This window comes from Eubalaena glacialis, chromosome 10, assembly GCF_028564815.1.
Source record: "Eubalaena glacialis isolate mEubGla1 chromosome 10, mEubGla1.1.hap2.+ XY, whole genome shotgun sequence".
In the NCBI taxonomy this organism is placed as follows: Eukaryota; Metazoa; Chordata; class Mammalia; order Artiodactyla; family Balaenidae; genus Eubalaena; species Eubalaena glacialis.
In genome coordinates this window covers 36600373-36672461 of record NC_083725.1, presented here as the reverse complement: position 1 = coordinate 36672461, position 72089 = coordinate 36600373, and positions in this window count along the sequence as shown.

Below are 72089 nucleotides of genomic sequence, written 5' to 3'. Positions count from 1 at the left end.
CATTCAGACATTACATACCAGAGAGAGGAGGTGGGGGTCAGTAATTTATCTACAGTGAACTCCTACACAAGACAGATCCTTCCAGACCTCTCTGGTGAGGTCTATCTGCCTCCTCTAGAACATAAGACCACCAAATAACAACACTCCTGTCATACCTTCTCCACTCCAATCCCTATCCATATATTCTATCCTCCTCCAAGGTGCTGTGCAAGCTGAGAACAATCTGTCTATGTGGCTAAGACACCCACTGGTTTGGCTACAGAGAGCCTGTGACTGGGACAGTTGTAGAGAACATCCTCATTTTAATACTGCCGGTTTGCCAAGAGTGCCGTGTCTCTTCCCCAACATGTTAGATGCTCTTTAAATGTTATGTGAGTCTCAAGGCAAATGAGGGATCAAGCCTGCATTTGGCAATATCATCAACTCACTGCCCACTCAGCTCACAGCTCTATGTGAACTCCCAGTCTATTCAGTGGGCATAAACCACTGTTTCATCAGCTCTCTCTTTGCAGAACTTCAGGCCCATTATAGTGATAAAGACAGAGAGAAATGTTTGTGAGTTTGTTAAGATATAGACATCTAGGGTGCTGCCACATACACACTCTGGACAAGAGCCCAAATCAAGGCCATCTCACTTCTTGACTTTAGCAGTTAGAATTTATTTATGACCACATGGCTTTTGAATTTGCTATTTGTGGGAAAGTGAGGAAGGGGGGAATCCAGGATTAACATTAGAAAAACTAAAAACAAAAACAAAAACAAAACCTTACAAATGTTAGTATGAAAAATGGCTTGCTTTCTACTTCTCCTGCTGGGAAAGCTCAGCAGGGCAAACTGCATCACATCTCCTCCTTCCACCCCAAGCACTGTGCATAGTCTTCCAGTAAGGGAAGCTGACAGCTAGTTCTAACATCTGAGTCCTCTGTGAGGGATTCCTCAATACTGAATTCCCCAGCTTTCCATTGGAGGAAACAGGACAGAAAGAGAAGAATTCAATGAGAATAGGAGAGAGATAGGAGGAAAGGGAAGTGATCTCAAATGCAGTAAAAGGTTCAGTGTTCACCACACAGGGTTAAAATTTTAGTTCTGATACTAATTGGAGACTTGGTGAACTGGAGATTCAAGAACTTGCACTCAGGCCAGCAGCCCCATTTGGATGGGCCTCCAAAAGCTGACTGACCAGTTAACTTCTCCCAAGGAATGCAAAATGGAAGGGTAGAACTTGCAGCAAAAAAGCCAACGTTCCAGTCACTCTGTTCCCACAAGAACCTTAGTCCCTGAACCACAAGAATGATACCACTTTTCAGTAATCTCCTCTCAGAGGTACATTAGATTATTATTCCCATTTGGCAGCTTGAGGAGGACATGAAAGAGTGAGAGGTAACAAGACTTGTTACTCAGACAGTCAAGGTCAGACCTCAGTCCATCTCCTCAGAGAGGTCCTACCTTACTCTTCAGTCTAAAATAACCCCTTCCCTAGACACTATCTAATTAATTTTCTTCATTCACTTGTCATTATCTAATATGTTCTTATTTATTTGTTTGTTTGTTATTTCCTTCCACTATATGTAAATATCAAGAGAACTGTGCACTTGTCTGTATTTTTCACTGCTTTCTCTGAATTTTTAGAACAGGACAAAGAACAAAACAAGCATTCAGTAATTTTTTTTGTGTTTCTCTTCCATTTTTTCCTCCTCATATGTGTTTTTATATATATTTGCAATTGTCAAATATATATAATTTTTATATTTTTTCTACTAAGTATTGTAAGCACTTATAAAGCCAAAAAACCTTTAGAATGATATATTTAAATGACTGCTTAGCATTCTTTTCAGTTGAGAGCCATGAGGGTACTGCTATTTCTGGATATCTAATTGATTTCCCATTTGTTTATTATTATACTAAAAATTATAATAAGCATATAATTTAACACCTTTTTGCATATGATTTTTTTTCTTTTTCAGAACTATTTCTTTAGAGTAAATGAGATGACTAAATCAATGGATTGAAATATTTTTAAGATCTTTGATTCATAGCAAAAAATTCCTTTCAGAAAGAGTTATAATAATTTAACTGACAATTTAACTGAAGATGTGATGCAAAGTCTTTTTGCTCATAGCATTCATAACTCATTAGATACTTTTCTTTCTTCAGTGTTCATGTATTCTCAATTATCTCCAGCAATGAGGGTAGAGGAACATCTATTTTCATTCCTCCACATGGTAGGTGATAATGGTGTTGAGAAATAGGTAGGTGCTATCAGGTGTTGAGAAAATCGTAAGATATGGCCTTATTTACTTAACTACCTTCAGGCCTGCATGTGACTGCAAGAAGATTTAGAGCTTCTAAGAGACAGTAGAGAAAGACAATGTGGGGTCACATTTTTGCAAACATAGAATGGTAACCAGATGATAGGAGGAGATGATAGGAGACAGTAACAAAAATAACTTCCTACCTTTAGCTGCCCATATGGCTACATAACTTGGAGAAAATTTTCAAGCCTTGCAAAAGATTTTCTAAGATTTTGATGATAAATGTTTTCATGTTTCTGGTCCTAAAGTCCATGACATTTCTCAATCCTGAAGGCTATTCCCAGAGAACACCTTACCAGGACTCCCAGTTAAAAAAACCTAGTGTGTTTCCATTTACCCTGGACTTAGGACTGAAAGTTATGCTGTGAATTTATATTACGTTACCCTGAGGACCATGAAGAGCTTCTAATATATTGATTAGTTTGTCCTTGGTGTGATTGGGGGTGGAAAGACATAAATATCTCCATTTTTAATGTTTACTGGAGTGAACTTAGAGATCCCAAAACACTAGCTAGTATTTAGATTCTTCTATTCTCTTTTTTTTTAACTTATTTATTTATTTAATTTTTGCATTTTATTTATTTTTTTATACAGCAGGTTCTTATTAGTCATCAATTTTATACACATCAGTGTATACATGTCAATCCCAATAACCCAACTCATCACACCACCACCACCATCCCCCCACGGCTTTCCCCCCTTGGTGTCCATACGTTTGTTCTCTACATCTGAGTTTCAATTTCTGCCCTACAAACAGGTTCATCTCTACAATTTTTCTAGGTTCCACATATATGTGTTAATATACGATATTTGTTTTTCTCTTTCTGACTTACTTCACTCTGTATGATAGTCTCTAGATCCATCCACGTCTCAACAAATGACCCAATTTCGTTCCTTTTTATGGCTGAGTAATATTCCATTGTATATATATATACCACATCTTCTTTATCCATTCATCTGTTGATGGGCACTTATGTTGCTTCCATGACCTGGCTATTGTAAATAGTGCTGCAATGAACATTGGGGTGCATGTGTCTTTTTGAATTATGGTTTTCTCTGGGTATATGCCCAGTAGTGGGATTACTGGATCATATGGTAATTCTATTTTTAGTTTTTTAAGGAACCTCCATGCTGTTCTCCAGAGTGGCTGTATCAATTTACATTCCCACCAACAGTGCAAGAGGGTTCCCTTTTCTCCACACCCTCTCCAGCATTAGTTGTTTGTAGATTTTCTGATGATGCCCATTCTAACTGGTGTGAAGTGATACCTCATTGTAGTTTTGATTTGCATTTCTCTAATAATTAGTGATGTTGAGCAGCTTTTCATGTGCTTCTTGGCCATCTGTTTGTCTTCTTTGGAAGGAATGTCTATTTGGAGGAATGTCTATTTACGTCTTCTGCCTATTTTTGGATTGGGTTGTTTGCTTTCTTAATATTGAGCTGCATGTGCTGTTTATATATTTTGGAGATTAATCCTTTGTCCATTGATTCATTTTCAAATATTTTTCCCCAATCTGAGGGTTGTATTTTCGTATTGTTTATGGTTTCCTTTGCTGTGCAAAAGCTTTGAAGCTTCATTAGGTCCCATTTGTTTATTTTTGTTTTTATTTCCATTACTCTAGGAGGTGTATCAAAAAAGATCTTGCTGTGATTTATGTCAAAGAGTGTTCTTCCTATGTTTTCCTCTAAGACTTTTATAGTGTCAGGTCTTACATTTAGGTCTCTAATCCATTTTGAGTTTATTTTTGTGTATGGTGTTAGGGAGTGTTCTAATTTCATTCTTTTACATGTAGCTGTCCAGTTTTCCCAGCACCACTTATTGAAGAGACTGTCTTTTCTCCATTGTATATCCTTACCTCCTTTGTCAGAGATTAGTTGACCATAGGTGTGTGGGTTTACCTCTGGGCTTTCTATCATGTTCCATTGATCTATGTTTCTGTTCTTGTACCAGTACCATATTGTCTTGATTACTGTAGCTTTGTAGTATAGTCTGAAGTCAGGGAGTCTGATTCCTCCATCTCCGTTTTTTTCCCTCAAGACTGCTTTGACTATTCGGGTCTTTTGTGTCTCCATACAAATTGTAAGATTTTTTGTTCTAGTTCCATAAAAAATGCCATTCGTAATTTGATAGGGATTGCATTGAATCTGTAGATTGCTTTGGGTAGTATAGTCATTTTCACAATATTGGTTCTTCCAATCCAAGAACATGGTCTATCTCTCCATCTGTTGGTATCATCTTTAATATCTTTCTTCAGTGTCTTATAGTTTTCTGCATACAGGTCTTTTGTCTCCCTAGGTAAGTTTATTCCTAGGTATTTTATTCTTTTTATTGCAGTGATAAATTGGAGTGTTCCCTTAATTTCTCTTTCAGATTTTTCTTCATTAGTGTATAGGAATGCAAGAGATTTCTGTGCATTAATTTTGTATCCTGCAACTTTACCAAATTCATTGATTAGCTCTAGTAGTTTTCTGGTGGCATCTTTAGGATTCTCTATGTATAGCATCATGTCATCTGCAAACAGTGACAGTTTTACATCTTCTTTTCCAATTGGTATTCATTTTATTTCTTTTTATTCTCTGATTCCCTTAGCTAGGACTTCCGAAACTATGTTGAATAATAGTGGTGAGAGTGGGCATCCTTGTCTTGTTCCTGATCTTAGAGGAAATGCTTTCAGTTTTTCACCATTGAGAATGATGTTTGCTGTGGATTTGTTGCATATGGCCTTTATTATGTTGAGGTAGGTTCCCTCTATGCCCACTTTCTGGAGAGTTTTTATCATAAATGGGTGTTGAATTTTGTCAAAAGCTTTTTCTGCATCTATTGAGATGATCATATGGTTTTTCTCCTTCAATTTGTTAATATAGTGTATCACATTGATTGATTTGCATATGTTGAAGAATCCTTGCATCCCTGGGATAAATCCCACTTGATCATGGTGTATGATCTTTTTAATGTGTTGTTGGATTCTGTTTGCTGCTATTTTGTTGAAGATTTTTGCATCTATATTCATCAGTGATATTGGTCTGTAATTTTCTTTTTTTATAGTATCTTTGTCTGGTTTTGGTGTCAGGGTGATGGTGGCCTCATAGAATGAGTTTTGGAGTGTTCCTTCCTCCACAATATTTTGGAAGAGTTTGAGAAGGATGGGTGTTAGCTCTTCTCTAAATGTTTGATAAAATTCACCTGTGAAGCCATATTGTCCTGGACTTTTGTTTGTTGGAAGATTTTTAATCGCAGTTTCAATTTCATTACTTGCGATTGGTCTGTTCATATTTTCTATTTCTTCCTGGTTCAGTCTTGGAAGGTTATACCTTTCTAAGAGTTTGTCCATTTCTTCCAGGTTGTCCATTTTATTGGCATAGAGTTGCTTGTAGTAGTCTCTTAGGATGCTTTGTATTTCTGCGGTGTCTGTTGTAACTTCTCCTTTTTCATTTCTAATTTTATTGTTTTGAGTCCTCTCCCTCTTTTTCTTGATGAGTCTGGCTAATGGTTTATCAATTTTGTTTACCTTCTCAAAGAACCAGCTTTTAGTTTTATTGATCTCTGCTCTTGTTTTCTTTGTTTCTATTTCATTTATTTCTGCTCTGATCTTTATGATTTCTTTCCTTCTGCTAACTTTGGGGGTTTTTGGTTCTTCTTTCTCTAATTGCTTTAGGTGTAAGGTTAGGTTCTTTATTTGAGATGTTTCTTGTTTCTTAAGGTAGGATGTGTTGCTATAAACTTCCCTCTTAGAACTGGTTTTGATGCATCCCATAGGTTTTGGGTCGTCGTGTTTTCATTGTCATTTGTTTCTAGGTATTTTTTGATTTCCTCTTTGATTTCTTCAGTGATCTCTTGGTTATTTAGTAACGTATTGTTTAGCCTCCATGTGTTTGTGTTTTTTATGTTTTTTTCCCTGTAATTCATTTCTAATCTCATAGCATTGTGGTCAGAAAAGATGCTTGATATGATTTCAGTTTTCTTAAATTTACTGAGGCTTGATTTGTGACCCAAGATGTGATCTATCCTGGAGAATGTTCTGTGTGTACTTGAGAAGAAAGTGTAAACTGGTGCTTTTGGATGGAATGTCCTATAAATATCAGTTAAATCTATCTGGTCTATTGTGTCATTTAAAGCTTCTGTTTCCTTATTTATTTTCATTTTCGATGATCTGTCCATTGGTGTGAGGTGTTAAATTCCCCCACTATTATGGTGTTACTGTAGATTTCCTCTTTTATAGCTGTTAGCAGTTGCTTTATGTATTGAGGTACCCCTATGTTGGGTGCATATATATTTACAATTGTTATATCTTCTTTTTGGATTGATCCCTTGATCATGATGTAGTGTCCTTCCTTGTCTCTTGTGACATTCTTTATTTTAAAGTCTGTGTTATCTGATATGAGTATTGCTACTCCAGCTTTCTTTTGATTTCCATTTGCATGGAGTATCTTTTTCCATCCCCTCACTTTCAGTCTGTATGTGTCCCTAGGTCTGAAGTGGGTCTCTTGTAGACAGCAGATATATGTGTCTTGTTTTTGTATCCATCAGCAAGCCTGTGTCTTTTGTTTGGAGCATTTAATCCATTCACGTTTAAGGTAATTATCGATATGTATGTTCCTATGACAATTTTCTTACTTGTTTTGGGTTTGTTTTTGTAGGTCCTTTTCCTCTCTTCTGTTTCCCACTTAGAGAATTTCCTTTAGCGTTTGTTGTAGAGCTGGTTTGGTGGTGCTGAATTCTCTTATCTTTTGCTTGTCTGTAAAGCTTTTGATTTCTCCATCGAATCTGAATGAGATCCTAGCCGGGTAGAGTAATCTTGGTTGTAGGTTCTTCTCTTTCATCACTTTAAATATGTCAAGCCACTCCCTTCTGGCTTGCAATGTTTCTGCTGAGAAATCAGCTGTTAACCTTTTGGGAGTTCCCTTGTCTGTTATTTGTCATTTTTCCCTTGCTGCTTTCAATAATTTGTCTTTGTCTTTAATTTTTGCCAATTTTATTACTATGTGTCTCGGCGTGTTTCTCCTTGGGTTTATCCTGTATGGGACTCGCTGTGCTTCGTGAACTTGGGTGGCTATTTCCTTTCCCATGTTAGGGAAATTTTCGACTATTATCTTTTCAAATGTTTTCTCTGGTGTTTTCTCTCTCTCTTCTCCTTCTGGGACCCCTATAATGCAAGTGTTGTTGCATTTAATGTTGTCCCAGAGGTCTCTTAGGCTGTCTTCATTTCTTTTCATTCTTTTTTCTTTAGTCTGTTCCGCAGCAGTGAATTCCACTATTCTGTCTTCCATGTCACTTATCCGTTCTTCTGCCTCAGTTATTATGCTATTGATTCCTTCTAGTATAGTTTTCATTTCAGTTATTTTATTGTTCATCTCTGTTTGTTTGTTCTTTAATTCTTCTAGGTCTTTATTAAACATTTCTTGCATCTTCTCGATCTTTGCCTCCATTCTTTTTCCGAGGTCCTGGATCATCTTCACTATCATTATTCTGGATTCTTTTTCTGGCAGGTTGCCTATCTCCACTTAATTTAGTTGTTTTTCTATGGTTTTATCTTGTTCCTTCATCTTTTACATAACCCTCTGCCTTTTCATCTTGTCTATCTATCTGTGAATGTGGTTTTTGTTCCACAGGCTGCAGGATTGTAGTTCTTCTTGCTTCTGCTGTCTGCCCTCTGGTGGATGAGGCTATCTAAGAGGCTTGTGCAAGTTTCCTGACGGGAGGGACTGGTGGTGGGTAGAGCTGACTGTTGTTCTGGTGGGCTGAGCTCAGTAAAACTTTAATCCTCTTAACTGCTGATGGGTGTGGCTGGGTTCCCTCCCTGTTGGTTGTTTGGCCTGAGGCAATGCAACACTGGAGCCTACCTGGGCTCTTTGGTGGGGCTAATGGCAGACTCTGGGAGGGCTCACACCAAGGAGTACTTCCCAGAACTTCTGTTGCCAGTGTCCTTGTCCCCACGGTGAGCCACAACCACCCCCTGCCTCTGCAGGAGACCCTCCAATACTAGCAGGTTGGTCTGGTTCAGTCTCCCCTGGGATCACTGTTCCTCCCCTTGGTCCCGATGCACACACTACTTTGTGTGTGCCCTCCAAGAGTGGAGTCTCTCTTTCCCCAAGTGTTTTCAAAGTTCTGCAATCAAATCCCACTAGCCTTCAAAGTTTGATTCTCTATGAATTCCTCCTCCTGTTGCCAGACCCCCAGTTTGGGAAGCCTGACCTGGGGCTCAGAACCTTCACTCCAGTGGGTGGACTTCTGTGTATAAGTGTTCTCCAGTCTGTCTGAGTCACCCACCCAGCAGTTATGGGATTTGATTTTACTGTGATTGCGCCCCTCCTACCGTCTCATTGTGGCTTCTCCTTTGTCTTTGAATGTGAGGTATCTTTTTTGGTGAGTTCCAGTGTCTTCCTGTCGATGATTGTCCAGCAGCTAGTTGTGATTCTGGTGTTCTCACAAGAGGGAGTGAGAGCACGTCCTTCTATTCCGCCATCTTGGTTCAGGCTCTCTACTACTGTCTAGATCCTTCTATTCTTGAGTTCCAGTCCAGGATGTATTTTATTCCACTTCACTTATTAATTTTATTATATAATCATTGGTCCTCAAAATGTTCTATTTCTAAACTTCATCACTCTTGTTTAATTGTCTTCTTTTGGAGCAAAACAGAGACTACAACAGTAATTTTTAATGCTTGGCATTTTCAACAATGCTGAATATTGAATAAACTACAAGTTTATTCAATTCATATAAAATAATTACTTTATTTAATTGACATGTGGCTAAATTTTCAGCATAAAAATACAGTTTTGCTTGAATTTCACACATTTACATTCTTGGTATCTTGTATTGATTTTCTTTTGTTGTCTAAAAATGTACGTCTAATTTTCTAATTTAATGTTGATTAAAGGTTAACCAATGTAAAAATACATCTCCAATCTACTGAAAGCTAAAGGCTAAATATTTCCTCATTTTCCCCCAAGAAGTGTAAATTATTTATCAGTCCCTCTTATAAGCCATGTGGTAACTATTTAGAAAGGATTCAGTATCAGACTTCAGAGAATTAAAAAAACCTAGAAGTCTTATTTTCTATACTTAGTTGTTGTTAAAATTACAAACTGATTATCAAACGGAAATATCATATTTAACTTCTGCTCTCTTTTGCTTGCTTATTTTCTCAATAGATAGGTCTCAGATATTTATATTGATAAAGGATACTAGTGCTCTAAAAAATGAGAAAAATATTGGCTTTTTACAGCTTAAGCTTCTCCTGATACTTAAGTTGCATATCAATAAAAACATTCTTTTTTTTTAACTGAAATATAGTTGATGTAAAATAGTATGTTAGTTTCAGGTGAACTGCATAGTGATTCAACATTTACATACATTATGAAATGATCACCACAATAACTCTAGTAACCATCTGTCCCTATGCAGTTTTTAAAATATTGTTGAACATATTGCTTATGCTGCATACTTTGTGGCTCATTTATTTTATAACTGGAAGTTTGTACCTCTTAAACTCCTTCACTTATTTGTCCAACCCACCACCCTCTTCCGCTCTGGTGATCACCCATTTGTTCTCTGAAACTATCAGTCTGTTTTTGTTTTGTTTTGTATTTGTCTGTTTTTTTAAATTCCACATATAAGTGAGATTATATGGTATTTGTCTTTGTCTGACTCATTTTACTTAACAAGATACCATCCATGTTGTCACAAAGGGCAAGATTTCATTTGTTTTTAAGGTTGAATAATATTCCATTATATATATAATATATTATATATAAAATATTCCATTACATATTTATATATATATATATATATATATATATATATATATATATATATATATATATATATATATATATATATACACACACACACACACACAATCTTCTCTATTCATCTATAAATGAATACTTAGGTTGCTACCATATCTTGGCTATTGTAAATAATACTTACTGCAAGGAACATAAGGGTGCATATATCTTTTCAAATCAGTGTTTTTATTTAATTCAGGCAAATTCTGATTGCTGTGGCTAGGACTTCCAATACTATGTTGAATAAAAGTGGCAAGAGTTGGCATCCTTGTCTTGTTCCTGATTTTAGAGGAAATGCTTGCAGCTTTTCACCATGGAGTATGATATTGGCTGTGGGTTTGTCATATGTGACCTTTATTATGTTGAGGTATGTTTATACCTACCTTGTTGAGAGTTTTTGTCATAAATGGATATTGAATTTTGAAGGTTTTTCTACATCTACTGAGATGATCATATGATTTTACAATTTGTTAATATGGTGTATCACATAGACTGATTTCCAGATATTGAATCATTCTTGTATTCTCAGGATAAATCTCACTTGATCATGGTCTACGATTTTTTTAGTGTATTGTTAAATTTGGTTTGCTAATATTTTGTTGATTTTTTTGCATCTATGTTCATCAGTGATATTGGACTGTAATTTTCTTTTTTTAGTGGTGTCTTTGGTTTTGGTATTAGTGTAATGATGATCTCATAGAATGAGTTTGGAAGCATTCCTCTCTCTTCAATTTTTTGGAATAGTTTGAGAAGAATATGTGTTAACTCTTCTTTAAATGTTTAGTAGAATTTACCCGTGGAGCTGTCTCACCTTGGACTTTTGTTTGTTGGGAGTTTTAAAATTACTGATTTAATTTCTTTACTGGTTATCAGTCTGTTAATATTTTCTATTTATTCCTGATTCAGTCTTGGGAAATTGTACATTACTGGGAATTTATCCATCTCTTCTAGGTTGTCCATTTTATTGGAATTCATAGTAATCTCGTATGATGCTTTGTATTTCTGTTGTCTCCGTTATAACTTCTCTTTCATTTCTGATTTTGTTTATTTGGGCACTCTCCTTTTATATCTTGATGAGTCTGACTACAGTTTTACCAATTTTGTTTATCATTTCAAAAAACCAGCTGTTAGTTTAACTGATTTTTTTTTTAGTCTCTGTTTCATTTATTTCCACTCTGATTGTTTTTATTCCCTTCCTTCTAGTAGCTTTGGGTTTTGTTTGTTCTTTTTCTAGTTTCATTACATGTAAGGTTAGATTAGTTTATTTGTATTTTTTCTTGTTTACTGAAAAGGCCTGTATTGCTATAAACTTCCCTCCTAAGAATTGCTTTTCCTAAAAGAAAAAAAAAAAAGTACTGCCTTTCCTGTGTCTCATAGATTTTGAATTGCTGTGTTTCCATTTTCATTTGTTTCTGTGATTTTCTCTTTGATTTAAGTGACACATTGATTATTTAGTAGCATATTGTTTAGACTCTAAATGTTTATGTTTTTGCAGCATTTTTCTTGTAGTTGATTTATTGTCTCATAGCATTGTGATCAGAAAATATGTTTGATATGACTGAGTCTTCTTAAATTTATTGAGACTTGATTTTTGGTCTAGAATGTGATCTATCCTAGAGAATGTTCTATGTGCCCTTGAAAAGAACTTATATTCTGCTGTTTTTGGATTGAATGTTTTGTATATATCTATTAAGTCACTCTGGTATATTGTGTCATTTAAGGCCAATGTTTCCTTACTGATTTTCTGTCTGGATAATCTGTCCATTGATGTAAGTGGGATGTTAAAGACCCCAATTATTGTATTACTGTCAATTTTCCCTTTATGTTTGTTAATATTTACTTTATGTATTTAGGTGTTCCTATGTTGGGTGCATGTATATTTACAATTATTACATTTTCTTGTTGGAGTGATTCTTTTATCATTTTGTAATTTCCTTCTTTGTCTCTTGTTGCAGTCTGTTTTAAAGTCTATTTTGTGTGATATGACAGATTCAGACTATCCGATTATTTTCCATTATAGGTTGTTATAACCTATTGAGTTCCCTGTGCTATACAGTAGGTCCTTGTTGTTTACTTATTTTATACAGCAGTGTATATATCTTAATCCCAAACTCTTAATTTATCTCCTGACTGCCCCACTATTCCCTCTGGTACCCATAAGTTTGTTTGCTATGTCTGTGAGTTTATTTATGTTTTGTTAATAAGTTCTCTTGTATTATGTTTTTAGATTCCACATGTAAGTGGTATCATATGCTGTATTTCTCTTTCACTTAATATAATCTCTAGGCTCATCCATCTTGCTGCAAATGGCATTATTTCATTCATTTTTACAGCTGAGTAATATTCCATTGTATATGTGCCACATCTCCTTTATCCATTCATCTGTCGACAGACATTTAGGTTGCTTTCATGTCTTGGCTATTGTAAATAGTGCTGCATGGGGGTGCATGTATCTATTTTGACTTAGAGTTTTCTCCAGATATATGCCCAGAACTGGGATTGCTGGATCATACTTTAGTTCTACTTTTATTTTTTTGAGTAAATTCCATCCTGTTCTCCATAAGGGCTGGGTGCACCAATTTTACATTCCAACAGTGTAGGAGGGTTCCTTTTTCTCCACACCCTCTGCAGGATTTACTATTTTTAGACATTTTAATGATGGCCATTCTGACTGGTGTGAGGTGGTACCTCATTGTAGATTTGATTTGCATTTCTCTTATAATGAGTGATATTGAGCACCTTTTCATGTGCCTGTTGGCCATCTGTATGTCTTCTTTGGAGCACTCTATGTCTTTTGATTAAAGCATTTAGTCCATTAACATTTAAAGTATATATATTTTCGTCATTCTGTGCAGCTTGTGGGATATTAGTTCCCCCACCAGGGATTGAACCTGGGCCCTCAGCAGTGAGAGCACAAAGTCCTAACCACTGGACTGCCAGGAAATTCCCTACATTTAAAGTAATTATTGATAGGTATGTATTTATTGCCATTTTGTTAATTGTTCTCTGGTTGTTTTTGTAGTTCCTTTTTTGTTCCTTTCTTCTTTTGCTCCCTTCCTTTGGCATTTAATGACTGTCTTTAGTGTTATGTTTGGATACCTTTCCTTTTCTCTCTGTGTGTGTGTGCATATCCATTACTGATTTTTGGCTTGTGTTACCATGATATTGTCACCATGAGGAATATACATATATATATATACACACATAAATACAACTTGTATTTATTGGTGACGATTTTAAGCTCATGATCTCTTTTTTTAAACTTTTTATTTTACATTGGAGTATAGTTGATTAACAATGTTGTGATAGTTTCAGGTGCTCAGCAAAGTGATTGAGTTATGCATATACATGTATCTATTCTTTTTCAAATTCTTTTCCCATTTAGGTTGTTACATAATATTGAGCAGAGTTCCCTGTGTTATATACTAGGTCCTGTTTGTTATCCACTTTAAATATAGCAGTGTGTACATGTCAATGCCAAACTCCCTAACTATCCCTTCCCCCCACCCATTGCCCCTGGTAGCCATAACTTTGTTCCCTAAGTCTATAAGTCTGTTTCTGTTTTGTAAATAACTTCATCTGTATCATTTCTTTTTAGATTCCACATATAAGTGATATCATATGATATTTCTCTGTCTGACTTACTTTACTCAGTATGACAATCTCTAGGTCCATCCATGTTGCTGCAAATGTATTATTTTATTCTTTTTGATGGCTGAATAACATTCCATTGTATATATGTGCCACATCTTCTTTATCCATTCCTCTGTTGATGGACATTTAGGTTGCTTCCATGTCTTGGCTGTTGTAAAGTGTGCTGTAAGGAACACTGGGGTGCATGTATCCTTTCGGACCATGTTTTTCTCTAGATATATGCTCAGGAGTGGGATTGCAGGATCATATGGTAGCTCTATTTTTAGTTTTTTAAGGAACCTCCATACTGTTCTCCATAGTGGCTGTACCAATTTACATTCCCATCAACAGTGTAGGAGGGTTCCTTTCTCTCTACACCTTCTCCAGCATTTGTTGTGTGTGGATTTTTTGATGATAGTCATTTTGACTGGTATGAGGTGGTATCTCATTGTAGTTCTGATTTGCATTTCTCTAATACTTAGTGATGTTGACCATTTTTACATATGCTTCATGGTCATTTGTACATCTTCTTTGGAGAAATGTCTATTTAGGTCTTCTGCCCACCATTTGATTGGGTTGTTTGTTTAGACAATATTAAGCCGCATGAGCTGTTGGTAAATTTTGGAGACTAATCCCTTGTTGGTCACATCATTTGTAAATATTTTCTCCCATTCTGTGTGTGCCTTTTTGTTTTGTTTATGGTTTCCTTTACTGTTCAAAAGCTTTTGAGTTTATTTAAGTCCCATTTGCTTATTTTTGTTTATTTCCATTATTCTGGAAGACAGATCAGAAAAGATATTACTGTGATTTATATCAGAGAGTGTTCTGTCTATGTTCTCCTCTAAGAGTTTTATAGTGTCCTGTCTCACATTTAGGTTTTTAATCCAGTTTGAGCTTATTTTTGTGTATGGTGTTAAAGAATGTTCTAATTTCATTTCTTTTACATATAGTTGTCCAGTTTTCCCAGCACAATTTGTTGAAGAGACTGTTTTTCCTTCATTGTATATTCTTGTCTCTTTGCCATAGATTAATTAACCATAAAAATCTGGGTTTATTTCTGAACTTTCTATCCTGTTCCATTGATCTATATTTTTATTTTTGTGCCAGTACCATAATGTTTTGATGACTATAGCTTTGTAGTATAATCTGATGTCAAGGAGCCTGATTCCTCCAGCTTTATTTTTCTTTCTCAAGATTGCTTTGGCTATTGTGGGTCTTTTGTGTCTCCATACAAATTTTAAGATTTTTGGTTCTGGTTCTGTGAAAAATGCCACTGGTAATTTGATAGGGATCATTGAATCTGTAGATTGTCTTGGGTAGTAAAGTTATTTTGACAATATTGATTTTTCCAATCCAAGAACATGGTATATGTTTTCATCCATTTGTGTCATCCTCATTTACTTTCAACAGCATCTTATAGTTTTCAGAGTAAAGGTCTTTTGTCTCTTTAGGTAGGTTTATTTCCATGTATTCTATTATTTTTGATGTGATGGTAAATGGGATTGTTTCCTGAATTTGTCATTTTGATCTTTCATTGTTAGTGTATAGAAATGCAACAGATTTCTGTGTATTAATTTTGTAACCTGCAAATTTACCAAATTTATTGATGAGCTCTAGTAGTTTTTTGGTAGCATCTTTAGGATTTTCTGTGTATAGTATCATGTCATCTGCAAACAGTGACAGTTTAACTTCTTCTTTTCCTAACTGAATTCCTTTTATTTCTTTTTCTTCTTTTATTCACATGGCTAGGACTTCCAAAACTAAATTGAATAAAGGTAACAAGGGTGGACATCCTTGTCATGTTTCTGATCTTAGAGGAAATGCTTTTAGTTTTTCACCACTGAATATGATGTTAGCTATAGGTTTGTCGTATATGGCCTTCATTATGTTGAGGTTTGTTCCCTCTATGCCCACTTTCTAGAGAGTTTTTTCATAAATGGTGTTGAATCTTGACAAAAGCTTTTTCTGCATCTATTGAGATGATCATATCGTTTTTATTCTTCAGTTTGTTGATGTGGTGTATCACACTGATTAATTTGTGGATATTGAAAAATTCTTGCATCACGGGCATAAATCCCACTTGATCATGGTGTATGATCTTTTTAATGTATTGCTGATTTCATTTTGCTAGTATTTTTTTGAGGATTTTTGCATCTATGTTCATCAGTGATATTGGCCTGTAAATTATTTTTTTGTGATATCTTTAGTTTTGGTATCAGGGTGATGGTGGCCTCATAGAATAAGTTTGGGACTTTTCCTTCCTCTGCAATTTTTTGGAACAGTTTCAGAAGGATAGGTGTTAGCTCTCCTCTATATGTTTGATAGAATTTGCCTGTGAAGCCATCAAATTCTGGACTTTTGTGTGTTGGGAGTTTTTTAAATCATAGTTTCAATTTCAGTGCTTGTGATTTGTCTGTTCATATTTTCTATTTGTTCCTGGTTCAGTCCTGGGAGATTGTACCTTTCTAAGAATTTGTCCATTTCTTCCAGGTTGTCCAGTTTATTAGCACATTGTTGCTTATAGTAGTCTCTTAGGATCTTTTGTATTTCTGTGGTGTCCTTTGTAACTTCTTCTTTTTCATTTCTAATTTTATTGATTTGAGTCCTCTCCCTTTTTTTCTTGATGAGTCTTGTTAAATGTTTATCAATTTTGTTTATCTTGTCAAAGAACCAGCTTTTAGTTTCATTGATCTTTGCTATTTTTTTCTTTGTCTCTATTTCATTTATCTGCTCTGATCTTTATGATTTCTTTCCTTCTACTAACTTTCGGTTTTGGTTGTTCTTCCTTCCCTACTTGTTTTAGGTGTAAGGTTAGGTTGTTTATTTGAGATTTTTCTTGTTTCCTGAGGTAAGATTGTATTGCTATAAAATTTCTTCTTAGAATTGCTTTTGCTGTATCCCACAGGGTTTGGATCAGTGTGCTTTCATTTTCATTTGTCTCTAGATATTTTTGCATTTCCTCTTTGATTTCTTCAGTGATCCATTGGTTGTTTAGTAGCATATCATTTAGCCTCCACATGTTTGTGTTTTTTACAGTTTTTTTCTTGTAGTTTATTTCCAATCTCATAGTGATGTGGTAGGAAAAGATGCTTGACATGATTTCAATTTTCTTACATTTGAGGCTCTCTTTGTGGCCCAACATGTGGTCAAACCTGGAGAATGTTCACTGTAAACTTGAGAAGAATGTGTATTCTGCTGCTTTTGGATGGCCTGTGTTTCCTTGTTGATTCTCTGTATGAATTATTTGTCCACTGATGAAAGTTGGGTGTTAGAACCCCCTATTATTATTGTGTTACTGTCTATTTCTCCTTTTATGGCTGTTAGTATTTGCCTTATATATTGAGGTGCTCCTATGTTGGATGCGTATATATTTACAGTTATTATGTCTTCTTCTTGGATTGATCCCTTGATCATTATGTAGTGTCCTTCTTTGTCTCTTTTAACAGTCTTTATTTTAAAGTCTATTTTGTCTGATACGAATATTGCTACTCCACCTTTTTTTGGTTTCCATTTGCATGGAATACCTTCTTTTAACCCTTCACTTTCAGTGTCTATGTGTCCCTAGGTCTGAAGTGGGTCACTTATAGAAAGCATATATCCAGGTCTTGTTATTGTATCCATTCAGCCAGCCTATGTCTTTTGGTTGGAGCATTTAATCCATCTACATTTAAGTTAATTGTTGATATGCATGTTTCTAATGCCATTTTCTTAATTGGTTTGGGTTTCTTTTTATAGGTCTTGTTTCTTCCCTTCTTCTTTTGTTCTCTTCTCTTGTGGCTTCATGACCATTTTTAGTGTTGTGTTTGGGTTGCTTTTTCTTCTTTGAGTGTGTATTTATTGTAATTTTGGGGGTTGCTGTTCCCATGAGGTTTTGACATAGCAGTCTATATATATATACAATGTTGTTTTAGGTTGCTGGTCTCTTTCCCACCTAGAGGAGATCTTTCAGCATTTGTTGCAAAGCAGGTCTGTTGGTGCTGAATTCTCTTAGGTTTTTCTGTCTGTAAAGCTATTGATTTCTCCATCACATTGGAATTAGTGCCTTGCTGGATAGAGAATTCTTGATTGTAGGTTCTTCCTTTTCGTCACTTTAAATATATCCTGCCACTCTCTTCTTACCTGAAGAGTTTCTGCTGAGAAATCAGCTGATAACCTTACAGGAGTTCCTTTGTATGTTATTTGTTGTTTTTTCCTTGTTGCTTTTAATATTTTTTCTTTGCCTTTAATTTTTGCCAATTTGATTCCTGTGTCTTGGCCTGTTCCTCCATGGGTTTATCCTGCTTGGGACTCTCTGCACTTCCTGGACTTGGGTTTCCTTTCCCATGTTAGGGAGGTTTTCAACTCTTATCTCTTCAAATATTTTCTCTGGTCCTTTTTCTCTCTCTTCTCCTTCTGCGACCCCTATCATTTGAATATTGGTGTGTTTAATGTTGTCCCAGAGGTCTCTTAGGCTGTCTTCATTTCTTTTCATTCTTTTTTCTCTATTCTGTTCCATGGCAGTGAATTCCACCATTCTGTCTTCCAGGTCACTTATCCGTTCTTCCGCCTCAGTTATTCTGCTATTGATTCCTGCTAGTGTATTTTTCATTTCATTTATTGTGTTGTTCATCTCCATTTGTTTGTTCTTTAGTTCTTCTAAGTCTTTCTTAATCATTTCTTGCATCTTCTCAATCCTTGCCTCCATTCTATTTCCGAGATCCTGGATCATCTTCCTTATCATTGTTCTGAGTTTTTTTCCCAGAAAGTTGCCTATCTTAGGTTCAGTTTTTTGTTTTTCTGGGTTTTTTTTCTTTTTCCTTCATCTGGGACATAATCCTCTGCTGTTTCATTTCATCTAATTTTCTCTGATTGTGGTTTTCATTCTGCAGGCTGTAGGATTGTAGTTCTTCTTGCTTCCACTGTCTGCCCTCTAGTGGATGAGGCTAAGAGGTTTGTACAAGCTTCCTGATGGGAGGGACTGGCAGTGGGTAGAGCTGTGTCTTTTCCCTCTGGTGGACAGGGCCATTCTCAGTAAAAATTTAATCCACTTGTCTGCTGATGGGTGGGGCTGTGTTCCTTCCCTGTTTGTTGTTTGGCCTGAAGTGACCCATTACTGGAGCTTACAGGCTGTTTGGTGGGGCTAATGGTGACCTCCAGGGGGGCTCATGCCTATGAGTACTTCCCAGAACTTCTGTTGCCAGACTGTTTGTCCCTGCAGTGAGCCACAGCATACCCCCACCTCTGCAGGAGATGCTCCAACACCAGCAGGCAGGTCTGACCCAGTCTCCTATGGGGTCACTGCTCTTTCTTCCAGGGTCCTGGTGTGCACAAGACCCTGTGTGTGTCCTCCAAGAGTAGAGTTTCTTTTTCCCCCAGTTCTGCAATCAAATCCTGCTGGCTTTCAAAGCCAGACTCTCTGGGGACTCCTCCTCCTGTTGCTGGACCCCCAGGCTGTGAAGCCTGATGTGGGGCTCAGATCTTTCACTCTAGTGGGGGAAATTCTGTGGTACAATTGTTCTCCATTCTCTGGGTCGCCAACCTGGGGGGTATGGGACTTGATTCTATCACAATTGTGTCCCTCATAGCATCTGGCCATGGCTTCCCCTTTGTCCTTAGATGTAGGGTTTCTTTTTTGGTAGGTTCCAGTGTTTCTTTGTCGATGGTTGTTCAGCCGTTAGTTGTGATTCCACTGTTCTCATAAGAAGTGGTGAGCACACGTCCTTCTACTTCTCCATCTTGAGCTAATCCCCTGCTCATGATCTCTTAAGTTTGAATTTATTCTAACCCTACATTTTTACTCCCTATGCTCACATTTTATGTTTTTGACATTTAATTTTACAAATTTTATTTTGTGTATCACTTAACTCCTTAGTGTAGATATAAATGACTTTACTAAATTTTTCTTTTAACCTTCTTACTAGTTTTATAAGTGGTTGATCCACTACCTTTACTGTATGTTTGACTTTACCAATGATATTCTTTTCCTTTCATTATTTTCTTATTACTTATTGTAGCACTGTAATAACAAATTTTAATAAAATTTATTTCACAGATGCCACAGCACTATAAAAGTATTTCTGCTGCTGTATAGTAACTATGATTATCTTGCTAGAGCTTAGTTTGGCACAGTAAAGTCAGCTAATTAAATGCTTTTGCTTATAGAAGTTTTATTGATTTTTGAAATCTTTATTTCTCTTCCTTTCTTTCTTACTCTCTCCCATCTTTACTTCCCTTACACAATTTTAGAGCTTCCTGCATTTACTAGCTGACTTTATAGTCATTAAATGACTTTCTACTCATAAGCTGAGTAGGAAAGTACTCATTATTTCCACATAAAAGATATTAATTTAGTTTTCAAAAAGTCTAAATTAACTTTCAACTCTGAGGAAACAGCTCACTTTTCCTGAACCATACACTTGAGTCAGGGACAAACACTGCACAACCCCCATAAAACCAACAGCTCAATGAGGAGGAACAGATCTGAGAACAATAAATGGAGTCTGGAAAGGGCTGAGAGCAGTTGGATTTTTCATTCTACTCCTGATTTCTCTTCTGATGAAGGTGCTCTGACAGATCTTAAGGATGGCATTGGGTGCCTAGAAGACAAAAAAGAAAGAGAAAAATTTAAATTACTCCTCCTCTTGGTTTAATGTGAGCTTGATGGCAGTGTAAATAGTAGTGAATAAGCAATTTGTAAGACCACTGAGCTAGAATATTCTATTTCTTCAGGTAGATACAAAATAAGTTCTATAAAATAATAAACCCAAAGCTAAATGTAGTGAAAGGATATATTTCTAACACAAATGTGTGATTATTCTTTTTAAACTTTCATCCTTATTTTTTGGCATTTCATCTTACCTCTTCAAACGCATCTGGGAAATAATTCTAGATTTGGTGTTAGTTAGAACCAGCTGTTTTGTATTTAGAGAACCATTTACTTCTCCTTCATGATATTCATCAACATTGCATTCCTATGATTATTTGATGACTCACTGCATCTCTAAATTCTAAGATATTTGGGCAGATGAACCATGTTTTGTCATATTCATTGCTGTATCTTCAGTTCTGAGCACGAGTACATCAGTAATAAATATGTTTGAATGAATGAATAGAAGATTAAATAAATTAATAAATATATAGTTGAAAGGTCAGTCCAAGTTTGAAAGATTTCTATAGGACTCATGATTGCACTGCAATTGTTCTGTCACACAAATAAGGATTAAGATACATCCATTTAAAAAAATCTGTCATCCTCCCTTGTAGCTCATTTTATACATAATAGTTTTTATCTCTTTATCCCCTACGCTTATATTGACCCCGTCCCCTTTCCTCTCCTAGTGGTAACCACTAGTTTGTTTTCTAAATATATCTGTGTGTCTGCTTCTTTTTTGTTATTAAAAAAAAAATCTGTCATCTTCAAGCTCACTTTTATTGTGTTTGGTGATTAAGTTTCAACAAATGTCTTATCGTTAGTGAAAACAAATATTTGTTCTTATAAGCTTCTTTCCCCGTATGTGTGTGCTTGTGTTTTAACACAGGTGCATCTAGAAGACCCTTTCATATACAATTTCCCAATTCTGTAACAATTTATTTAGACATTTAAACATGAGGGCACCTGAATGAATTTTAGATAAGGGCCCTTGCTTTTCTTCTCCTTTTTGTTTTCCCATAATATCATAGAACTCATGCTTTTTAATTGAAAACAATCTTCAAACAGACTTTGATCTATATTGGTCCTGATTCATACGTTTACTTAGTCTGAAAAATTAAAAAAACATTTCTACACTGCTGATTGCAATAAAAATTAAGCATCAGCTGGGCTTATGAGGCAGTAGTTAAGGATTACTGCAGGCTTATATCACGCTTTGTGGTTGCCATGAGGCTACTTGTCCACAATTCCCTGTCATTCCTTTTCCATCTACTGTATAACTGTATGCAATATCTTCAGAACCTTGGACCAGTGTACTAGTCTGTTACAGTTGTCATAACAAAGTACCACAGAGTGGGTGACTTCAACAACAGAAATTTATTTTCTCACAGTTCTGTAGTCTAGAAGTACAATATCAAGTTGTTGATGGGTTGGTTTCTATTAAGGATCCTCTCCTTGGTTCATAGTTGACTGTCTTCTTCCAGTGTCTTCACAGGGTCTTCCTTCTAAACATGTCTGTGTCCAAATCTCCTCTTATTTTGAGGATACCATTTATATACGATTAGGGTTCACCCTAAAGTCTTCTTTTTAAATTAATTACCTCTTTAAAACCTTATCTCCCAATATGGTTCCTTTCTGAGGTACTGGGGATTAAGACTTCAACATATGAATTTGGGGGAACACAATTCAGTCCATAACAAGTACTGAATTTAGTTCATCTATTAGTCCTTTGTCTCTGTTTCAAGTCAGCCTTGGTAAGCATTGAATTCTTTCACTGTTATTCATCTCTTGCAAGGGGACTGGGATGAGGTGGTAAGCTCAATCACTAAGGGGAGCACAGAGACCCAACCCTGCTAAGGATCATTTCTTTCCTATAAGCACATTTCAATAACTTAGAGCTAAGCATGGAGGAAAAATAAATAAAGAAATTAAGTTCACTTTACCCCAACCAATAGAAGCCAAATTTCTGCCTCAAATCACCCACGTTTTCAGAGTCAGCTTTTTTCCAAACAAGTTTTCAGAGTCCAAGAACCAGGTCTCAGTGTGTCAGTGTCAGAGCCTACCAGGAATTTCACATTTCCCTAATCCTACTGACGGCAAGCCCACCAGTGCCCAGTAAATGACAAATCTGGAAAGAGCCTAAACATCCACTGATGATGAGTGGTTAAAGAAATTGTACATAATGGAATATTATTCAACCACGAAAAAGAATGAAATCTTGCCATTTGCAACAATATGGATGGCTCTTGAGGACATTATGCTAACAGAAAGAAGTCAGACAGAGAAAGACAAATACTGTATGATCTGTCTTATAGGTAGAATCTAAATTTTTTTTTAATTAAAAAAATCCACTAAGATCATAGATACAGAAAACAGATTGGCGGTCGGCAGTGGTGGTAGGTGGGGGTGGGGTGGGGGGGAGAAATTGTAGAACTATTTTTGTTATTTAGGTTTTTTTTAGTTTAAATAAATTGAATTAAAGAAAAATGACAAATCCAACTAATCACATGCTGATGTCAAGAACTTGTCCCCTAGCTCTGAGTGTTTGCCTCTGATATTCAGCTGAGCCTAACTGAGGTCATTTTCCCACAACCGTTCCTTCTCTTCCTCAAATGTGCTCTTGGCATCAGCCATGTCTTAATACTTCTACCACATCCTTGTTGTTGCTTTGAGGGTTCTTGGTCTGAACCACTGGGCTGCTGGGTTGCTGTTCCTCACTCCCATCAATAAGGTACTAAAATGCTTAGCAGGTTTTCTTGTTGTGTTCATGAGGGTGAATCCAGGCTTCTGCTTTTAGTTGTTCCCATGATCCTTACCTCTACACTACAGGTTGGATTTATTTTCTCTTTTTTTTTTTCTTCTTTTCTTGGCTTTACTTTTGTCTCTCTTTCCCTTTTTGTTGTTACTTTAGTACTGTTGGTAATAATTGAGAAGCAAAATTCTTTATCCTCAGGAATGGAATTGTAGAGACAGAGACAATGGATCTACAACACCTTGACTTCATACTCGCTGGAAAATCTGTTGCAAATTTTCAATGACCAATATGGAGCAATGGACATGCACTCTGGGGACAGTTTCATCCACTCATCCAATTATGGATCTCTCTAAGGAGAAATAAGAAACAGCACTGATCAATTGTAGGATAACAGCTGTGAAATAGCTCCCTGCTTATTAAAGTTGATGAGTAGCCAGGAATGTAAATCTCATGAGCCAAATGAAACCATTAGTGGATAAAACAGTTTACACACTAGCTATAGTTCTTAGTGACTGCTTGTGTAATTTAAAGTTCTCCTAGATCTGTGGGCAGGAGAGCTTCCTAGAGGTACCAAAGAGGGTTATTTTTTGTATAGTATAATCTCCACCTGTTTACAGATACAGTGGATCTCCTTGACAACCAAGATAGGAAAGAATACACAGAATAGCTAAAAACATGTTTGGTAGAACAAAAACATCATGACCATTTTAAAAAACAACTTTTTAATTATAAAATTAATGTATTTAAAATTAATGTATTTTAAATATTTGTAAGAATATTTAAGAAAATTTGGAAATTTATGGAAAACTATTTTAAAAATACAGATATACAAGAAGAAAAACAATGTGTATAAATGTATAAACCCTCATTCTTTTATAGGCATCTACCAACATGTTTGTTTTATGATTGCATAATGTTCCTTTGTATGGAAGTAACATAATTTAATTAACCAAACTTCTATTGATAGACATTCAATTATAATTATTCTCCATTATAATCAATGCTGCAATAACTACTGTTTCAATGAACTGCCTTTAGCTGTATCATTGCACAATTATGATTATTTTTATGCTACCTTTCTAAAAATGAAGTTTCTGGGTCAAAAATGTACTTATTGAATGGCTCTTGGATAATTACTGCCAAATTTCTCTGCAGAAGTGGTACTTATTTTCCCTCTTACCAGCACAGTCTATGAGAATCCACATGTCTTGGGGACATGTTCTAAATAAAACCACAGTTATTTTCATTTTATTTCTTACTTCTTATGCACAAACACATACCAACTCTTGCTCATTTTTCCCTTGCTTGTTCTCTTATCCTACCCCCTCTCAGACTGCTAGTTGAAATTCTTCCCACCTAATTCTCTGTGTGTGGTCTAATAGAGCTGGACCTTTGCCCTGCAGACACTTTATTCTTTATTAGAGATGAATGCAATGCTTCATCTGACTCTGACTTGTCAGCTCTGGGGTTTGGCAATAAAATCCCCTTATCTTGTTTTTCAGATCTGAAGGTCAGAAGTAAGGCTGCAAATCCAAGTGCTATTTTTTATACTTGAAGACAAACATTCCCTGTTCATCTGAAACATCACAAACCCTCATCGTTTTCTCTTACTTAAAGAATTTCTGGGAACCCTTGATTTATTATATCCTTTAGGTCTTGTATAATGGCTGCTACTATGTGATAAGGAAAAGACTGATTTTGCTTTCCTCTTGTAAGAGAAAACACAACTTTCCTATTTGAAAAAGCATCTACTCTGAGAGCTGTGAGCTGCAGTACCTCCCAGCACCAGCCCTCTTTGACCCTGGCATCAATTACCAGGGTCATTTGTCTCCTGTCTTCCACTTCAGCGATAAACACCCAACTATAGACAACATAAATCTAGACCTGCACTGTCCAATGGTCATATGTGGCTATTTAAGCTCAAATTAATTAATATTAAATAAAATTGAAAATTCACTTCTTTGGTTTCATTAGCTACATTGAAAGTGATCAGTAGGTAAATACAGCTAGTCCTTATTGTACTGAAATGTGCAGACTAAAGAATATTTTCATCATCAAAGAAAATTCTATTGCACAATTTTCATCTAGAGATTTATTTTTGGTAATCTTTGGAAAAGGGTTGAAGGTAAATTTAAGAACAGAATTTGCAACTTACTTCTTTACTCAGATGCAGGTCATTTTTTACCTATATTTTGTTCCTTCTTCCTCCAAACCCAAGTGTTTCTTCTTTCAGTGCATATTATCTTCTTATTTCCAACATCAAATCTCTAGTTCATGCACTGGCAGAGAAGGAATATTTACAGATAACTTGTAGTGAAAAAATTTTGATTATAACAACATATAGGAATAAAATGCAGGAGAGAAATTGACCTCATCAGTGGCATATTTATCCTAGACCAGTTTTCCCAACTCTGGATCCTATCTCTCTTACTTTCCTCATACTTACACTGAGTCACTAGTCCTAGAGGAAGCCTCTGATTAGGGCTACCTCTTGGCCTCAGTTAAGTCTCTCGTTACACACATATTAATTGAGCACTTACTATGTGCCCAGCACTCTCTTCAGCACTGAGAATACAGTAGTGCCTTCAACAAACAAAGGTATCTTTCTTTAGAGGCCATATATTTCAGTAAACTAGTGAGAACTATGATCCATGATTTTACGGTTTTCTTAAATAGAGCAAGCCTCTTTTAAGGTTCTACTGTGTATATATTTTTTCACTTTAGATTCCAAACTATCCTCCATTTCACACTCACTCAGCTTGGATAACCTTACATCTTCCATTAATAAAAATCCCTATAATCTCATTTCATACTTTCCTCAACATGCTACTTTCAACAGAGAAGTATCTTTAGCTAGGTTAAGAGAATCAGAATTATCATTCCCAGGCAACAAGGAAGAAATTGTCCTTTCTATATGATCTACATTAAATGAAATATGGATTTATTTCAAGATAAATTCATAAGATACCAGAATATCTTTGTACAGTTCATCTTGTTAGAGATGTGATGTATATGTACCAAATGCTTCAAAGGCAACCTTCTGAAGAAACCTTCAATAGTTTATGTGCTCTCTCAAAATGTTTAAACATTACTTACTCAATAAACATTAATTAACCAGAGTAGATGGAAACATGATGTCATGGGAAAGTGGATTTTATATGATATTTTAACATTTACTCATAGAAAATCCTTATGGCCACAACATTTTTTTTTCTGTGTTTGGGTGTAAGTGGACTTATTTTAGATGCTACTATGATTCTGGATCTGGTTGGTTCGTGGGTCAGAAGAAAAAGGTTTGTGCTGGTTCTTTTCCCTAACAGGGGACATTCAATTTGAATGTGGGGATCTATTCAAAAATAATAATGTTAAATCATTCTGAAGACATTAAAAGGAAAGTTCCAAGTGCCACTGAAATATCTAATAAAGCAAAATCATTCTAAATTACTTGAAGTATCCTGATTCCAGATGAATTGAAATTGGTGACTACTTGCCTGTTCCCTGACAGGAAATAATATGATTCTTTGGTGGACAGCACAAGAGAAAAATGTTAAGGCAAATATAGTTCCTGATGTTAAGGTTTTGAAAAGCAATGTTTATGTCTGCCCATATATATATTATACATTCTGATTAAAATTTTCACTTAATCCTATATTAAAATATTAATATTTAAAACATTGTAACCAATGCTTCAGGTGAAACCTCTTTCACAGATCTACATATTGGCAAAATAGTATTTGTGAGAAATTTTATTTATTTAGAGATTTGAGATGACTTTTTTTGCTGATATGTATGGACATTTGCAGATCACTGATGAAGATATATGTGTTATTGTTTATGCAGGCATTGATTCAATATTTTCATTCTGCTGAAGCTTTTAAATTTGTGCATTACATTTTTATTGAGAAAATATTTATTGAGAACCTACTTTTAATCTAGGCATGGATACTCTGTTTGCCTTTTTAAGAAATATAGGTAGTGCTGACACGATTCATAATAAAAAAAAAAATCATTGAATGCTTATTCATCTGTACTTGATGCTTTACTAGACATCAAGTTGAGTGAATTTTCAATGGTCTTTACTGTCTCAGAGTTTATCAAATGGATACAGCAAGGGTTTACCTTGATCTATAGGCAAAGCATAATTCACCCTCAATAGAGTGATGAATGCAAAAAGGGTCATATATAATATGGTTAATTTTTTAATAGATTTTTTGAAATTGTGCATCTTTTTAGATTTTTGTATTTTATAAATGTTATTTTCCATTGTCATGAAAGAAAAAATATATTAAAGATCAGATAGGCAATGATACTTTACTTGAGAATGATATCCACATAATTTCCAAGGATAAAGTGAAAATCTCTCATTGCTCAGATTCCCTCTCTTGTTTCCTAACCCAGTAGAATTTGTCCATCCTAATAATTGACTCATATTGACTCCAGATAAAGTTACTCTGACCTGCTCTTGACAGTGGAAACGGTTTAGACGGTATAAAGGAGAAAGCTGGGGTTGCTCTTTGCTTCATGGCATGGAAGCCTTTATTCATTTTACTTCAAATATAATTTGTAGTACTTAGGATAAACACAGTTGTGTGTGTGTTTGTCAAAGATTATTCATAAAATACAGCTCATCCTTAATCTAACAGAATAAAATATTAGAGCATGTCATAATGATAGAACTTTAAGCACACACACAAACCTTCCTAAAAAATGACAAGAAAATCTACCATAAATTATTATATTCATGACTACAAAACTTTCATTGAAAATGAGGGACTACTCCTGAGGTACACCAAAAACAAGAAGAATATAGTATTCATGACTGTAATATTCACCGGTGAGTTCTGCTGAGTCTGGCTCTTCAAGATACATAGGTGAGCTTAGAGGACCCACATCCATGCATGAATAATCATTAATTGAGGAGCTGCTTTATGCTCCTTATAAATGAGATTCCTGACTTCAGACAGTTCAACATCCCTTCTCCTTTATCGTGATTACTTTTTTCATATGGGGATAAATCAATATCAAAATTGAAGCATGGGTTTTAAAACAATTAAAATGATTACTTGAATAACTTTATGAACTGATTTCATGTATGCTACCTCTTTATCTTTAGTGTGACTTAATGAGATAATTGATGTTAATAATTATATTTCCCTCAGAAGGGAAATCTGAGGCTTAGAGAGAGACCATATATTGTATAATCCCATGTATATGAAATGTCCAGAAAAGGCAAATCCATAGAGAACAGAAAATAGATTAGTGGTTTCCTATGGCTGGGGAGGACAGGAGAAATTATGAGTGATTGTTAAAGGTCACAGTATTTCTTTTTGGGGTGATGAAAATATTTTGAAAGTAGATAGTGATGATAGTTACACAATTCTGTGAATATACTAAAAGAACACAGATTTGCATACCTCAAAAAAGTGTGAACCTTTGGTATATTAATTATATCTCAATAAAGCTGTTATTAAAATATTTTAATTAAAAAAAGACTGCATACTCAGTTAATGTCAATATTAGTGTTTCAGTACATATCCTTGGGCTCCAAGGAGCCCTTTAGCAGCTATTTGGTTAGGTACATTATTTTGTCAATAGAACTTTGTATATATATAAAAAAAAGCATCAGTTATCTAAATATAAGCTTAGTTATAAATACTACTGAACCACGGTCAACTCAAGCACAGTTTCCCTTAGGTTCTCCCAAGATAGTAGGACACAGGTGGGCATACGGAGTTTCCTTGGGTGCCAGCCTTCTTCTATCTTAACCATAGAACATAGAAAATCATGTCACTGTTGCCTTGGCAACAGGATGTGAGGAAGCCTGCCTGGATATTCTATTGACAAGACAAACAGGATGTGGGTGGAGTGTGTACAACTCAAAGTCAGCCACCTCTGAGAGTTTACTGTTAAAGCAAGAGAAAGTATGGAAGAATAACTTCACTAATTTTTACCCTGCATTCCACAAACCCAGTCATTCTGAGTTCAAGGTCATTGCATTGTAAAAATAGCCAAGTTAACCCAGTGTCATTACTGATTGTCCAATTAATGGGGCCATAAAAAGTTAGTCAAATGTTTTACAATGTTCAAAAGCTGATACCAAAATTACAGAATAAATAAAATGTAATGTTCTGGAAGCTGACAAGATCTAAGGTTTTCATAATCTAGAAAAATAAAAATAACGAAATACTTCCTCTTGCTTTATGAACTATAGCTAAGATTGACCTTGGAGTCAGAAAAACATGGATTGAAATTCAACCTTTGCCACTTAACTAGCTCTGTGACATTGGTAAAGTATATAAGTAGCTCTCTAGACCACTGTAGACTAGAAATAATAATAATGACCCAGCAGAATTTTGGCAAGGATTAAATCAAATAATGTATATCAGTAGTTCTGGATCAAGTGTGACAATTAATTGAAACCAATCAAGGTAATTTGATAATATTGATATATAGTATAGTCACATTAAATTATTTGTTGAACATTTACTGTAAGCATATATTGTATATAAGGAAAATACAAAGTATTATTTAGTCCCTGACATCATAATTATATTGGAAAATACTAAATGATAAAATAAGAGTTTAGTAGTAGTTCAGTGGAAAAATATATGATTAAGAAACAAGAAGTTGTGATCAATTTCCAGAATGGCAGTTACCTCAGTGAACTTTCTCTCTAAAACAATGAAAATGTGAAACACACACACACACACACACACACACAAAACCGCAAAAAACAAACAAACAAAAATACAAAAACCAAAAAACCTAGAAATAAACCATTTTAGAATGTGGGCAATTAACCAAAACCCCAAAACAAACTGAGAATCATCTATCCAAGAGAACTGCTGAACCTCAATAACATTCTATAACATTTTACCTTAGGGACGTTTCTATCTCCCTTCCTTCCCCAGCACAGGAACTCACTGGTCAAAAGCCAGCAGAATTACAGAGGACAGAGAGAGCTGATTGCTTTTTTGAGCTCTGTGAAAAGCATCCTAGAGCAAAATTAAACTTTTGTCTAGTATGGATGGCTATTTGATTTGACTCAGAGCTTAACTCAGCAGGGGAACAGGGCAAAGTGGGAAACTTTGTAAAGCTCCTACATATCCCTGGGAATGAAAAAGACTGAGCCTGGGCAAGGCTCTGTGCATACCTAGGAAAGACTTGAGAAAGGAAGTCATTAATCACTCATTTCTTCCTGACTTTAAGGCCATGATCAAGCAAGAAACAAAAGCTAAACCCTTAGCAAAAAAAAAAAAAAAAAGACATATAGGAAAGGCATTTAAAGAAGTCTTCTGATCATCGACTGATGACTAAATTATACTGATCAAGGAGTCACTTCCAGGAAATCAGGCTTAAGAATAAAGACAAAGACATTTATCAAAAGACAAAGAGAAAAGCTTGAAAATAGCAGTAGAAAAAACATATGAAGCATAAGAGATTCTGAATAAAAGTAACACATTACTTCCTCATCAGAAACCATGGAACCCAGAAAACAATACAATGGTATTTTTAAAGTGGTGAAAGACTATCAGCCAACAATTTTATATACAGATAAACCCTTCTTTAAAAGTGAAGGAAAATTAAGCCATTACCAGATAAATAAAAACTAAGAGACTTTACTGCTAGCAGACGTGTTTTAAAAGAAATACTAAAAGGAGAACTTCAGAATGAAATAAAAGGACAGGATGTTAACTTGGATCCACATGAAGCCATAAGAGCATTAGTAAGTTAACTATATAGGTATTATAAATGACAATATAAAGGTATTTTGTTTGTAACTCTTTTCTTGTCCTATTTTAAAAGACAACTGCATAAAGCAAAAATTACAAATTTGTATTGATGGGTTTACATAAAGATACAGTTTGTATGATAATATTAGTACAAAAGAGGAGTGAGGGAATGAAGTTATATTAGAACAAAGTGTTTTTTTGTATATAATTGAAACTAAATAATATTCTAAATTAAATTTTTTAAATGAAGATGCTAATTGCAACTCCCAGGGCAACTGAGAAATAACTCGAAAAATATATTAAAGAAAATAAAGAGGGAATTAAAAAGATACACTAGATAATAAGTATTTAACGTTTGAAGGGCACAAATTGAGGAACAGAGGAACAAAAAAGACATAGTAATCCTACCTTATTACATTAAATGTAATTATATTAAATGTAAGTGGATTAAACACCCCAATCAAAAAGCAGAATTGGAAGAATGTATTCTAAAATATGTTCCAACTCTATGTTGTCTACAAGAGACACACTTTAGATTCAAAGTCAGAAATCAGTTAAATGTAAAAGAATGGAAAAAGATATATTATGCACACAATAACCAAAAGACAGATGTGGTAACAATGCTAATATCATACAAAATAAATTTTAAGATAAAAATTGTTGCTAGAGACAAATGACATTTTATAATAATAAGAGGGTCAATTCATCAGGATGATATAAGGATTATAAACATATATATAACTAACAACAGTGTACCAAAGTGCATGAAACAAATCCTGACAGAATTGAAGAGAACAATAGACAATTTAACAAAAATAATCAGAGATTTCAATATTCCACTTTCAACCATGGATTGAATGAGAAAGCTGATTATGAACAAGAAAGTGGAAAATTTAAAGTACACTATAAATCAACTAGATATAGAACTCACCACTCAGCAGAAACAGAATACACATTCTTCTCAATTATAAATGAAACATTCTTCAGAAACATTCTCCAGGATAGATAATATACTAGAAAAAAAAAACTATAATAAATTTTAAAGGACTAAAGTCATGTAAAGTATGTTCTCTGACCACAGTAAAATAAAATTAGAAATCAACAACAGAAGAAAACTTGGGAAATTCATAAATATATGAGAAATAACACATTCCTAAATAACCAAAGGTTTATCACAAGGGAAGTTAGAAAATACTTTGAGATGAATTAAAACAAAAGCAAAACATACCAAAACTTATGGGATGAAGCTAAGCAGTCTTTGTAGGAAAATTTATAATTGTACATGTCAATAGTAAAAAAAAATCCAAATCAATAACCTAACATTTTACCCAGGAAACTAGAAAAAACAATGAGCAAATTAAACCCAAAGCAACATGAAGGAAGGAAATTAGAGTGGAAATAAGTGAAAGAGAGAATTAAAAACCATAATAAATTTTAAAAAATCAAATGGACATACGTTTAACTAGATTAACCAAGAAAGAAAAAACAAAGGGAAGCAGGAGAAGACTCAAATTACTAGAATCAGGAAATAAAGACTGGACATTACTACTGACCTTACATAAATAAAAAAGGATTATGAATAACTGTATGAAAACAAATAGTGTAAGTTAGATAATGTGGACAAAATCCTAGAAAGTTACAAACTCCTGAGAGCGGCTCAAAAGGGGTAGAAAATTTAAATACATGTATAACAAAGAGATTGAATTAGTAATTTTAAAACTTCCAACAAAGGAAAGCACAGGACAGATGGTTTCACTAATGAATTCTATCCATTCCAAGCAATTAATAAAGAATTAATACTAATTCTTCACAAACTCTTCCAAAAATAGGAGAGAGAACACTTTCCAGTTCATTCTTAGCCCAGTATTACACTGTTACCAGAATCAGAGAAAGATACCACAAGAAAAGAAAATGACAGACCAATATCCCTATAAATATATATGCAAAAATTCACAGTAAAATTCTAGTACATTAAATCCCACAACATAAAAAAGGATTATACACCATGACTATGTGAGATTTATCAATGTTGGTTTAGTATATGAAAATCAATCAACAGATGCAGGGAAAGCATTTGATAAAATTCAATACATTTTCATTATAAAAGAACTGACAAACTAATAGAAGATTGAGCTTCCTTAGTTTGTCATCAATCATCTATCAGCTTATCCTCAAACCTGATAAAGTACATCTATGAAAAACCCATAGTTAACATCGTATATAATAAAGAAAAATTGAGCATGTTGCCACTATGGTCAGTAACAAGACAAGAAAGTCCACTCACTACTTCTATTCAACATTGTACTGGATGTTCTTTCCAGGATGATTGTTCAAGAAAAAGAAATAAAGGCATACAGATTGGAAGGAAGTAAAACTCTATTTGCAGATGTCATGATCAAAATACTAAGGAATTTACTAAGAACCTATTAGAACTAATAAATGAGTTCAGCAGTATGGTAGGATATGAGAGCAAGGTACAAAAATCAATGGTATTTCTATACACTACAAATGAACAATCTGAAAATGAAATTATGAAAACTATCCCATTTATAATTGAAGCAAAAGACTAAAGTAACAGGAATTAAATTTAACAAAGGAGCAAAATGTGTACACTGAAAACTATAAACATTATTGAAAGAAATTAATGATCTAAATAAGTGAGAAAATATCCCATATTCATAGACCAGAAGACTTAACATTGTTAAGGTTATAATATTCCCCAAATTGATCTACAGATTCAATGCAATCTCTATCAAAATCCCAGCTTTTTTTTTCAGAAATTGACAAGATGATCCTAGTTTATATGAAAATGAAGGTGACCCAGAATAGACAAAACAATCTTAAAAAGGAAGAACAAAGTTGGAGGGTTCACAAGTCCCAATTTCAAAATTACTATAAATCTATAGTAATTAGGAGAGTGTGGTACTGGCATAAGGATAGACATAAAAGATCAATGGAATTGATTGGGAGTCTAAAAACAAATACCCATGTTTATGGGCAATTAATTTTTTACAATAAGTCAAGAAATTAAATGGGAAAATAATCTTTTATACAAATGGTTCCCAGACAACTGAATATTCACATGGAAATTAATAAATTTGGGTCCTTACATCATACCATATGAAAACATTAACTCAAATGGATATAGATCTAAATGTAAGATTGAAAACTATGAAACTCCTAGAAGAAAATAAAGGAATAATCTTCATGACCTTGGCTTAGGCAATGGTTTCCTAGAAATGACACCAAAAGCACAAAAAAGAAGAAATACATACATTTGATTTCATTTAAATTGAAAACTTATACATCAAAGGACATCATCAAGAAAGATGAAAGACAACCTACAGAAAGGAAGAGAATATTTGAAAATTGTACATCTGCCACGGGACCTGTATCCAGTGTGTATAAAGAACTCTTTAACTTTAACAATAAAAAGATAAATAGCCTAATGTATTAAACAGGTAAAGGATTTGAATAAGCATATCTTTAAAGATGATATAGACATGGCCAAGGAACAAATGAGAATATGTTCAACATCATTAGTCATTAGGGAAATGTAAATCAAAACCAAAATGAGATACTACTTCACAACCACCAGAATGTCTAAAATAAAAAAGACAGACAAGAACAATTGTTGCTTAGGAGACAAATTGGAATCTTCATACATACATTGCCAGTGATAATGTAAAATTGTATAGCCACTTTGGAAAAGAGTCTGACAGTTCCTCAAAAAGTGAAAAACAGAGTTACCATATGACTCAGTAAGTCCATTTCTTGGTAATAACCAAGATAAATGAAAACACATGTCTACACAAAAACTTGTACATGAACATTTATAGAAACATTATTTATAATAGCAAAATGCAGAAACAACTTAAATTTCTATCAACTGATGAATTGATTTAAAAAAGTAGTATTTTCATACAGTGGAATGTTGTTAGGCAATAAAATGAATGACGTGCTTATACATGCTGCATGTGGATGAACTTTGGAAACATTATAAGTGAAAGAAGACAGTCACAAAAGATCACTTGTATGATTCTATGTATGTGAAGTGTCCACAATAGGCAAATCCAGAGACAGAAAGTAGATTAGTAGTTTCCAGAGCCTAAGGGTGTTGAAGGATGGGGTATGACTGTTAATATGTATAGGGTTTCTTTTTAGGGTCCTGAAGATATTCTAAAATTAGATAGTGGTGATGGCTCCACAACAACAAATATATTAAAAAGCACTGAATTGTACACTTTAAATGGGTGAATTTTGTGGTATGTGAAATATAGTTCATAAAATTGTAATAAAGACTAACATGTGGAAAATTAAAAACATTTAAGAACCAAAGAAACTAGGAAAAACTAAGTGATAGAAGTATAACATATATGAGGTCTTGAAATATGTAAGTGGTGAAGAGAAGTATAATATATATGAGGCCTTGAATATGTGTATGGTGTGTGCCATCATGCATCTGAGCATCTGTGACTTACTCACATCCTGTTGGAATGCCTGCCATTTCTCTTTCTTACTCCTGGGCCTTGAAAACAACCAGCTGAACTGTTTGCTCCTTCATATTTCACTAATAAACTATTAGTGTGGAAAATATATCAGAAGGGAGAGTATCAATCAAATAGGCTAGATTCTTAGTAAGACAAATACCAAGCTCTAATCCATTTTGAATTTATTTTTGTGTATGGTGTTAGGGAGTGTTCTAATTTCATACTTTTACATGTACCTGTCCAGTTTTCCCAGCACCACTTATTGAATAGGCTGTCTTTTCTCCACTGTATATTCTTGCCGCCTTTATCAAAGAAAAGGTGACCATATGTGTGTGGGTTTTTCTCTGGGCTTTCTATCCTGTTCCACTGATCTATATTTCTGTTTTTGTGTCACTACCATACTGTCTTGATTACTGTAGCTTTGTAGTATAGTCTGAAGTCAGGGAGCCTGATTCCTCCAGCTTCTTTTTTCTTTCTCAAGATTGCTTTGGCTATTCAGGGTCTTTTGCATTTCAATACAAATTGTGAAATTTTTTGTTCTAGTTCTGTGAAAAATGCCAGTGGTAGTTTGAAAGGGATTTCATTGAATCTGTAGATTGCCTTGGGTAGTAGAGTCAATTTCACAATTTTGATTCTTCCAACCCAAGAACATCATATATCTCTCCATCTATTTGTATCATCTTTAATTTCTTTCAACATTGTCTTATAATTTTCTGCATACAGGTCTTTTGTCTACTTAGGTAGGTTTATTCCTAGATATTTTATTCTTTTTGTTGCAATGGTAAACGGGAGTGTTTTCTTAATTTCACTCTCAGATTTTTCATCATTAGTGTATAGGAATGTAAGAGATTTCTGTGCATTAACTTTGTATCCTGCTACTTTACCAAGTTCATTGATTAGCTCTAGTGGTTTTCTGGTAGCATCTTTAGGATTTTCTATGTATCGTATCATGTCATCTGCAAACAGTGACAGCTTTACTTCTTCTTTTCTGATTTAGATTCCTTTTATTTCTTTTTCTTCTCTGATTGCTGTGGCAAAAACTTCCAAAACTATGTTGAATAATAGTGAGAGTGGGCAACCTTGTCTTGTTCCTGATCTTAGTGGAAATGGTTTCACTTTTTCACCATTAAGAACGATGTTGGCTGTGGGTTTGTCATATATGGCCTTTATTATGTTGAGGAAAGTTCCCTCTCTGTCTACTTTCTGCAGGGTTTTTATCATAAATCAGTGTTGTATTTTGTGAAAAGCTTTCTCTGCATCGATTGAGATGATCATATGGTTTTTCTCTTCCAGTTTGTTAATATGGTGTATCACATTGATTGATTTGCATATATTGAAGAATCCTTGTATTCCTGGGATAAACCCCACTTGATCATGGTGTATGATCCTTTTAATGTACTGTGGATTCTGTTTGCTAGTATTATGTTGAGGATTTTTGCATCTATGTTCATCAGTGATATTGGCCTGTAGTTTTCTTTCTTTGTGACATCTTTGTCTGGTTTTGGTATCAGGGTGATGGTGGCCTCGTAGAATGAGTTGGGGAGTGTTCCTCCCTTTGCTATATTTTGGAAGAGTTTGGGAACGGTAAGTGTTAGCTCTGCTCTAAATGTTTGATAGAATTCACCTGTGAAGCCATCTGGTCTTGAGCTTTTGTTTATTGGAAGATTTTTAATCACAGTTTCAATTTCAGTGCTTGTGATTGGTCTGTTCATATTTTCTATTACTTCCTGATTCAGTCTCGGAAGGGTGTTCATTTCTAAGAATTTGTCCATTTCTTCCAGGTTGTCCATTTTATTGGCATAGTGTTGCTTTTAGTAATCTCTCATGATCCTTTGTATTTCTACAGTGTCAGTTGTTACTTCTCCTTTTTCATTTCTAATTCTATTGATTTGAGTCTTCTCCCTTTTTTCTTGATGAGTCTGGCTAATGGTTTATCAATTTTTCTTATCTTCTCAAAGAATCAGCTTTTAGTTTTATTGATCTTTGCTATCGTGTCCTTCATTTCTTTTTCATATATTTCTGATCTGATCTTTATGATTTATTTCCTTCTGCTAAGTCTGGGGGTTTTTGGTTCTTCTTTCTCTATTTGCTTTAGTTGTAAGGTTAGGTTGTTTATTTGAGATGTTTCTTGTTTCTTAAGGTAGAATGTATTGCTATAAACTTCCCTCTTAGAACTGCTTTTGATGCATCCCATAGGTTTTGGGTCATTGTGTTGTCATTGCCATTTGTTTCTAGGTATTTTTTGTTTTCCTCTTTTATTTCTTCAGTGATCTATTGGTTATTAAGTAATGTATTGTTTAGCCTCCATGTGCTTGTATTTTTTACAGATTTGTTCGTGTAATTGATATCTAGTCTCATAGTGTAGTGATCCGAAAAGATGTTTGGTATGATTTCAATTTTCTTAAATTTACCAAGGCTTGATTTGTGACCCAAGATATGATCTATCCTGGAGAATGTTCCATGAGCACTTGAGAAGAATGTGTATCCTGTTGTTTTTGGATAGAATGTCCTATAAATATCAATGAAGTCCGTCTTGTTTAATGTATCATTTAAGGCTTGTGTTTCCTTATTTATTTTCATTTTGGATGATCTGTCCATTGGTGAAAGTGGGGTCTTAAAGTCCCCTACTATGATTGTGTTACTGTCGATCTCCCCTTTTATGGCTGTTAGCATTTGCCTTATGTATTGAGGTGCTCCTGTGTTGGGTGCATAAATATTTACATTGTTAAATCTTTTTCTTGGATTGATCCCTTGATCATTATGTAGTGTCCTTCTTTGTCTCTTGTAATAGTCTTTATTTTAAAGTCTATTTTGTCTGATATGAGAATTGCTACTCCAGCTTTCTTTTGATTTCCATTAGCATGGAATATCTTTTTCCATCCCCTCACTTTCAGTCTGTATGTGTCCCTAGGTCTGAAGTGGGTCTCTTGCAGACAGCATATATATGGGTCTTGTTTTTGTTTCCATTCAGCCAGTCTATGTCTTTTGGTTGGAACATTTAATACATTTACATTTAAGGTAATTATCGATATGTATGTTCCTATTACCATTTTCTTAATTGTTTGGGGTTTGTTATTGTAGTTCTTTTACTTCTCTTGTGTTTCCTGCCTAGAGAAGTTCCTTTAGCATTTATTGTAAAGCTGGTTTGGTGGTGCTGAATTCTCTTAGGTTTTGCTTGTCTGTAAAGCTTTTAATTTCTCCATCAAATCTGAATGAGATCCTCGCTGGGTAGAGTTATCTTGGTTGTAGGTTTTTCTCCTTCATCACTTTAAATATGTCCTGCCACTCCCTTCTGGCTCGCAGAGTTTCTGCTGAAAGATCAGCTGTTAACCTTATGTGGATTTCCTTGTGTGTTATTTCTTGTTTTTCCCTTGCTCCTTTTAATATTTTTATTTTGTATTTAATTTTTGATAATTTGATTAATATGTGTCTTGGCGTGTTTCTCCTTGGATTTTCTGTATGGGACTCTCTGTGCTTCCTGGACTTGATTCATTATTTCCTTTCCCATACTAGGGAAGTTTCCAACTATAATCTCTTCAAATATTTTCTCAGTCCCTTTCTTTTTCTCTTCTTCTTCTGGGACCCCTATAATTCAAATGTTGCTGCGTTTAAGGTTGTCCCAATGGTCTGTAAGACTGTCCTCAGTTCTTTTCATTCTTTTTTCTTTATTCTGCTCTGTGGTAGTTATTTCCACTATTTTACCTTCCAGGTCACTTATCCGTTCTTCTGTCTCAGTTATTCTGCTATTGTTCCCTTCCATAGAATTTTTAATTTCACTTATTGTGTTGTTCATCATTGTTTGTTTGCTCTTTAGTTCTTGTAGGTCCTTGTTAAACATTTCTTGTACTTTCTCCATTCTATTTCCAAGATTTTGGATCATCTTTACTATCATTACTCTGAATTATTTTTCAGGTAGACTGCCCTTTTCCTCTTCATTTGTTTGCTCTGGTGGGTTTTTACCTTGCTCCTTCATCTGCTGTGTATTTCTCTGTCTTCTCATTTTGCTTAGCTTACTGTTTTTGGGGTCTCCTTTTCACAGGCTGCAGGTTTGTAGTTCCCGTTGTTTTTGGTGCCTGTCCCCAGTGGCTAAGGTTGGTTCAGTGGGTTGTGTATGCTTCCGGATGTAGGGGATTAGTGCCTGTGTTGTGGTAGATGAGATTGGATCTTGTCTTTCTGGTGGGCAGGTCCACGTCTGGTAGTGTGTTTTGGGGTGTCTGTGGCCTTATTATGATTTTAGGTAGCCTCTCTGCTAATGGATGGGCTGTGTTCCTGTCCTGCTAGTTGTTTGGCCTAGGGTGTCTAGCACTGTAGCTTGCTAGTCATTGAGTGAAGCTGGGTCTTGGCATTGATATGGAGATATCTGGGAAATTTTCCCCATTTGATATTACATGGAGCTGGGAAGTCTCTTGTGGACCTGTGTCCTGAAGTTGGCTCTCCCACCTCAGTGGCACAGCTCTGATGCCTGGCTGGAGAACCAAGAGCCTTTCATCCACACAGCTCAGAATAAAAGGGAGAAAAAATAGAAAGAAAGAAAGAAAGAAAGAAGATAAAATAAAATAAAATAAAGTTACTAAAATAAAAAATAATTATTAAGAAAAAAATTTTCAAAAGTAAAAAAAAAACGGATGGACAGAACCCTAGGACAAATGGTAAAAGCAAAGCTATACAGACAAAATCACACACAGAAGCATACACATACACAGTCACAAAAAGAGAAAAAGGGAAAAATATATATATATCTTTGCTCCCAAAGTCTACCTCCTCAGTCTGGGATGATTCATTGTCTATTCAGGTATTCCACAGATGCAGGGTACATCAAGTTGATTGTGGAGATTTAATCTGCTGCTCCTGAGGCTGCTCGAGAAATTTCCCTTTCTCTTCTTTGTTCACACAGCTCCCGGGGTTCAGCTTTGTATTTAGACCCGCCTCTGTGTGTAGGTTGCCTGAGGTCGTCTGTTCTTCGTTCAGACAGGACGGGGTTAAAGGAGCAGCTGATTCGGGGTCTCTGACTCACTCAGGCTGGGGGGAGGGAGTGGTACGGATGTCGGGCGAGCCTGCAGCGGCAGAGGCCAGCATGACGTTGCAACAGCATGAGGCGTGCTGTGTATTCTCCCGGGGAAGTTGTCCCTCGATCATGGGACCCTGGCAGTGGTGGGCTGCACAGGCTTCCGGGAGGGGAGGTGTGGATAGTGACCTGTGCTTGCACACAGGCTTCTTGGTGGTGACAGCAGCAGCCTTAGCGTCCCATACCCCTCTCTGGGGTCCACGCTGATAGCCGCGGCTCGCGGTCGTCTCTGGAGCTCCTTTAAGCGGCGCTCTTAATCCCCTCTCCTCGCGCACCAGGAAACCAAGAGGGAAGAAAAAGTCTCTTGCCTCTTCAGCAGGTCCAGACATTTTCCCGGACTCCCTGTCGGCTAGCTGTGGTGCACTAGTCCCTTCAGGCTGTATTCACGCAGCCAACCCCAGTCCTCTCCCTGGGATCCGACCGAAGCCCGAGCCTCAGCTCCCAGCCCCTGCCTGCCCCAGAGGGTGAGCAGACAAGCCTCTCGGGCTGGTGAGTGCTGGTCGGCACTGATCCTCTGTGCGGAAATCTCTCCACTTCACCCTCCGCACCCTTGTTGTTGCACTCTCCTCCGTGGCTCCAAAGCTCCCGCCCTCCACTACCCACAGTCTCCCCCCGTGAAGGGGCTTCCTAGTGTGTGGAAACCTTTCCTCCTTCACAGTTCCCTCCCACTGGTGCAGGTCCCGTCCCTATTCTTTTGTTTCTGTTACTTCTTTTTTCTTTTGCCCTACCAAGGTATGTGGGGAATTTCTTGCCTTTTGGGAGGTCTGAGGTCTTCTGCCAGCGTTCAGTAGGTGTTCTATAGGAGCTGTTCCACATGTAGATGTATTTCTCATGTATTTGTGGAGAGAAAGGTGATCTCCGCATCTTAGTCTTCCGCCATCTTGAAGCTCCTCTCCCAGACATCAATCTTGATCTTAAGATACTTACAAGTCTGTAGGAGTTTATTAACCATGATTCTTGATAAAACTAAAAACCTTCAAACTTTGACTCTAAAGGTCTTAAGGGGAAAAAAAGCAAATGTATGATTCAGGGACTGGGAAACCCAAGATAATTGAACCAGGCAGGCCTCACTTCAAAAGCTCAGTGTTGTCAGGGCTCAGTTTCCCTTTTCTCTCTTTTGGTTTATGGCACTTCAATTGCTGCTAACAGCTCCATACTCATGTATTTTCAGGTATTTCTCCTCTCTTGAAAAGTTAATAAGTTGATTCCAGTATAGTTTCCAGTGAGCCTGAGTCATGTGCTCATCCTCTTTGTGAAGTTGTTAGTGGCAAGCATGTGAATGGGGAAAGGTAGAGAGGGTCAAGACACCATGATTGGCAGGCAGTTCCAGCATATTGGACAAGAAAAAACCATATTACCACTTCAACTTCAAAGACAGCTGTGTAAGTTATGCAAATTAATGTAAAAGGAAGAATTTGTTAACTGCTGCACTAATGGTATAAAGAAATATTAGTGGAGTTCATAGGAGCAGATAATCTCTTTTGACTGTAAATATCAGTAAAACTTGATAAAGAGGTAAGATTTTATTTTAGAACTGAAATGAAATCCAATATAAACTTTAAGCAGGTGTGAGGGGAGAATTAAATTCTACACAGAGAAATTCTGTTAATGTGGTATTTCGCAGGGTGTGTAAAAGGACATGACAGACTTCATGTAGTCAGGATATCTAGTGTAATCAAAATGGAGATGGGGATTGTTGAGGAGGCAAAAAAGGAAAGACAGAGAACCATTCCCATTGCTGAGCTCCTGGGAACTTACTTCTTTTTTTATAATAAGGAATATATGTGAGTTTCAGGTGTGGGCAGTGATTCGCCTCTCCATTGAATGATTTGATAAGAGAACCTCTTCTTTTGAGGGGAAGAGTGAGTGGAGTGGGAATAAGGTTTGAGGATCTCAGTTACTTCTGAGAAAGAAGCATCTCTTCATGTGACAAGAATACACACTTCAAAATATGTAGTAAGGAAGAAAAAATCAGTTGTTAAGAATTCTTACTATCAGGCTCCCTGAGGGACAAGACAGCGGAATAGAAGGATCTTGAGCTCACCTACTCTCACCAGCACACCAAAATCACAGCTAAATGCTGAACAACCACTGATTAAAAAAAAAAAAGAGTGGAACCTACCCAAAAAGATATTCTACATCCAAAGACATAAAGAAGACACCGAACTAGATGGTAAGAGGGGTACACTCATGATATAATCAAATCTCATACCCCCTGGGTGGGTGACCCACAAACTGGAGAACAAATATATCACAGAAGTTCTCCCAGAAGAGTGAGTGTTCTGAGCCCCACATCAGTCTGGGTGTCTGGAATTGGGAGAAGGAGCCCCCAGAATATTTGGCTTTGAAGGTCAGTAGGGCTTGAGTGCAGGAGCTCCACAGGACTGGGGGAAACAGAGACTCCACTCTTGGAGGGTGCACACAAATTCTTGTGTGCACCAGGACCCAAGGAAAAAGCAGTGACTTCATAGGATCCTGGGGCAGACTTACCTGCTGGTCTTGTAGGCTCTCCTGGGGAGGTGGGAGGCAGATGTAGCTCACTGTGCAGACAAGGACACTGGTGGTGGATGTATCAGTGAATATTCTTCAGCGTGAGCTCTCCTGGAAGCCACCATTTTGGCACCAAGACCTGACCCCTCTTAACAGCCTATAGGCTCCAGTTCTGGGATGCCTCAGGCCAAACAACCAACAGGGTCAGAATACAGCCCCATCCATCAAGAGGCAGGCTGCCTAAATGCTTCCTGAGCCCACATCAACATCTAAACCCACTGCTTGACAGAGCCCTGCCCACCAGAGGGCCAAGACCCAGCTCCACACACCAGTGGGCAAGCATTGGACCTCCCACCAGGAAACCTGCATGAGCCTCTAGACCAGCATTAACCATCAAAGGGCAGACACCAGAAACAAGAAAATTTTGATCCAGCTCACTGTGGAATTGATTCTACAAATGCAGATCAGAACATATCCTGGGACAAGGTGGTCCCTGGACCTTAAATGATACATTAGATCAGGTGAACTTCATTGATACTTACAGAGCATTCCATCTTAAAGCAGGAGGACACACATTCTTTTCAAGTGCACATGGAACATTCTCCAGAATAGATCACATGCTGGGCTACAAAGCAAACCTCTGTAAATTTAAGAAAATTGAAATCATATCCAGCATCTGTTCTGACCACAATGCTATGAGAGTAGAAATCAACTACAACAACAACAAAAAAACTGCAAACACACAAACATGTGGGGGCTAAAAAAAAATACTACTAAACAACCAATAGATTAATGAAGAAATCAAAGAGGAAATAAAAAAAATACCTAGAGACAAAGGAAATTGAAAACAGGATGATCAAAAACCTATAGGATGCAGCAAAAACAGTTCTAAGAGGGAAGTTTATAGCAATAAAATCTTACCTCAGGAAACAAAAAAATCTCAAATAAACAAACTAACCTTACACCTAAATCAACTAGACAAAGAAGAACAAAAAAAAAAAGCCAAAGTTAGTAGAAGGAAAGAAATCAAGAAGTTCAAGAACTGAAGTAAATAAAATAGAGACTAAGAAAAAAATAGAAAATGTGAATAAAGCTAAAATCTGGTTCTTTGAAAAGATAAACAGAGTTGGTAAACATTTAGCCAGACTCATCAAGAATAAAAAGGGAGAGGGCTCAAATCAATAAGATTAGAAATAAAAAAGAAGTTATAACTGACACCACAGAAATACAAAGGACCATGAGAGACTACTATAAGCAACTATACGCCAGTAAATTGGACAACCTCAAAGAAATGGGCAAATTCTTAGAAAGGTACAATCTCCCAAGAATGAACCAGGAAGAAATAAAAAATATGAACAGACCAATTACAAGTACTAAAATCGAATCTATGATTAAAAAACTCCCAAGAAACAAAAGTCCAGGACCATATGGCTTCACAGGTGAATTCTATCAAACATTTAGAGAAGAGTTAACAACTACCCTTCTGAAACTATTCCAAAAAATTGTAGAAGAAGGAACACTTCCAAACTCATTCTGCAAGGCCACCAACACCCTGATACCAAAACCAGACAAAGATATCACAGAAAAAGAGTTTTACAGGCCAATAATCACTGATGAACATGGACCCAAAAATTCTCAACAAAATACTAGCAAAATGAAAGCAACAGTACCTTAAAAGGATCATACACCATGATGAAGTGGGATTTATCCCAGGGATGTGATAATTTTTCAGTATCCACAAATCAATCAATGTGATATACCACATTAACAAACTGAACAATAAAAACTGTATGATTATCTCAATAGGTGCAGAAAAAGCTTTTGTGACCACCTAGAGTGGTGGGATAGGGAGGGTGGGAGGAAGGGAGACACAAGAGGGAAGAGATATGGGGATATCTGTATATGTATAGCTGATTCACTTTGTTATAAAGCAGAAACTAACACACCATTGTAAAGCAATTATACTCCAATAAAAATGTTAAAAAAATAAATCAAATCAAATCAAATCAAATCAAATCAAAAAAAAATTCAACACCGATTTATAGCAAAAACTCTTCAGAGTGGACATAGAGGGAACCTAGCTTAACATAATAAATGCCATATGTGACAAACCCTCAGCTAACATCCTACATCATACTCAATGGTGAAAAGCTGAAAGCATTTCCTGTAAGATCAGGAAAAAGACAAGGATGTCCACTCTTGCCATTTTTATTCAACATAGTTTTGGAAGTTCTAGCCACAGCAATCAGAGAAGGGAAAGAAATAAAAGGGATCCAAATTGGAAAAGAAGAACTAAAACTGTCACTGTTGCAGATGACATGATCCTAAAGATGTTACCAGAAAACTACTAGAACTCATCCTGTAAAGCCACAGGATAGAAAATTAATACACAGAGACTGTTGCATTTCTATACACTAACAACAAAAGTTCAGAAAGAGAAATTAAGGAAACGATCCCATTTACCATTAATTCCAAAAGGATAAAATACATAGAATAAACCTTATTAAAGAGGCAAAAGACCTGTACTCTGAAAATTATAAGATGCTGATGAAGGAAATTGAAGATGACAAACAGATGGAAAGATATACCATGTTCTTGGATTGGAACAATCAAAATTGTCAAAATGATTGTACTACCCAAGGCAATTTACAGATTCAATGCAATTCCTATCATTTTACCAATGGCATTTTTCACAGAACTAGAATTAAAAATTTTACAATTTGTATGGAAACACAAAAGACTCTGAATAGCCAAAGCAATCTTGAGAAAGAAAAATGGAGCAGGAGGAATCAGGCTCCCTGATTTCAGACAATACTACAAAGCTACAGTAATCAAGACAGTATGGTAATGGCACAAAAACAGACATATAGATCAATGGAACTGGATAGAAAGCCCAGAAATATATCAATGCACCTATAATCAATTAATCTATGACAAAGGAGGCAAGAATATACAGTGGAGAAAAGACAGCCTCTTCAATAAGTGGTGCTGGGAAAACTGGACAGCTACATGTAAAAGGATGAAATTAGAACATTCTCTAACACTACACACAAAAATGAACTCAAACTGGATTAAAGACCTAAATATAATACCAGATATTATAAAACTGCTAGAGGAAAATACAGGCAGAACACTTTTTGACTTAGATCACAGCAATATCCAATTTGAATTCATCTCCTAAAGTAATGGGAATAAAAGCAAATGTAAACAATTGGAACCTAATTTAACTTAAAAGCTTTTGCACAGCAAAGGAAACCATAAACAAAACAAAAAGACAACCTACAGAATGGGAGAAAATATGTGCAACAATGTTACTGACAAGGAATTAATCTCCAAAATATACAAACAGCTCATAAAGCTCAATATCAAAAAAATAAACAACCCAATCAAAAAATTAGCAGAGATCAAAATAGACATTTCTTCAAAGAAAACATACAGATGGCCAAAAGGCACATGAAAATGTGCTCAGCATCAATAATGATTAGAGAAATGCAAATCAAAACTACAATGAAGTATCACCTCACACCAGTCAGAGTGGCCATCATCAAAAAGTCTACAAGTAATAAAGGCTGGAGAGGGTGTGGAGAAAACGATCCCTCCCACACTGTTGGTGGGAATGTAAACTGGTACATCCACTATGGAGAACAGTATGGAGATTCCTTAAAAAATTAAAAATAGAGCATCCATATGATTCTGCAATCCCACTCCTGGGCACATATCCAGAGAAAACCATAATTCAAAAGAAACATAATTTATCAATTTTGTTTATCCTCTCAAAGAACCAGCTTTTAGTTTTATTGATCTTTGCTATTGTTTCCTTCATTTCTTATCTGATGTTTGTGATTTCTTTCCTTCTGCTAACTTTGGGGTTTTTTTTGTTCTTTCTCTAATTGCTTTAGGTGTAAGGTTAGGTTGTTTATTTGAGATGTTTCTGGTTTCTTGAGGTAGGATTGTATTGCTATAAACTTCCCTCTTAGAACTGCTTTTGCTGCATCCCATAGGTTTTGGGTCGTTGTGTTTTCATTGTCATTTGTTTCTAGGTATTTTTTGATTTCCTCTTTGACTTCTTCGGTGATCTCTTGGATATTAAGTAGTCTATAGTTTAGCCTCTATGTGTTTGTATTTTTTACAGATTTTTTCCTGTAATTGATATGGTGGCATGGACTTATATATACTACAAAATGTAAAATAGATAGCTAGTGGGAAGCAGCGGCATAGCACAGGGAGATCAGCTCAGTGCTTTGTGACCACCTAGAGGAGTGGGATAGGGAGGGTGGGAGGGAGACACAAGAGGGAGGAGATATGGGGATATATGTATATGTATAGCTGATTCACATTGTTATAAAGCAGAAACTAACACACCATTTTAAAGCAATTATACTCCAATAATGATGTTAAACAAACAAATAAACAAACAAAATGCACCTCAATGTTCATTGAAGCACTATTTACAATAGCCAGGATATGGAAACAACCCAATGTCCTTTGACAGATGAATGGATTAAGAAGATGTGGGAGGATTCTGGGAAGATGGTGGAAGAGTAAGACGTGGAGATCACCTTCCTTCCCACAGATACATTAGAAATACATCTACACGTGGAACTGCTCCTACAGAACACCCACTGAACGCTGGCAGAAAACGTCAGACCTCCCAAAAGGCAAGAAACTCCCCACGTACTTGGGTAGGGCAAAAGAAAAAAGAAATAACAGAGACAAAAGAATAGGGATGGGACCTGCACCTGTGGGAGGGAGCCGTGAAGGAGGAAAGGTTTCCACGCACTAGGAAGCCCCTTCGCGGGCAGAGACTGCGGGTGGCAGAGGGGGGAAGCTTCGGAGCCACGGAGAAGAGCACAGCCACAGGGGTGCGGAGGGCAAAGCGGAGAGATTCCCTCACAGAGGATCTGTGCCGAGCAGCACTCACCAGCCCGAGAGGCTTGTCTGCTCACCCGCCAGGGCGGGCAGGGGCTGGGAGCTGAGACTCGGGCTTCGGTCGGATTGCAGGGAGAGGACTGGGGTTGGCGGCGTGAACACAGCGTGAAGGGGTTAGTGCACCACAGCTAGCTGGGAGAGAGTCCAGGAAAAAGTCTGCAGCTGCCGAAGAGGCAAGAGACTTTTTCGTGCCTCTTTGCTTCGCGGCGCGCAAGGAGAGGGGATTGAGAGCGCCGCCTAAATGAGCTCCAGAGACGGGCGCGAGCCGCGGCGATCAGCGCGGACCCCAGAGACGGGCATGAGACGCTAAGGTTGCTGCTGCCGCCACCAAAAAGCCTGTGTGCGAGCACAGGTCCCTCTCCACACCACCCCTCCCGGGAGCCGGTGCAGCCCGCCACGGCCAGGCTCCTGTGATCCGGGGACAACTTCCCTGGGAAAAGGCACGGCGCGCCTCGGGCTGGTGCAACGTCACGCCGGCCTCTGCCGCCGCAGGCTCGCCCCACATCCGTATCCCTCCCTCCCCCCGGCCTGAGTGAACCAGAGCCCCCGAAGCAGCTGCTCCTTTAAGCCCGTTCTGTCTGGGCGGGGAAGACGGCCTCAGGCGACCTACACGCAGAGGCAGGTCCAAATCCAAAGCTGAACCCCGGGAGCTGTGCGAACAAAGAAGAGAAAGAGAAATCTCTTCCAGCAGCCTCAGAAGCAGCGGATTAAAACTCCACAAACAACTTGATGTGCCTGCATCTGTTGAATACCTGAATAGACAATGAGTCATCCCAAATTCAGGAGGTGGACTTTGGGAGAAGGATATATTAATTTTTCCCCTTTTCCTTTTTTTGTGAGTGTATATGTATATGCTTCTGGGTGAGATTTGTCTGTATAGCTTTGCTTTATAATAGCTTTATTTTACTTCACTATATTTTATCCTCTTTCTTTCTTTCTTTCTATTTTTTCTCCCTTTTACTCTGAGCCGTGTGGATGAAAGGCTCTTGGTGCTCCAGCCAGGCATCAGGGCTGTGTCTCTGAGGTGGGAGAGCCAACTTCAGGACACTTGTCCACAAGAGACCTCCCAGCTCCACATAATACCAAATGGCGAAAATCTCTCAGAGATCTCCGTCTCAACATCAAGACCCAGCTTCACTCAACGACCAGCAAGCTACAGTGCTGGACACCCTATGCCAAACAACTAGCAAAACAGGAACACAGCCACATCCATTAGCAGAGAGGCTGCCTAAAATCATAATAAGGCCACAGACACCCCAAAATACACCACCAGACATGGACGTGCCCACCAGAAAGACAAGATCCAGCCTCATCCACCAGAACACAGGCACTAGTCCCCTCCACCAGGAAGCATACACAACCCACTGAACCAACCTTAGCCACTGGAGACAGATACCAAAAACAACAGGAACTACGAACCTGCAGCCTGTGAAAAGGAGACCCCAAACACAGTAAGATAAGCAAAATGAGAAGACAGAAAAACACACAGCAGATGAAGGAGCAGGGTCAAAACACACCAGACCTAACAAATGAAGAGGAAATAGGTAGTCTACCTGAAAAAGAATTCAGAATAATGATAGTAAGGATGATCTAAAATCTTGGAAATAGAATAGACAAAATGCAAGAAACATTTAACAAGGACCTAGAAGAACTAAAGAGGAACCAAGCAAAGATGAAAAACACAATAAATGAAATTGAAAATACTCTAGACGGGATCAATAGCAGAATAACTGAGGCAGAAGAACGGATAAGTGACCTGGAAGATAAAATGGTGGAAATAACTACTGCAGAGCAGGATAAAGAAAAAAGAATGAAAAGAACTGAGGACAGTCTCAGAGACCTCTGGGACAACATTAAATGCACTAACATTCGAATTATAGGGGTCCCAGAAGAAGAAGAGAAAAAGAAAGGGACTGAGAAAATATTTGAAGAGATTATAGTTGAAAACTTCCCTAATATGGGAAAGGAAATAGTTAATCAAGTCCTGGAAGCACAGAGAGTCCCATACAGGATAAATCCAAGGAGAAACACGCCAAGACACATATTAATCAAACTGTCAAAAATTAAGTATAAAGAAAACATATTAAAAGCAGCAAGGGAAAAACAACAAATAACACACAAGGGAATCCCCATAAGGTTAACAGGTGATCTTTCAGCAGAAACTCTGCAAGCCAGAAGGGAGTGGCAGGATATACTTAAAGTGATGAAGGAGAAAAACCTACAACCAAGATTAATCTAGCCAGCAAGGATCTCATTCAGATTTGATGGAGAAATTAAAACCTTTACAGACAAGCAAAAGCTGAGAGAGTTCAGCACCACCAAACCAGCTTTACAACAAATGCTAAAGGAACTTCTCTTGGCAAGAAACACAAGAGAAGGAAAACACCTACAATAACAAACCCAAAACATTTAAGAAAATGGGAATAGGAACATACATATCGATAATTACCTTAAATGTAAATGGATTAAATGCTCCCACCAAAAGACACAGACTGGCTGAATGGAGACAAAAACAAGACCCATATATATGCTGTCTACAAGAGACCCACTTCAGACCTAGAGACACATACAGACTGAAAGTGAGGGGATGGAAAAAGATATTCCATGCAAATGGAAATCAAAAGAAAGCTGGAGTAGCAATTCTCATATCAGACAAAATAGACTTTAAAATAAAGACTATTACAAGAGACAAAGAAGGACACTATATAATGATCAAGGGATCGATCCAAGAGGAAGGTATAACAATTGTAAATATTTATGCACCCAACATAGGAGCACCTCAATACATAAGGCAAATACTAACAGCCATAAAAGGGGAAATCGACAGCAACACAATCATAGTAGGAGACTTTAACACCCCACTTTCACCAATGGACAGATCATTCAAAATGAAAATAAATAAGGAAACACAAGCTTTAAATGATACATTAAACAAGATGGACTTAATTGATATTTATAGGACATTCCACCCAAAAACAACAGAATACACAGTTTTCTCAAGTGCTCATGGAACATTCTCCAGGATAGATCATATCTTGGGTCACAAATCAAGCCTTGGTAAATTTAAGAAAATTGAAATCGTATCAAGTATCTTTTCCGACCACAACGTTATGATACTAGATATCAATTACAGGAAAAGATCTGTAAAAAATACAAACACATGGAGGCTACACAATACACTACTTAATAACGAAGTGATCACTGAAGAAATCAAAGGGGAAATCAAAAAATACCTAGAAACAAATGACAATGGAGATGCAAGAACCCAAAACCTATGGGACGCAGCAAAAGCAGTGCTAAGAGGGAAGTTTATAGCCATACAAGCCTACCTCAAGAAACAGGAAACATCTCGAATAAACAACCTAACCTTGCACCTGAAGCAATTAGAGAAAGAAGAACAAAAAATCCCCAAAGCTAGCAGAAGGAAAGAAATCATAAAGATCAGGTCAGAAATAAATGAAAAAGAAATGAAGGAAACAATAGCAAAAATCAATGAAACTAAAAGCTGGTTCTTTGAGAAGATAAACAAAATTGATAAACCATTAGCCAGACTCATCAAGAGAAAAAGGGAGAAGACTCAAATCAATAGAATTAGAAATGAAAAAGGAGAAGTAACCACTGACACCGCAGAAATACAAACGATCATGAGAGATTACTACAAGCAACTCTATGCCAATAAAATGGACAACCTGGAAGAAATGGACAGATTCTTAGAAATGCACAACCTGCCAAGACTGAACCAGGAAGAAATAGAAAATATGAACAGACCAATCACAAGCACTGAAATTGAAACTGTGATTAAAAATCTTCCAACACACAAAAGCCCAGGACCAGATGGCTTCACAGGCGAATTCTATCAAACATTTAGAGAAGAGCTAACACCTATCCTTCTCAAACTCTTCCAAAATATTGCAGAGGGAGGAACACTCCCCAACTCATTCTACGAGGCCACCATCACCCTGATACCAAAACCAGACAAAGATGTCACAAAGAAAGAAAACTACAGGCCAATATCACTGATGAACATAGATGCAAAAATCCTCAACAAATACTAGCAAACAGAATCCAACAGCACATGAAAAGGATCATACACCATGATCAAGTGGGGTTTATCCCAGGTATGCAAGGATTCTTCAGTATACGCAAATCAATCAATGTGATACACCATATTAACAAATTGAAAGAGAAAAACCATATGATCATCTCAATAGATGCAGAGAAAGCTTTTGACAAAATTCAACAGCCATTTATGATAAAAGCCCTGCAGAAAGTAGGCATAGAGGGAACTTTCCTCAACATAATAAAGGCCATATATGACAAACCCACAGCCAATATTGTCCTCAGTGGTGAAAAACTGAAACCATTTCCACTAAGATCAGGAACAAGACAAGGTTGCCCACTCTCACCAATATTATTCAACATAGTTTTGGAAGTGTTAGCCACAGCAATCAGAGAAGAAAAAGAAATAAAAGGAATCCAAATCGGAAAAGAAGAAGTAAAGCTGTCACTGTTTGCAGATGACATGATACTATACATAGAGAATCCTAAAGATGCTACCAGAAAACTACTAGAGCTAATCAATGAATTTGGTAAAGTAGCAGGATACAAAATTAATGCACAGAAATCTCTTGCATTTCTAAACACTAATGATGAAAAATCGGAAAGTGAAATTAAGAAAACCCTCCCATTTACCATTGCAACATAAAGAATAAAATATCTAGGAATAAACCTACCTAAGGAGACAAAAGACCTGTATGCAGAAAATTATAAGACACTGATGAAAGAAATTAAAGATGATACAAATAGATGGAGAGATATACCATGTTCTTGGATTGGAAGAATCAACATTGTGAAAATGACTCTACTACCCAAAGCACTCTACAGATTCAATGCAATCCCTATCAAACTACCACTGGCATTTTTCACAGAACTAGAACAAAAAATTTAACAATTTGTATGGAAACACAAAAGACCCCGAATAGCCAAAGCAATCTTGAGAATGAAAAATGGAGCTGGAGGAATCAGGCTCCCTGACTTCAGACTATACTACAAAGCTACAGTAATCAAGACAGTATGGTACTGACACAAAAACAGAAATATAGATCAATGGAACAGGATAGAAAGCCCAGAGATAAACCCACACACATATGGTCACCTTATCTTTGATAAAGGAGGCAAGCATATACAGTGGAGAAAAGACAGCCTCTTCAATAAGTGGTGCTGGGAAATTTGCACAGATACATGTAAAAGTATGAAATTAGAACACTCCCTGACACCATACACAAAAATAAACTCAAAATAGATTAAAGACCTAAGTGTAAGGCCAGACACTATCAAACTCTTAGAGGAAAACATAGGCAGAACACTCTATGACATAAATCACAGCAAGATTCTTTTTGACCCAGCTCCTAGAGAAATGGAAATAAAAACACAAATAAACAAATGGGACCTAATGAAACTTAAAACCTTTTGCACAGCAAAGGAAACCATAAACAAGACCAAAAGACAACCCTCAGAATGGGGGGAAAATATTTGCAAACGAATCAACGGACAAAGAATTAATCTCCAAGATTTACAAGCAGCTCATGCAGCTCAATAATGAAAAAACGAACAACCCAATCCAAAAATGGGCAGAAGACCTAAATAGACATTTCTCCAAAGAAGATATACAGATTGCCAACAGACACATGAAAGAATGCTCAACATCATTAATCATTAGAGAAATGCAAATCAAAACTACAATGAGGTATCATCTCACACCGGTCAGATTGGCCATCATCAAAAAATCTAGAAACAATAAATGCTGGAGAGGGTGTGGAGGAAAGTGAACCCTCTTGCACTGTTGGTGGGAATGTAAATTGATACAGCCACTATGGAGAACAGTATGGAGGTTCCTTAAAAAACTACAAATAGAACTACCATACGACCCAGCAATTCCACTACTGGGCATATACCCTGAGAAAACCATAGTTCAAAGTCATGTACCAAAATGTTCATTGCAGCTCTATCTCCAATAGCCAGGACATGGAAGCAACGTAAGTGTCCATCATCGGATGAATGGATAAAGAAGATGTGGCACATATATACAATGGAATATTACTCAGCCATAAAAAGAAATGAAATGGAGGTATTTGTAATGAGGTGGATGGAGTTAGAGTCTGTCATACAGAGTGAAGTAAGTCAGAAAGAGAAAAACAAATACAGTATGCTAACACATATATATGGAATCTAAGGGAAAAAAAAAAAAAGCCATGAAGAACCTAGTGGGAAGACAGGAATAAAGACACAGACCTACTAGAGAATGGACTTGAGGATATGGGGAGGGGGAAGGGTGAGATGTGACAGGGTGAGAGAGTGTCATGGACATATATACACTACCAAATGTACAATAGATAGCTAGTGGGAAGCAGTCGCGTAGCACAGGGAGATCAGCTCGGTGCTTTGTGACCACCTAGAGGGGTGGGATGGGGAGGGTGGGAGGGAGGGAGATGCAAGAGGGAAGAGATATGGGAACATATGTATACGTATAACTGATTCACTTTGTTATAAAGCAGAAACTAACACACCATTGTAAAGCAATTATACTTCAATAAAGATGTTTTTTAAAAAAAAAAAAGATGTGGTATATTTATACAATGAAATATTACTCAGCCATAAAAAGAATGAAGTAATGTCATTTGAGGTAACATGGATGGACTTAGAGATTACCATACTAAGTGAAGTAAGCCAGACAGAGACAAATATCATATGATATCACTTATATATGGAATCTAAAAAAATGATGTAAATATACTTATATACAAAACAGACATAGACCCACAGACAGAGAAAACAAACTTATGGTTACCAAAGGTGAAAAGCGGGGAGAGATAAATTAGGAGTTTGGGATTACCATATACACACTACTATATATGAAATAGATAACCAACCAGGACCTACTGTATAGCACAGGAAAATATACTCCATATTTTGTAATGACCCATAAGGGAAAAGAATCTGAAAAGAAAAGAGATATATATGTACGTATAACTCAATCACTTTTCTGTACCCCTGAAACTGACACAACATTGTAAATCAACTGTAATTCAATTTAAAAAGAGAAATATATGAGTTATAATTTTTTATTTTACTCTTTTCTCCCAATCTGGCCCTCTCTCTCTTTCTAATTAGCTAAACATAAGCAAAATAATAATCAATACCTGAGTGGACAAACCAATGGAATTTTTGCAGAAAAATAGTAATATGCAACTGCCATTTGGAGCAGTTGAGCATTCTCTCTATGTGTGAAGCATACACCTAATCCAAATAGGCAATCTCTGTTCCACAGCAAGTAATCAAAATTGTTCAGGGCTATTGAACACCAGGTAATTGTCATAGGACATTAAAGTTATTAAACACTCATTATTTTTTTACTGACTTTTTTTACAGGGAGAAATTAACATTACTAGACCTCTGAATCTTCTGCCTGTGATGTAAATGACTTGTTCATTTTAAGGACAATGTCAAAGCTATGTTCTTGCTACTCTGGAAGATTCATCCTCCCTATCTCATGCACATGTATGTCTCTGTTGAAAAAGACTTTTATCTTTAACCATCCCATACTAGTTCACATTTTTCATTCCTTTTTCACTTTAACAAGGAAAAGAAGAATTTCTGGATTTAAATCCTAGCTCTGTCATTTAACAGTTCTGGCCTTGGGCAAATTACTTAATATTTTCACTTCTCTGTTTCCTTTTATTAAAATGAAGCTAATATTAGTGTCTGTCTCATAGGGTTGTTATGTATACTGAAGGGGTTATTACTTGTAAAGTCTTTAAAATAAGGCTAATAATTAGCACAGCTTAATTAAACCTATTATTTAGCATAACCTTATTTTGATCCCCTCTGAGTGTCTCCCTAAGACCGTGGTGGCTTACAGGAACTCAAACTGGACAAGCATGAGATGATCCCTCAATGAGAGGCCTGAGCCAATGGCTCGGTTTTCCCCAACCAACCTATCCTGTGATGATATTCGTGTAAGAGTTGCCAACCATAATTTGAGGAGAGTCACAGAACCATGAGGTTTTTAGTAGCAAAAAGGTTAAGTTGCATATTTTATTGAGGCCTTCTGCACTGCCTTTACATGTTCTTTCCCCCGATGAATTTTCCATTTTTGAATGCACCTGTTCTGGACCTTCATGGCTTTGCTCCAAACTTTCATTGCTGGATGACTCAATAAGAAGGCTGAGCACATGCTTAGCACACCAGCAGAGCTGCAGCACCAATAAAGAAAAGAGAAAATCAGAAAATCTGCAGAAAGGCCTACTTTAGTCTCATCAAATATTATAAGCTTTATATCATTTCAAGACAAATTTGTTTTACAAAATTGATTTCCACACCCCCCCACAATTAAACAGAGTGGGGTGAGAGAGGTAAACCATAAATTTTTCAGCACTAGTGCCTTTAAAGGCTTCAATCCTTTCCCTCTCAACATATGACTCTAGTCCATTTTACTGGAGAGAAGCAAAGAAGAATGTCAGGCACAAACTCACTATTTCCCAGAACCCTAATCCTCACACAAATCTGTACTCACATACCCACTTGTGTTCTTTATGCTAGTTTCAGAATAAAAGACTTTCTGCCCTGCCCTGGGTTTTATCTAATGTTACCTCTACAACTATTCTCATTCTCTTTTATTCCTCCCTACCAGTGGATTCTCAGCTTATAATATAGACTCAGGTCTCTTCTATCTTTGAAAATAAGCCACATCCCTCTCAAGGTTTCACCCTATCTCCTTCCTCCAATTTGCAGCAATTTGAAGCAATTGTTTATTAATATGTTGTACCTTCTCTTGCTTACACTCCTTCCTTTGTTCATCAACTATGAGAAGCTGGCTGTGCTTTCAACATTCCACTGAAACTGCTCTCTGAATGTCAGCAGCAGCCACCTAGTCTGTAACTTGGAGCTTCCGCGGTTCTCACTTACTGACCTCTCTGAGGCATCTGACACCCTCCACCACTGCTTTGTCTCTCGACATTCCATTGCTCCCTTGGCTTTTATAACAACACTCATGCTATTTATATTTTTTATACCTAAACCTACTTGTATTTATCCTCTTCTTTGCACACTCTCCTCCTTGCTGCCTCTGATGTTTTCCAACATATTTTCCTGGGTCTTCTATTCTTCTCACTCTTACTTTCCCTGGGTATTGTTGTCCACTCTTGTGGTTTCAGTTAACACCAATAATAAGCTGATCATTTCTGAGCTTTATGCCCAGGCTGGATCTCTTCTCTGAGTTCAAGACCTAGATCGATAATGCCTGCTGAAGGCTTCCTGAATGGCTCTAAACAACTTTACACTTTAAACTCACTATGACTGGAAGATAACTCATCTTCTGCAAACCTCATCTTTCTTTTACATTCCCTTTTTCTGGTAATGACAGATCTTATTCCCTTTTTCTATTCAATTTTACCTTTCTCTTTCAACAATACCTCTAGTAGCTAATCTGTGCCATTGACATTTGGTCCTGGAACTAAAACAAAAAATAAAGTTAAGGATGTATTATTAAAAATTTTCCAAACTAACTTAGTATAGAAGAGATATAAATAAACTGTCAAAAGATGTTTGTAAGTTTTTAGTGTTTATTAAAGCATAAATCTACACTAAAACTTTTGGGATATACATATATAAATATTTCTGCTCTCCATTCTGACATACAGCAGCTTCAACAAAGTATTACCTGGAGAATTAAAATGACCTTCTATTTCAGTGTGTGACTGTCAACCATTAACAGTAAAATTTCCTGAAAATGCTTATTCAAGGCCCTATCCTAGTTCGGCTAAATCAGAAATATTTGGGGATAGGGTTAGACAATTTATATTTTTACACAAGGTCTTCAAATAATTCTTATGGTCTGTAAAGTTTGACAACTACTCTTTCTACTGGTCATGTTGTCAGGCTTTCCTCCTCCTATACATTCTCAATATTGACGCCAGAATGATAGCTAATAAATAAACCAGATCATAACCTTATGCTATTAAAATCCTTAGTCATTGTCCATCACTTAAGAGAGTTCAAATCCTTTAACATAACGTAAAAGGCCTATCAAAAACTAGTACTTGCCTATGCTTCTACCACTCCTGTAACAAGTTCATTGGCTTCTTTTTCTTTTTTTTAATTTTCATTGGGATATATTTGCTTTACAATGTTGTGTTACTTTCTGCTGTACAGCAAAGTGAATCAGTTATACATACACACACACAAATATATATATATATATATATATATATATATATCCCCTCTTTTATAGATGTCCTTCCCATTTAGGTCACCACAGAGCATTGAGTAGAGTTCTTCCCCCCATGGTATCCATAAGTTTGTTCTCTAAATCTGGGTCTCTATTTCTGCTTTGCAAATAAGTTCATCTGTACCATTTTTCTAGATTCCACATACAATCAATATTACATGACATTTGTTTTTCTCTTTTTGACTTACTTCACTCTGTATGACAGTCTCTAGGTCTATACACATCTCTGCAAATGGCACTATTTTGTTCCATTTTAAAGCTGAGAAATATTCCATTGCAGGTATGTATCACATCTTTATCCATTCCTCTGCTGATAGACATTTAGGTTGCTTCCATGTCCTGGCTAGTATAAATAGTACTGCAATGAATATTGGGGTGCATCAATTTTTTAAATTATGGTTTTCTCCTGGTATATGCCTATGAGTGGGATTGATGGGTCATATGGTAGTTCTATTTTTAGATTTTTGAGGAACTGCCAATACTGTTCTCCATAGTGGCTGTACGAAATTATATTCAAACCAACAGTGTAGGAGGGTTCCCTTTTCTCCACACCCTCTCCAGCATTTATTGTTTGTAGATTTTTTGATGATGGCCATTCTGACTGGTGTGAGGTGATACCTCATTGTAGTTTTGATTTGCATTTCTCTAATAATTAGTGATGTTGAGCATCTTTTCATGTGTTTGTTGGCCATCTGTATGTCTTCCTTAGAGAAATGTCTATTTAGGTCTTCTGCCCATTTTTTGATTGGGTTGTTTGGTTTTTTGACATTGAGCTGCATGCGCTGTTTGTATATTTTAGAAATTAATCCCTTGTTAGTTACTTCATTTGCAATTATTTTTCCCATTGGGGGAAAATATTTCGGGAGGGTTGTCTTTTCATCTTGTTTATGGTTTCCTTTGCTGTGCAAAAACTTTTAAGTTTAATTAGGTCCCAGTCCTTTATTTTTAGTTTTTATTTCTTTATTTTTGTTTCTATTTTCATTACTCTAGGAAGTGGGTCAAAATAGATCTTGCTGCGATTGATGGCAAAGAGTGTTCTGCCTAAGTTTTCCTCTAAGAGTTTTATGGAGTTCAGCCTTACATTTAGGTCTTTAATCCATTTTTAGTTTACTTTTGTGTATGGTGTTACAGAGTGTTCTAATTTCATTCTTTTATATTTAGCTGTTCAGTTTTCCCAGCAAAAATTATTGAAGACACTGTCTTTTATCCAATATACATTCTTGCCTCCTTTGTCAAAGATTAGGTGACCATAGGTGTGTGGGTTTATCCCTGGGCTTTCTATCCTGTTCCACTGATCTATATTTCTGTTTTTATGCCACTACCATACTGTCTTGATTACTGTAGCTTTGTAGTATAGTCTAAAATCAGAGAGCCTGATTCCTCCAGCTAGGTATTTCTTTCTCAAAATTGCTTTGGGTATTTGGGGTCGTTTATGTTTCCATACAAGTTGTAAATCTTTTTGTTCTAATTCTGTGAAAAATGTCATTGGTAATTTCATAGGGATTGCATTGAATCTGGATTGCTTTGGGTAGTATAGTCATTTTGACAATAATGATTATTCCAATCCAAAAACATGGTATATCTCTTTTTTTCTGTCATCTTTGATTTCTTTCATCAGTATCCTATAGTATCATAGTATCCTATAGGTCTTTTGCCTCTTTAGGTTTGTTTATTTCTAGGTATTTTATTCTTTTTGTTGCAATGGTAAATGGGATTGTTTCTTAGTCTCTCTTTCCGATCTTTTGTTGCCAGTGTATAGGAATGCAAGAGATTTCTGTGCATTAATATTGTACCAGGCAACTTTACCAAATTCATTGATTAGCTCTAGTAGTTTTCTGGTGGCTTCTTTAGGATTTTCTATGTATAGTATCATGTTATCTGCAAACAGTGACAGTTTTACTTCTTCTTTTCCAATTTGTATTTCTTTTACTTCTCTGATTGCCATTGCTAGGACTCCCAAAACTATGTTGAATAATAATGGCAAGAGTGGAAGTCTTTCTCTTTTTCCTGATCATAGAGGAAATGCTTTCAATTTTTCACCATTGAGAATGATATTTGCTGTGGGTTCGTCATATATGACCTTTATTATGTTGAGGTAGGTTCCCTCTATTCCTATTTCTGGAGAGTTTTTATCATAAATGGGTGTTGAATATTAACAAAACTTTTGCTGCATCTATTGAGATGATCATATGGTTTTTATTCTTCAACTTGTTAATATGGTGTATCACACTGATTGATTTGCATATATTGAAGAATCCTTTCATCCCTGAGATAAATTCCACTTGATCATGGTGTATAATCCTTTTAATGTGTTGCTGGATTCTATTTGCTATTATTTTGTTGTGGATTTTTATACCACATTTTATATGTTCACCAGTGATATTGGCCTGTAATTTTCTTTCTTTGTGATATATTTGTCTGGTTTTAGTATCAGGGTTATTGTGGCCTCATAGAATGAGCTTGGGAGTGTTCCTCCCTCACAGTTTTTTGGAAAAGTTTGAGAAGGATGGGTGTTAACTCTTGTCTAAATATTTGATAGAATTCGTCTATGAAGCCATCTGGTTCTGGACTTTTGTTTGTTTGAAGATTCTTAATCACAATTTCAATTTCAATTTCATTACATGTGATTGGTCTCTTTATATTTCCTATTCCTTTCTGGTTCAGTCTTGGAAGGTTGTACTTTTCTAAGAATTTGTCCATTTCTTCCAGGTTGTCCATTTTATTGGCATATAGTTGCTTTTAGTAGTCTCAGGATCCTTTGTATTTCTGTGGTGTCAGTTGTACTTTCTCCTTTTTCATTTCTAATTTTATTGATTTGAGTCCTCTCGTCTTTTTCTTGATGAGTCTGGCTAAAGGTTTATCAATTTTGTTTATCTTCTCAAGGGACCAACTTTTAGTTTTACTGATTTTTGTTATTGTTTTCTTTGCTTCTATTTCATTTATTTCTGTTCCGATCTTTATGATTTCTTTCCATCTACTAACTTTGGGTTTTGTTTGTTCTTCTTTCTCTAGTTGCTTTAGGTTCTTAAGTTGCTTATTGGAGATTTTTCTTGTTTCTTGAGGTAGGATTGTATTGCTATAAATTTCCCTCTTAGAACTGCTTCTACTGCATGCCATAGGTTTTGGGTCATCATGTTTTCATTGCCATTTTTTTCTAGGTAATTTTTCATCTCCTCTTTGATTTCTTCAGTGATCTTTTGGTCACTTAGTAGCATACTGTTTAGCCTCCATGTGTTTGTGTTTTTTACAGGTTTTTTTTTTCCTGTAATTGATTTCTTATCTCATAGTGTTTTGGTCAGAAAAGATGCTTAATATGATTTCAATTTTCTTAAATTTACCGAGGCTTGATTTGTGACCCAAGATGTGATCTATCCTGAAGAATGTTCCATCTGCACTTGAGAAGGAAGTGTATTCTGCTGCCTTCAAATATAATGTCCTATAAATATTAATTAAATCTATCTGGGCTATTGTGTCATTTAATGGTTGTGTTTCCTTATTAATTTTCTCTCTGGATCATCTAACCATTGATGTAAGTGAGGTGTTAAAGTACCCCACTATTATTGTATTACTGTCAATTTCCCCTTTTTTAGGTGTTAGCATTTTCCTATATACCCAGGTGTTCCTATGTTGGGTGCATATTTATTTATAATTGTTATATCTTCCTCTTGGAATGATCCCTTGGATCATTATGTAATGTCCTTCCTTGTCTCTTGTAACAATCCTTATTTTAAAGTCTATTTTATCTGATATGAGCAATGCTACTCCAGCTTTCTTTTGATTTCCACTTGCATGGAATAGGTTTTACCATCCCCTCACTTTCAGTCTTTATTTTCTGTAGGTCTGAATTGGGACTCTTTTAGACAGCGTATATATGGGTCTTTTTTTTTTTTTTTTTTTGGTATCTGTTCAGCCAGTCTATGTCTTTTGGTTGGAGCATTTAATCCATTCACTGTTAAGGTAATTATCAATATGTATGTTCCTATTACCATTTTCTTAATTGTTTTGGGTTTGTTCTTGTAGGTCTTTTCCTTCTCTTGTGTTTCCTGCTTAGAGAAGTTCCTCTAGCATTTGTTGTAGAACTGGTTTGGTGGTGCTGAATTCTCGCAGCTTTCTCTTGTCATAAAGCTTTTGATTCCTCCATCGAATCTGAATGAGATCCTTGCTGGGTAGAGTAATCTTGGTTGTAGTTTTTTCCCTTTCATCACTTTAAATATATTCTGTCACTCCTTCTGGCCTGCAGAGTTTCTGCTGAAAAATCAGTACATAACCTTATGGGGATTCCCTTGTACATTATTTGTTGTTTTTCCCTTGCTGCTTTTAATATTTTTTCTTTGTATTTAATTTTTGATAGTGTGACTAATATGTGTCTTGGCATTTTTCTCCTTGGTTTTATCCTGTGTGGGACTCTCTGCACTTACTGAACTTTTTTTTTTTTTTTGGCTTTTTAAAAAAAAATTTAGATTAAAACAAATTTTGTATACAATTTTTAAAGGTTACTTTCCATTTACAGTTGTTACAAAATATTAACTATATTCCTTGTGTTGTACAATACAACCTTGAGACCATCTTACAACCAGTAGTTTGTACCTGCTGCTCCCGCATCCCTCTATTTCTCCTCCCCGTTCCTTCTCCCCACTGGTAACCACTAGCTTGTTCTCCATATCTGTGAGTCTACTTCTTTTTTGTTATATTCACTAGCTTACTGTATTTCTTAGATTACACATATAAGTGATAACATACATTATTTTTCTTTCTCTGTCTGACTTATTTCACTGAGCATAATGCTCTCCAAGGCCATCCATGTTGCTGCAAATGGCAAAATTTCATTCTATTTTATGGCTGGGTAGTATTCCATTGTACATATATATACATTTTCTTTATCCATTCATCTGTTGATGGACACTTATGTTGTTTCCACATCTTGGCAATTGTAAATAATGCTGCTATGAACATTGGGGTGCATGTATCTTTTCAAATTAGTGGTTTTGTTTTCCTTGTATGTGTACCCGGGTGTGGAATTGCAGAGTCATGTGGCAGTATTATTTTTCATTTTTTTGAGAAACCTCCATACTGTTATCCACAGTGGATGCACCAATTTATATTCCCACCAACAGTACACAAGAATTCACTTTTCTCCACATCCTCAAAAACATTTGTTATCTATGTTCTTGTTGACAATAGACATTCTGACACATGTGAGGTGATATCTAATTGTGGTTTTGATTTGCATTTCCTTGATGATTAGTGATGTTGCGCATCTTTTCATGTGCCTGTTGGCCAACTGCATATCCTCTTTGAAAAAATGTGTATTCAGTTCCTCTGCCCATTTATTTTTGAATTTTTGAATTTTATTTTATTTATTTTTTTATACAGCAGGTTCTTTTTACTCATCCACTTTATACACATCAGTGTATACATGTCGATTCTAATCTCCCAATTCATCACATCACCACCACAACCCACCCCTGCTTTCCCCCCTTGGTGTCCATACGTTTGTTCTCTACATCTGTGTTTCAATTTCTGCCCTGCAAACTGGTTCATCTGTACCATATTTTTAGGTTCCACATATATGCGTTAATATGCGATATTTGTTTTTCTCTTTCTGACTTACTTCACTCTGTATGACAGTCTCTAGATTCATCAACATATCTACAAATGACCCAATTTCATTCCTTTTTATGGCTGAGTAATATTTCATTGTATATATGTACCATATCTTCTTTATCCATTTGTCTGTCAATGGGTATTTAGGTTGCTTCCATGACCTGGCTACTGTAAATAGTGCTGCAATGAACACTGGGGTGCATGCACCTTTTTGAATTATGGTTTTCTCTGGGTATATGCCCAGTAGTGGGATTGCTGGGTCAAATGGTACTTCTATTTTTAGTTTTTAAAGGAACCTCCATACTGTTCTCCATAGTGACTGTATCAATTTACATTCCCACCAACAGTGCAAGAGGGTTCCCTTTTCTCCACACCCTCTCCAGCATTTGTTGTTTGTAGATTTTCTGATGAGGCTCATTCTAACTGGTGTGAGGTGATACCTCATTGTAGTTTTGATTTACATTTCTCTAATAATTAGAGATGTTGAGCAGTTTTCATGTGCTTCTTGGCCATCTGTATGTTCTCTTTGGAGAAATGTCTATTTAGGTCTTCTGCCCATTTTTTAATTGGGTTGTTTCTTTTTTTAATATTGAGCTGCATGAGCTGTTTATATATTTTGGAGATTAATCCTTTGTCCATTGATTCATTTCCAAATATTTTCTCCCATTCTGAGGGTTGTCTTTTCGTCATGTTTGTAGTTTCCTTTGCTTTGCAAAAGCTTTTAAGTTTCATTAGATCCCATTTGTTTATTTTTGTTTTTATTTCCATTACTCTAGGAGGTGGATCAAAAAAAGATCTTGCTGTGGTTTATGTCAAAGAGTGTTCTTCCTATGTTTTCCTCTAAGAGTTTTATAGTGTCCGGTCTTACATTTAAGTCTCTAATCTATTTTGAGTTTATTTTTGTGTATGGTGTTAGGGAGTGTTCTAATTTCATCCTTTTACATGTAGCTGTCCAGTTTTCCCAGCACCACTTATTGAAGAGACTGTCTTTTCTCCATTGTATATCCTTGTCTCCTTTGTCATAGATTAGTTGACCTTAGGTGTGTGGGTTTATCTCTGGGCTCTCTATCTTGTTCCATTGATCTATATTTCTGTTTTTGTGCCAGTACCATATTGTCTTGATTACTGTAGCTTTGTAGTATAGTCTGAAGTCAGGGAGTCTGATTCCTCCAGCTCCGTTTTTTTCCCTCAAGGCTGATTTTGCTATTCGGGGTCTTTTGTGTCCCCATATAAATTTTAAGATTTTTTGTTCTAGTTTTGTAAAAAAATGTCATTGGTAGTTTGATAGGGATTGCATTGAATCTGTAGATTGTTTTGGGTGGTATAGTCATTTTCACAATATTGATTCTTCCAATCAAAGAACATGGTATATCTCTCCATCTGTTGGTATCATCTTTAATTTCTTTCAACAGTGTCTTATAGATTTCTGCATACAGGTCTTTTGTCTCCCTAGGTAGGTTTATTCCTAGGTATTTTATTCTTTTTGCTGCAATGGTAAATGGGAGTATTTCCTTAATTTCTCTTTCAGATTTTTCATCATTAGTGTATAGGAATGCAAGAAATTTTGTGCATTAATTTTGTATCCTGCAACTTTACCAAATTCATTGTTTAGCTCTAGTAGTTTGCTGGTGGCATATTTAGGATTTTCTATGTACAGTATTAAGTCATCTGGAAACAGTGACAGCTTTACTTCTTCTTTTCCAATTTGGATTTCTTTTCTTTCTTTTCCTTCTCTGATTGCCATGGCTAGGACTTCCAGAACTATGTTGAATAACAGTGGCGAGAGTGGACATCCTTGTCTTCTTCCTGATCTTTGAGGAAATGCCTTCAGTTTTTCCCCATTGAGAATGATGTTTGCTGTGGGTTTGTCATATATGGCCTTTATTATGTTGAGGTACGTTCCCTCTATGCCCACATTCTGGAGAGTTTTTTATCATAAGTGAGTGTTGAATTTTGTCAAAAGCTTTTTCTGCATCTATTCAGATGATCATAAGAGTTTTCTCCTTCAATTTGTTAATATGGTGTATCACATTGATTCATTTGTGTATGTTGAAGAATCCTTGCATCCTTGGGATAAATCCCACATAATCATGGTGTATGATCCTTTTAATGTGCTGTTGGATGCTCTTTGCTAGTATTTTCTTGAGGATCTTTGCATCTATATTCATCAGTGATATTGGTCTGTAATTTTCTTTTTTTGTAGTATCTTTGCTTTTGGTATCAAGGTGATAGTGGCCTCATAGAATGAGTTTGGGAGTGTTCCTTCCTCTGAAATTTTTTGGAAGAGTTTGAGAAGGATGGGTGTTAGCTCTTCTCTAAATGTTTGATGGAATTCACCTGTGAAGCCATCTGGTCCTGGACTTCTGTTTGTTGGAAGATTTTTAATCACAGTTTCAATTTCATTACTTGTGATTGGTCTGTTCATATTTTTTATTTCTTCCTGGTTCAGTCTTTGAAGGTTATACCTTTCGAAGAATTTGTCCATTTCTTCCAGGTTGTCCATTTTATTGGCATAGAGTTGCTTGTAGTAGTCTCTTAGGATGCTTTGTATTTCCGCGGTGTCTGTTGTAACTTCTCCTTTTTCAATTTTAATTTTATTGATTTGAGTCCTTTCCCTCTTTTTCTTGATGAGTTTGGCTAATGGTTTATCAATACTGTTTATCTTCGCAAAGAACCAGCTTTTAGTTTTATTGATCTTTGCTATTGTTTTCTTTGTTTCTATTTCATTTATTTCTGCTCTGATCTTTATGATTTCTCTCCTTCTGCTAACTTTGCATTTTGTTTGTTCTTCTTTCTCTAGTTCCTTTAGGTGTAATGTTAGATTGTTTACTTGATATTTTTCTTGTTTCTTGAGGTAAGCTTGTATAGCTGTAAACTTCCTTCTTAGAACTGTTTTTTCCGCATCCCATAGGTTTTGGATCATCGTGTTTTCATTATCATTTGTCTCTAGGTATTTTTTGATTTCCTCTTTGATTTCTTCAGTGATCTCTTCGTTATTTAGTAACGTATTTTTTAGTCTCCATGTGTTTGTGTTTTTTACGTTTTATTCCCTGTAATTCATTTCTAATCTCATAGCGTTGTTGTCAGAAAAGATGTTTGGTATGATTTCAATTTTCTTAAATTTACTGAGGCTTGATTTGTGATCCAAGGTGTGATCTATCCTGGAGAATGTTCCGTGCGCACTTGAGAAGAAAGTGTAATCTGCTGCCTCTGGATAGAATGTCCTATGAATACCGATTAAATATATCTGGTCTATTGTGTCATTTAAAGCTTGTGTTTCCTTATTAATTTTCTGTTTGGATGATCTGTCCATTGGTGTAAGTGAGGTGTTAAATTCCCCCACTATTATTGTGTTACTGTCGATTTCCTCTTTTATAGCTGTTAGCAGTTGCCTTATGTATTGACGTGCCCCTATGTTGGGAGCATATATATTCGTAATTGTTATATCTTCTTCTTGGATTGATCCCTTGATCATTATATAGTGTCTTTCCTTGTCTCTTGTGACATTCTTTATTTTAAAGTCTATTTTATCTGATATGAGTATTGCTATTCCAGCTTTCTTTTGATTTCCATTTGCATGGAATATCTTTTTCCATCCCCTCACTATCAGTCTGAATGTGTCCCTATGTATGAAGTGGGTCTCTTGTAGACAGTGTATATATGGGTCTTGCTTTTGTATCCATTCAGCAAGCTTGTGACTTTTGTTTGGAGCATTTAATCCATTCACGTTTAAGGTAATTATCAATATGTATGTTCCTATGACCATTTTCTTTATTGTTTTGGGTTTGTTTTTGTAGGTCCTTTTCTTCTTTTATGTTTCCCACTTAGAGAAGTTCCTTTAGCATTTGTTGTAGAGCTGGTTTGGTGGTGTTGAATTCTCTTAGCTTTTGCTTGTCTGTAAAGCTTTTGATTTCTGCATTGAATCTGAATGAGATCCTTGCCGGGTAGAGTAATCTTGTTTGTAGTTCCTTCCCTTTCATCACTTTAAGTATATCATGCCACTCCCTTCTGGCTTGTAGAGTTTCTGCTGAGAAATCAGCTGTTAACCTTATGGGAGTTCCCTTGTATGTTATTTGTCATTTTTCCTTTGCTGCCTTCAATAATTTTTCTTTGTCTCTATTTTTTGCCAATTTGATTACTATGTGTCTTGTCCTGTTTCTCTTTGGGTTTATCCTGCATGGGACTCGCTGCGCTTCATGGACTTGGGTGGCTATTTCATTTCCCATGTTAGGGAAGTTTTTGACTATAATCTCTGCAAATATTTTCTCGGGTCCTTTCTCTCTCTCTTCTCCTTCTGGGACCCTTCTAATGCGAAATTTTTTTGCATTTAATGTTGTCCCAGGGGTCTCTTAGGGTGTCTTCATTTCTTTTCATTCTTTTTTCTTTATTCTGTTTTGCAGCAGTGAATTCCACCATTCTGTCTTCCAGGTCACTTATCCGTTCTTTTGCCTTGGTTATTCTGCTATTGATTCCTTCTAGTGTATTTTTCGTTTCAGTTATTGTGTTGTTCATCTCTGCTTGTTTGTTCTTTAATTTTTCTAGGTCTATGTTAAACATTTCTTGCATCTTCTCGATCTTTGCCTCCATTCGTTTTCCGAGGTCCTGGATCATTTCACTATCATTATTCTGAATTCTTTTTCTGGAAGGTTGCCTATGTCCACTTCATTTAGTTGTTTTTCTGGGGTTTTATCTTTTTCCTTCATCTGGTACATAGCCCTCTGCCTTTTCATCTTGTCTATCTATCTGTGAATGTGGTTTTTGTTCCATAGGCTGCAGGATTGTAGTTCTTCTTACTTCTGCTGTCTGCCCTCTGGTGGATGAGGCTATCTAAGAGGTTTGTGCAAGTTTCCTGATATGAGGGACTGGTGTTGGGTAGAGATGGCTGTTGCTCTGGTGGGCAGCGCTCAGTAAAACTTTAATCTGCTTGTCTGCTGATGGGTGGGGCTGGGTTCCCTTGTTGTTGGTTGTTTGGCCTGAGGTGACCCAACACTGGAGCCCATCCGGGATCTTTGTTTGGGCTAATGGTGGACTCTGGGAGGGCTCACACCAAGGAGTACTTCCCACAACTTCTGCAGCCAGTGTCCTTGTCCGCATGGTGAGACACAGCCACCCCCTGCCTCTGCAGGAGACCTTTCAACACTAACAGGTAGGCCTGGTTCAGTCTCCTATGGGTTCACTGCTCCTTCCCCTGGGTCTGATTTACAACCTGTTTTGTGTGTGCCCTCCAAGAGTGGAGTCTCTGTTTTCCCCAGTCCTGTTGAAGTCCTGCAATCAAATCCCGCTAGCCTTCAAAGTCTGATTCTCTAGGTATTCCTTCTCCCATTGCCAGACCCCCAGATTGGGAAGCCTGACGTGGGGCTCAGAATCTTCACTCCAGTGGGTAGACTTCTGTGGTATAAGTGTTCTCCAGTTTTTGAGTCACCCACCCAGCAGTTATGGGATTTGATTTTATTGTGATTGCGCCCCTCCTACCATCTCATTGTGGCTTCTCCTGTGTCCTTGAATGTGGGGTATCTTTTTTGGTGAGTTCCATTGTCTTCCTGTCGATGATTGTTCAGCAGTTAATTGTGATTCTGGTGTTCTCGCAAGAGGGAGTCTGCACTTACTGGACTTGATGGACTATTTCCTTTCCCATGTTAGGGAAGTTTTCAAACATAATGTCTTCAAATATTTTGTCAGCTCCTTTCTCTTTCTTTTCTTCTTCTGGGACTCCTATAATTCAAATGTTGGTGTGTTTAATGTTGTCCCAGAGGTCTCTGAGACTGTCCTCAATTCTTTGCATTCTTTTTTCTTTATTCTGTTCCATGGCAGTTATTTCCAGTTCACTTATCCATTCTTCAGCCTCAGTTTTTCTGCTATTTACTCCTTCTAGAGTATTTTAAATTTCAGTTATTGTTTTGTTCATCTCTGTTTTCTTGTTCTTTAGTTCTTCTAAATCCTTGTCAAATCGTTCTTCTATTTTCTCCATTCTATTTCCGAGATTTTGGATCATCTTTACTATCATTACTCTGAATTCTTTTTCAGGTAGATTTCCTATTTCTTCTTCAATTGTCTGGTCTTGTGGGTTTTTACCTTGATCCTTCATCTGCAGCATATTTCTCTGTCTTCTCATTTTGCTTAACTTACTTTTTTGGGGGTCTCCTTTCCGCAGGCTGCAGGGTTGTATTTCCTTTTACTTCTGGTGTCTTTCCCAGTCGGTGAGGTTTGTCCAGTGACTTGTGTAGGTTTCCTGTGTGGGGCCTGGTGTCTGTGTTCTGGTGGGTGGAGCTGGATCTTGTCCCTCTGATGGACAGGGCCATATCATGTGGTGTGTTTTGGGGTATCTGTGAGCTTAGTATGACTTTAGGCAACATTTCTGCTAATGGGTGGGGTTGTGTTCCTGTCTTGTTAGTTGTTTAGTGTGAGGCATTCAGAAATGGAACCTGTAGGCATTTGCATGGAGCTGGGTCTTGGTTTTTCGATGAGACCTCTGGGAGAGCTCTCGCCTATTAATATTCCCTGGGACTGGGAGTTCTCTGGTGGTCCAGTGTCCTGGACTCGACTCTCCCACCTAAGAGGCTCTGGCCTGACCCCTGCCTGGAGCAACAAGACCCTGCAAGCTGTATGGTGAGGAAGAAAAAAAAAAAAAGAAAACGAACAGACAAAGTCCAAGACAAATGGTAAAAACAAAACCAAACACAAAAACCCACAGAGGGACACACACACAGAAACAGAAAAAAAAGAGAAAACAAAAGAGAAAAAAGCAACCAAGCAAATAAACGAACCCAATAGTGAAAACAAACAGTAAAAGGTAAAGTAACAAAAATTTTAAAAAAATCAAAAGCAGAAAGCAAAGTAAAAAAAGACAAACAAAACATAAAACAAACACACAAATATGATTAAACAAAGGATAAAAACAATACAAAAGAAAGAAGGAAAAAGGACAAAACAACAAAAAGTAAAGTAAAAATTGAAAAATATAAAATACGTTAAAAAGTAAAAACAAGACAAAACAAATGAAAAACAAAAACGAGGAAAAAACACAATATAACAAAAATGTAAAGTAAAAATTGAAAAAATATTAAAAATTATGTTAAGAATAAAAGCAGAAAAAAGAAAAAACAGAAAAAATTAAAATTAAAAGAATAATAAAAAGAGAACAACAACAGAACAAAACAAAACCATAAAATAATAGTAATAATAATTATATTTTCCTGGGACCTCAGCTGTCAGTTTCCTTGCCCCCACAGTGAGTCATAGCCAATCCCTGCCTCCCCTGGAAGTCCTCCAATACCTGTAAGTAGTTCTCTGGACCTGCTGTGGGCAGTGTGGGGCCAACTCAGACTCTGACCTGGCCCAACTCCCATGTGTACTTGCCCCCAAAGTCCACAGTTTCCCCCAAGTCCACAGCCTGATTTGTGGGAACACTCTATTGTCTATTCAGATATTCCACAGATACAGGTTTATCAATCCAATTTCGGTATTTAATCTGCTTCCCATGAGGCTGCATGGAGAGATTTCTGTTCCTCTTCTTTGGTCGCACTGCCTCTGGGGCTTAACTTTGCTTTTGGTCCCACCTCTGCATGTGGGCCACCCTCAGGCATCTGTTCCCTGCCTAGGCAAGAGGGGTTGAAAGCAGCAGCTGATTAGGACATACTTACTAACTCAGGCTGGGGAGAGAGATGGATATGACAGCCACAATTAGAATGTGCAGGGAATGCCTGTGGCAGCAGAGGCTGGCAGGAATTTGCAATAGTCTGGGGTGCGCCATGTGTTTTCCTAGGGAAGTTGGCCCCAGATTGTAGGACCCTAAGCAGTGGTGGGCTGCACACGCCCTGGGAAGGTGTGGGCAGTGACCTGTGTTGCTCACAGGACCCTTGGTGGCAGCGGCGGCAGTGGTAGCTCACCTCTAGGGTCCAAGATAGCAGCTGTGGCTCACACCCACCCCCAGAGTTCATGTAGGTGGTGCCCTGTTGTCTGTGAGAGCATGGAGAAGGAAGCTCCTATGGCAGGCCTGCCCCTCTCCTCATGCAACCCCCAACAATGGTCCCTTGCCTCTCTGGCAGGCCCAGGCTTCTCCCGGACTTTCTCAGCCATGGTGCACTAGCCCACTCAGGCTGTCTTCATGCAGCCAACTGCAGTCCTCCCTGGGGTCTGACCTCTGAAGCCCAAGCCTCAGTACCCAGTCCCCACCTGCCCTGGCAGGCAAGCAGACAAGTGTCCCAGGCTGGGCAGTGCCAGTCAACACTGACCCTCTGTGTGGGACTCTCTCTCTTCACTTTGCCTTCTGCACCCCTGTTGCTGCATTCTCCTCCATGGCTCCAAAGCTCCCCTACCCCATCCTTGCCAGTAAGGGGGCTTCCTAGTGTGTGGAAACTTTTCCTCCTTCACAACTCCC